Source organism: Triturus cristatus, chromosome 3_1 (assembly GCF_964204655.1).
Source record: "Triturus cristatus chromosome 3_1, aTriCri1.1, whole genome shotgun sequence".
NCBI lineage: Eukaryota > Metazoa > Chordata > Amphibia > Caudata > Salamandridae > Triturus > Triturus cristatus.
Window position 1 is genome coordinate 50222722 of NC_140583.1, and position 72089 is coordinate 50294810.

The 72089-nt window shown below is 44.5% G+C and overlaps 1 protein-coding gene across 1 annotated transcript; it reads left to right on the forward strand.

The window, feature by feature from the left end:
• Window positions 1-17501: 17501 nt before the first annotated feature.
• On the forward strand, window positions 17502-50678 carry LOC146859679 (embryonic protein UVS.2-like). Its single transcript, XM_085643431.1, has 13 exons — window positions 17502-17585; window positions 25285-25309; window positions 25992-26057; window positions 27734-27874; window positions 27971-28088; window positions 33277-33452; window positions 35123-35204; window positions 36951-37078; window positions 40807-40928; window positions 42949-43174; window positions 46143-46261; window positions 46922-47144; window positions 49397-50678. The coding sequence occupies exons 1-13, from the start codon at window positions 17517-17519 to the stop codon at window positions 49405-49407; spliced, it is 1506 nt and encodes a 501-aa protein (XP_085499557.1). The 5' UTR covers window positions 17502-17516; the 3' UTR covers window positions 49408-50678.
• Window positions 50679-72089: the final 21411 nt, after the last annotated feature.

Sequence of the window (72089 nt, forward strand, 5' to 3'; positions counted from 1 at the left end):
CCTTATGCCATGCTCCAGTTCCTTTATACAGACGCTTAACTCAATTTGCTTCATGCACCTTGTTGGCTCAGCTGACAATGGTTGGCCTGCCGGGGCAAGCCCATTTGTCTAAAGTGCCTGCAACAAGTCCTGCAATTGTTCATTCATTTATCGGCAAAAGACCCACTAATTGTGAGGAAATTCCATTTTGGATCACCCAAGAGGTAGACCAACTTATGGGACCACAAGACAAGCACAGCATGCTGACTATGTGCTTACCCAACAGGATGGTTTCCACTATTGGAGACTGTTAAACCTGGGGGACAGCTTTGGCCACTGTCTATACTATCTGTCATGGCACTCCCTCAATGTCCGTTTTAACAGATGTTTTTAAAACAGATACAGAATGAACAAAGGACAGTTGCTGGCCAGGACTTGAGGATGGAACTAACAGGATATTTTCCCATTGTGTCCTCAATAATTCTGTCTAATGTTAAAGGTGAAGTGGCATCTCTGGCTATACGCCAGAGGGTCACAGTGGAAGCACACATTGACTGTGAATGTGAGCTGCCTACAGGTATTGCTGATGTATATACATCCTCAGGACGCAATAATTTGGGAATCAGACCAACTAAACCTCCTTTTGGCAAGCCTAGTCCAGACAAGGAAGCCAAGCAGACCCAAGAGTTTGTTGAAAATACATGGGATTAAGCTAAACAGCCGCAGAAAGGTAAACCTCATGGGGGTTTACCACCCCTGAAGACCTCTGAGAGGTGGTGCGATTTTTGTGATCACTCTAAACTCAAGATACCAGGTCGCAGGTTCCTGATACACATTCTCGTCATTCTTTTCAGGAATTTTCTGACAAGCAGTACGAACGAGGAGAGTGATCAGATAGCAGACAAGAAGAGAACGTGCAGCTGAAGAAGGACACACAACGCTCATCTGACGCGTAGATAAAGGAGGAAATACCTCCTCAATATAAAGCCCCTTTTCAGAAAAAGAATGTAGCAGCTCTTACAGCGAAATATGCCACAGACAATGAGAGTCCTCCTCCTGAACAGGAAATGGGCGGTGACTATCCTTGACCACGCAGCAGAAGTCACCATACTGTGCCAGAATCTCCAGGAGTTTCTGTAAGTGAAAACAACTGACATTCTTATTACAGTTGCGACCCCAGACCGATGCTTAGTCCCTACAGACAGATTATATGATCTAGACATCAAATTGAGGGTAACTTACAGCACACCATTAAAGCAATGTTCTGTGAAAATGGAGACCTTTCTCATGACATCATTTTGGTGGCGGTCAAATGGCCCCCACAGTTTGCACAGGCATCCCTACAAGGCGAGGATGTAATACTTACTACTTTTTCAGCACTTCTCCCTGATCAAGTTCAGCAGACTTATGCTGCTGAGTGTAGTAATGATGACACGCTGCTAGCTGTAATCCAAGTAGGTTTATTCAGGTAAGTAGACAGGTCATCATTAACAAGTATATAAGTCCTGTAAGGCAGCCTGTAGGTCATATCAACAGCCCCACCAGGAGAAGCCTGCTAGTTGCTCAGCCCCCTCTCACCAACTGTCATCACTCATCCAGTCACACAGGCATTCCACACATAGCCCACACACCAACATTCCACTCAGAACACTCACACAGGCTGAGCAGCTAGGGAACAGGATAACATAGGAGAGAAACCACAGACCCCTGCTTTATATGACAACATTGTCAGCCGGGTTAAGTACTCACTTTATCATGTTATATCAATAAGGTCTATCCCGCAAGTTCAACCACAATACCCTATCAAAGGGAATGCTAAAGCACCTGTTAGAAAAACACTCTCCAAATTGGAGAATCAGGGAGTAATCGAACCCCATGTCTCTCAAATGAATAATCCCCTTTTTCCTGTTCTAAAACTGGATCATTCATATTGTATAATCTTATTAAAAAGTCATACACTCACTTTTGAAATACAGAACATACAAAGTATGGCACTTATTAACAATATAGTCCGTAAAAATACAAAACAATCTTGGATATTTCCAATGGTTTTTCCAGTTACAATCTAACGCTGGAAAGCTGAGATTGGACAGCCTTATCCATGCTTAGATTTTAAAGGATATTCAGAAGGCTCCCTACGGCCTATAAGAATTGCCATGGGCTTTTACTTGGATGCATAGTGTCATTTGTACATGACACTGACCCAGTTGCTGTGTTCTATGTAGATGATATCTACATTACTGTCGATGACTTGAACCCACATTTAGCCAGAGTAGATTGCATTATATGTAGATTTTTCTGTACTTGGCTATACGTTAAACTCTAAGAAATCTCATCTAACTTGTCAGAGTGTCCTTTTCTAGGATATGAACTTACACATGAAGGGAAGAGTCTTACATCTCATTTCTTTTAGAGAAGTCTGCACAACTGCAACCTCCTAATTGGTTAAAGAAATTACAATCCTTGTCAGGATTTCTTATTTTGTCAGAACATTCATTCCTGATTATGCAAAACACGTAAAAATTACTTTGTGGGTTGATCCATCCTGATTTTTCCGCTTAACTTTGGACATCAGAACAAATTGACACAGTCAGATCATTACTATTAGACTAACTTGCCACACATCATTTACATACATGTATAAATACTACAAACTCGTTATCTGGGTGCTACCGGGTGCAATTGAATTTACATATATCCATTTTAATGAAGATGCAACCGTACCACTGGCATATATATTCCAGTGTGGAAATAAGTTTTGGTTTCACTGAAAAAATACTGACTGCATTGCAGATGGCTATAATAAAAGAACGTCCGCTTGCACAAGGGAAATGCATTATCGTTGTTACTCCTGTGCCAGCCTAAGAGGTTGTCACAAAAGCTAGCCTCCCAAAACACTAAAGCCATGCATCCTAGATGGATACAGGCGGCTACATCCTTAACAGCTGTTGATGTAGACTTTGTCTTTGATCCATCTTTACAGACTTAAGAACTTTTCCAGTATGAGCACGTTTATCCAATGCTTACTTCTATCTTACGGCTAGAACAGTATAAGTATATTGTTTACACTAATGGTTCAGCCCAACTTGCTATAGGTTTTGAACAGCAATACTCAGCGGCATTCGCCGCTGTTGTTGGATTGACGTTGCATGGAAACTTCCAAACACAAAAAACTCACACCAAGTCCTTGGGGAACCAAGATCACAGACTAGCTTTAGTGATACCTCAATCAATCAATCAATCAAGCATTTATATAGCGCACTACTCACCCAGAGGGTCTCAAGGCGCTGGGGGAGGGGGGGTCAGCTACTGCTCGAACAGCCAGGTCTTGAGTTGCCTCCTGAAGGCGAGGTGGTCCTGGGTCAGGCGGAGGTGGGTCGGGAGGGAGTTCCATGTCTTGGCGGCGAGGTAGGAGAAGGACCGTCCCCCTGTGGTGGCTCTTCGGATGCGGGGGGCGGCGGCGAGGGCGTGGCCGGTCGATCGAAGCTGGCGTTTGGGAGCGTAGAATTTGAGGCGGCTGTTGAGGTATCCTGGGCCTTGGTTGTATAGGGCTTTGTGTGCGTGGGTGAGGAGTCGGAAGGTGATTCTCTTGTTGACCGGGAGCCAGTGCAGGTCTCTCAGGTGTCCAGAGATGTGGCTGCGACGGGGGATGTCCAGGATGAGTCGTGCTGAGGCGTTCTGGATCCGCTGGAGTCTCTTCTGGAGCTTGGCGGTGTTCCGGCGTAGAGGGAGTTGCCGTAGTCCAGACGGCTGGTGACGAGGGCCTGGGTGACCGTCTTCCTGGTCTCGGTGGGGATCCACCGGAAGATCTTATGTAGCATGCGCAGGGTGTTGAAGCACGACGAGGAGACGGCGTTGACTTGTCTGGTCATGGAGAGGGAGGAGTCCAGGATGAAGCCCAGGTTGCGTGTGTGGTCTGTTGGTATGGGTGCGCTGCCTAGGGCGGGGGGCAACCAGGAGTCGTCCCAGTCGGAGGGTGAGGATCCCAGGATGAGGACGTCCGTCTTGTCCGAGTTCAGTTTCAGGCGGCTGTTCTTCATCCATTCGGCTACCTCTTTCATCCCTTCGTGAAGGTTGGCTCTGGCGGTGGCGGGGTCGTTGGTGAGGGAGAGAATCAGTTGGGTGTTGTCGGCGTAGGAGATGATGTTGAGGTTGTGCTGGCGTGCGATGTCTGCGAGGGGGCTCATGTAGACGTTGAAGAGGGTTGGACTGAGCGAGGAGCCTTGGGGAACGCCGCAGATGACTTTGGTGGCTTCAGATCTGAACGGGGGGAGGCGGACTCTCTGTGTCCTTCCGGCGAGGAAGGAGGTGATCCACTCCATTACCTTTTCCTGGATTCCGACGTTGCTGAGTCGCTGCACTAGAGTACGGTGGCAGACAGTGTCGAAGGCCGCGGAGAGGTCTAGGAGGATGAGGGCTGCTGTTTCTCCGTTGTCAAGCAGTGCTCGGATGTCATCGGTGGCTGCGATCAGGGCGGTCTCGGTGCTGTGGTTGGCCCGGATGCCAGACTGCGAGAGGTCGAGGGAACCGTTCGTCTCGAGGAAGGCGGCCAGCTGCTTGTTGACGGTCTTCTCGATGACTTTTGCAGGGAACAGGAGCAGCGAGAAGGGGCGGTAGTTCTTGAGGTAGGTGGGGTCGGCAGATGGCTTCTTTAGTAGAGCGGTGAGTTCGGCGTGCTTCCAGCTCTCCGGGAAGGTAGCGGTGTCGAAGGAGGTGTTGATGATGTCCCGCAGGTGGGGTGCGATGACAGTGTCGGCCTTGTTGAAGACGTGGTGAGGGCAGGGGTCGGTAGGAGATCCGGAGTGGATGGAGTTCATCGTGCGGACGGTGTCTTCGGTGCTGATCGGGGTCGAGGCGCGGAGGGTGGTGGTGGGGGGCGGTGGTTCGGTCGTGGCGTGCGTCGGTTGGGTGCTGAAGCTGTTGTGTATGTCCGCGATCTTGTTGTGGAAGTAGGAGGCGAGGGAGTTGTTTCCGGCGTTGGGGTTGGAGAGCTCTTTAATGATGTTGAAGAGTTCCTTGCTGTTGTGTGCGTTGTTGTCCAGTCGTTCCTTGAATTCGGTTTTCTTGGTGGCGTGGATGAGTTGGTGGTGTTTACGGGTGGCGAGCTTGAGGGCAGTCATGTTGTCTGGTTTTGGGTCTCTGCGCCATGTTCTCTCGAGGGCTCGGCAGTTCTTCTTGGAGCTCTTGAGTTCGTCGGTGAACCATGGGGCTTTCTTGCTACCGGGTCTGCTAGGCGGGGTCTTCAGAGGGGCGAGGTCGTCTGCGCAGTTGCTGATCCACTTCGCGAGGTTGGTGGGCGCCTGGCTTGGGTTCGTTGCGCTGGTGGGAGGGTTCATGTTCAGGGAGGTCGCGAGCTGGTCGGCTGTGATCTTGTTCCAGCTTCTGCGTGCAACCTGTTGCTGGTGGTGGATCGTGGTCCTTCTGAAGCTGAAGTGGACGCAGCTGTGGTCCGTCCAGTGGAGTCCTGTGGCGTGGCTGAAGGCGATGTCCTTGCTGGATGAGAAGACGGGGTCGAGTGTGTGTCCGGCGTAGTGGGTGGGGGTGGTGACCAGCTGCTTGAGTCCCAGGTTTGCGAGGTTGTCCAGCAGGGTGGTGGTGTTGCGGTCGTTGTGTTCTCCAGGTGGAAGTTGAGGTCCCCGAGGAGGATGTAGTCAGCGGAGAGGAGGGCGTGCGGGCTGATGAAGTCGGCGATGTCTTCGCTGAATTGTGTGCGTGGTCCCGGGGGTCTGTAGATGAGGGTGCCTCTGAGTGTGGTCTTGGGGTTGATGTGAACCTGGAAGTGCAGGTGCTCAGCAGGTGCGAGGGTGTCGTCGGTGTTGGTCGTGATGCGGATGGTGTTCCTGTGGATGATGGCGATGCCTTCTCCGGTCTGGTTGATGCGGTCCCTTCGGATGATCTTGTAGCCGTCTGGGATGGCTATGGCGATGTCGGGCGCTGAAGAGGCGTTCATCCAGGTTTCCGTGAGGAAGGCGACGTCTGGTGAGGTTGTGTCGAGCAGGTCCCAGAGCTCGATGGCGTGTCTGTGGATGGAGCGGGTGTTGAGCAGGATGCATTTCAGGTGGCTGCTGCTGTTGCACGTCTTGGTCGGTGCTGGAGTAGTGCTGGTCCGGATGCAGGTGAACTTACAGGCGTTGCAGCAGAAGGGTCCGTGGGTGCGTCTCGGGGTGGCTCGGTAGCATCCTGGGATTCGGCTTGCGTTGAGTGCGTTGAGGGTGGCGGCGTCGTACGTCCGGCGGGTGGGCTGGGGTCTGCGGGGGCCAGGGGTCCTGGCGCTGGGCGCGGTCCAGGCGCGGACGGGCGCAGACGGGCTTACCTTTGGCGCACCTTCGGTGCTCATTCGGTGCTCCCGCTGCGCGCGTCCGCTGCGCGGTCGCTCAGGGGGCGTCATAAGAGAGGAGCCGGGAGGGCGGGTCAGCTCGGTGGCGGGAGCGGGGCGGCCAATGGGCAGGGGGGGCGGAGTCGGCGGTGGACTGTGGCGGGAAGGGGCTCTGAGGGCGGCTCTGCGGCGGCTGGGTCGTCCGGTGGACGGCAGGGGACCCAAGGGCAGCAGCGAGGCAGTGGAGCAAGGCTATGCAGGCAGCGGGCAGGAACGGGGCTGACAGGCAGCAGGCAGGAGCAAGGCTGACAGGCAGCAGGTAGGAGCAGAGGAGTGGGGGCGACCTCGCCTTGGGGAAGGCTCAGCGGTCACTCCCTGTCCCTGCACACGGACCCCTTAAGACAGGAGCCGGGAGGGCGGGTCAGCTCGGTGGCGGGAGCGGGGCGGCCAATGGGCAGGGGGGGCGGAGTCGGCGATGGACTGTGGCGGGAAGGGGCTCTGAGGGCGGCTCTGCGGCGGCTGGGTCGTCCGGTGGACGGCAGGGGACCCAAGGGCAGCAGCGAGGCAGCGGAGAAAGGCTATGCAGGCAGCGGGCAGGAACGGGGCTGACAGGCAGCAGGCAGGAGCAAGGCTGACAGGCAGCAGGTAGGAGCAGAGGAGTGGGGGCGACCTCGCCTTGGGGAAGGCTCAGCGGTCACTCCCTGTCCCTGCACACGGACCCCTTAAGAGAGGAGCCGGGAGGGCGGGTCAGCTCGGTGGCGGGAGCGGGGCGGCCAATGGGCAGGGGGGTGGCAGAGTCGGCGGTGGACTGTGGCGGGAAGGGGCTCTGAGGCGGCTGGGTCGTCCGGTGGACGGCAGGGGACCCTAGGGCAGCAGCGAGGCAGCGGAGAAAGGCTATGCAGGCAGCGGGCAGGAACGGGGATGACAGGCAGCAGGCAGGAGCAAGGCTGACAGGCAGCAGGTAGGAGCAGAGGAGTGGGGGCGACCTCGCCTTGGGGAAGGCTCAGCGGTCACTCCCTGTCCCTGCACACGGACCCCTTAAGAGAGGAGCCGGGAGGGGGGGTCAGCTCGGTGGCGGGAGCGGGGCGGCCAATGGGCAGGGGGGGCGGAGTCGGCGGTGGACTGTGGCGGGAAGGGGCTCTGAGGGCGGCTCTGCGGCGACTGGGTCGTCCGGTGGACGGCAGGGGACCCAAGGGCAGCAGCGAGGCAGCGGAGCAAGGCTATGCAGGCAGCAGGCAGGAACGGGGCTGACAGGCAGGAGGCAGGAGCAAGGCTAACAGGCAGCAGGTAGGAGCAGAGGAGTGGGGGCGACCTCGCCTTGGGGAAGAATCAGCGGTCACCTGTGCATGAAGGTGTTGGTTCTGCACATGCATGTGTGGCTGCCACTATTTCGTGGCAGCAACAACATTATTTGTGGCACAGTTTGTATCAACACACCAAGAAATATGTCCTGCGTTGTGACATTTGTCAACAAATAAAGGCATCCACTGTGGCTTGTCCCCTACAGACACAACCTTTTGGCTGTGTTTACTTGCACTATTGTGGTTCAATGATTTCAGATACTGCATTCAAATGTATTTTAGTAGCAGTTGATTATTGCTTGAGGCTCCTCTGGGTTTGGCCACAGCACTGAGCTGATGCTCAAAATGTTATTAAAGACATGCAAGTCTTTATCAGGACGCATGCATGCGGTACGCTCCACTTGGACCAGGGCCCGGCCTTTGCTTCCAAAGCTTATCGGGATTCCATGGCTTCCCTAGGTGTTTAGGTTCATTATTCTAATCCATACCGGCCTGAGGGCAATTCTATTGTGGAAAGGATGAACCGTGACTTAAAGCAAACCTCAACAGTAGAGTATTAGGCACAGGGCATAGTTGGATCCATCACCGTTATGGGGTTTAGAGGTCATTAAATAACCTCCACAAAAGATCTCTGGGCAGCCAGACATTTTACAAAGTCTTCTTTGGTATAAAAATGTATATTTCAGACCTAGACGGTGCAGACATTGTGGCGGCAGCCATGCTCTTAGACGTAGATAATCGTTGTGTTGTCTTACAGGATCTACAAGACTTCTGTGACAGCAATTCCAACAAGCAGTTGAAAATATCTGTCTCTGCAAGCATTGAGAAGAAACCAGCACCTTCTGGTTGGATTCCAAAAATTGGTAACCTCGTGCACGTGAATGTGGCAGTGAAAAATGAGTTTAGTTCTTTATACCGAGTGACGGTGCCTGAACTTGGAATTCAAGATTTGAAGACTGTTACCCTGCCTCCGCTTCCTCTCCATTGAACAAGTCAGACTGCACAATGTGGCCGATCCTCAAAAGTTGGCCACAAGTAGTTCTTGGTAGTTCCAACTTTACTCTTGGTACCATACAGGAAATTCCTCTGCAACAACTGACTCACACGAAACTGTTTCTCTTTAGCTGGGGTGGGGGCGCAGAATACACCACACTTAAACCCTGCATCAGCATCCAGAAGTGCGATTGAAGTGACTACTGCTGTTACTACTGTGTCTTCCACAGCAGATGTTGTGTATAAAGATACACATGCTTTGGATTTACCTCTTCTGGATTCCTCTAGTCTGGTTCCAGTACCTGACCCACCATTTTTTAAGTAATGATTCTGGGTATTGTATAGATCGAGATGATTTTTATTCTTATAGTTCTTCTGCTCTTGACCCTCCTCCATTAAGGATCTGTGGACGCGATTCACTATGGTAAACTTAGACAAAAGTCTAATTTTATGACTTTCGGTATTCACAAAAGGCATTTACGCAGAGTAAAGTTATACTTTTGTCTCAGTTTAACTTAAGTTTTGGTCTCTCTTAGACTTATGAAAAAATGTAAGTTATTCTAGACATATGATAGGTTGGTGCCCGGTATTATGTACGTGAGTTCCTGGGATTCAAAATCCAATTTTGTTTTCAATGTGTTATACTGTATTCATTATTTGCCAGAAATACATTAGACAAACAGCCGACACATGTTTCGCCCATACGGCCAGCAGAGACTGTCCTTGTCCAAAGACCACTTGCGTCTCATTTCAGAACCACTACCTTCTCTTACAAGACCTACTGAGCAATCTGCTACGAGACTTTTTGCCTTGAGAAAGCCCTTGGCCTGCCTACCATATGGGCAAAACACATGTCGGCTGTCTGTCTAATTTATTTCTGGCAACTAATAAATACAGTATACCACATCGAAAACAAAATTGGATATGGGGATTTTGTACCCCAGGAATTCATGTAAATAGTATTGGGTACCAACCTATCATATGTTTCGAATAATCCATTTCAATTTGGTGGGCTTTGGGTGAAGTCACCTGATAGGCAGGTGCCATATCAAGAATTCGGTCCTGTACCCATTGTGCGAACCTAGGCAGCGCCCACTCCCTTAACTAGTTAAAAACGTAAGTTAGAATGAGACAATAGTCTGAATTTACTACTCGTAAATGGCCTTTGTGAATATCGAAAGTCATAAAGTTAGACTTTTATTTCAGATTACCTCCGCGAATCGTGTTCTGTGTTTTAATTTCATGGCTGAAAAGTACTGATCTGGTCCCACCTTGAATATATATGTTTGGACTACACTTTTCTCGGTTTTGCCATTTCTGTGGATTGGATTTTTAATTGTTTTTTTTAATTGATTAATGGCCATTATCTACCAGAACTCTCTGCTACAGAACTGGTCTATGGGGTGTTGGTCCCACATTCATCTGCACATAAACTAAAAAGAGACTTGTCCCTCGTAAACATTTCAGCTGTTCCAGTGACTAATGAATTGTTTGGGGCAAAGTTCATTTCGATATATTTGGTCCTACAGAGATCTCTCAAAGAGTTTCTATGGGTGATGTGATAGTACCTTGTTTACTTTTAGATGAATGGGATGTTGAAACTGTAAACTCTATGCTCTTGGAGCTGGAATATTATACTGTTTTTGAGTTGGAGGATTTGTATATGAATTCTGCAAATTATAGAGAAATAGTCTGTTATAATTTTGGACATCATTTTCTGCATCAAGTTACTGTCCAGCATCACATTTTTATTTCCACTCATGGGTCGATTCTGATTTTGGTCGGAAGGGCTCTGACCAACGGTCAGAGCCCTTCTGACCGAATTGGATCATGTCGGCCGGATTCCTTTTCGACTGAGCCATTCTGATGGGCTCGGTCAGGAAAGGAATCCAACTCGGATTTCCGGATTGCGGAACGACAGGCTCAGAGAGCCCGTCCGCCGTCTGGAAATCCCTCACTACTCCACCGGCCGCCTCTTTGCGACCGAGGGAGTACAATGGCAGTTTTTCACTGCCTTTTCGTGCCGGTTTTTCCGACACGAAAAGGCAGTCGGAAACTGTCTATGGGGGCCCCCATAAGCCGGATATGAGACAGTAGACGTTCCACACTTGGTGCGCCTGCGAATGGTGAACGTGACCCCCGTGGGGGAAAATATCCTCCCGGAAACATCCAAGGCTCTGACATCAGAGACGCGTCTGCAGGAAATTAAGCACAGGAGCATAGCCATCTTGGCCGACAGCTCTTTCCTAGATAAAAACCTATTTGGCTGCCAGGATAAAAACAGATTCAGGACTCTATTAACATCCCATAACTGGGAATATCGAGGTTCCGGGGGAAGCGACAGCCTTATACCCCTCAGGAGTCTACAAACCAACGGGTGTTCACCAACAGGAGTACCATCAATTATGACGTGACCTGCGGAAATAGCGGACCGAAAGGTGTTAATGGTCCTATATGCGAGTCCCTCCTCAGCAAGAGAGGCCAAAAAATTCAAGATGGCGGTAACATCCGCTGCCACAGGATTGAAACTCCGTCGCAGACACCAACGACACCATCGTCTCCAGGAGGATCGATATCTTTCCACACATTCCACACTGTCGGTGCTTAAACAACATCTTCCTTCCCTGTCTAAAGGTATGGATTTGTTTGATTTTTTATTAGGCCCTAAGTCCCCAAATTTTAAAAGATTTATTTATACTACTTATAATGTAATTTGGCATTAGTCGCAAATAGAAGATGCTGCATGTTTGAGACAAATTGATCAAGATAATTTAGTGCTTTATGTTATTGATAAAAGTATTAATACGCTGTCTTCTCGTATTTACAATTTGACTAACACTGTGTCATCTGTTATTGATATTATGAAAAGTGGCATGTTGACATTGTGTCATGGTGATGGATTGCTTAGATCTATTATGCAATTCAGCTGGACATTACAAACCCTCGAATATGGGCATGTACCCAGGCGTTATCTAAATTCCAGTCACCTGTTTTTGGCCTTTAATTTGAAATGAAGACAACAACTGGTGGCAAAAAGGATGCCACTTATACAATGTTGCTTCTAGAGAAGTTAGAACAGCTCCCATTTACAATAGCTGAAACACCTCCTGCTGTCTGGGTAATACAGGGAGTAATATATATTTGCCAAAGTCAACATTCCAATTCACAGCTTGCATGAAACATTTCCCTGTTGGTAGATATGAACCCCTATGACGCAGCTTCATTCATGAATTATAGTCACTCCCATTTACATATCATTGTGAACTTTCAATTAGTAAATCTTACTTACTGGAGAGAAATTCAACTCTTCTGTCAGACAATCAACTGTTTGAAAACATGTGACCACCCACGTTGAATTTTGCCTGCTATCTAAAACGAATACTAACCCCCACAATAATCCCACTTGATACCGTCCTCTCGAATGAAAGTAATGTAATGCTTAGTGATCAGGACTGCTGTGGGATGCGAGCCGGAATCCCCTACATTTTGTGAATTTCCCAACTCGTCACCTGGTGCAATAATGTCCTTCCTGTTTCCCCCAATGCAAGGAGTCATATATAGCTTCTTGTGATTTTCTGTTCCCACTTTGAAGGCATATTTTAATAAGCTGAGCAGACTCAAAGCACTTTTTTTTCAGAAATAAGTAGCTCACACATCTGCTTGAGAAACTTTTGAATTACAAGTTGCAAGGACATCTAGTGAGATACAGTCCTTACTAAACACAAACCTCCCATTACATTTTGGTGAATTGGTGCACCATTTTTTGAATGCATCTAATACAGCCGGCCTTACCCATTTTTTGATGTTGTAGGTTCTGGCTTGGTTAGTGCATTCCAAACCATCTTTAGAATAATACCGTTTTATATCCACTCTCTTTTTCTCAGCGTGTTTAGAGGATTTCTGCTGCTGTTAATCCTAATTTGCAGCATTTTGGTCCTATTTTTGTTCCTCCACAATAAATGCTTTTTTTGCATGCACACTGGACCTACCACTGCTCCATTTTTGCCGTGAGTGCAATCTACAATTCTTGGGAATTCACATGCTCCAGGAATTGTCCTTGATTGGTCATTCCAACCTGTCTGATATTTGACTGGCTCTGCCGACGCCGGCACCCGTGTACATAGATATAGACATAGACCTGTTGATGAGTACATTAGTGACCCAATTTCCAAGTTGTCCCTTGGGCATACGGCTTCTTCAGGCTGCAAGCTACGAGCCACTACTGCTTGAGTAGACAAGTGCAATCGCACATGGAGTACTGAGTAATGGCTCTGGATGCGGGTTGCCTAGCTTCTTTCTCAGCATTGGCTGAGACTGGGGATCATGTCTGTTCTATGCAACTTGTGAACTGGGCTGTGAACCTATCATCGTCTGCGGAGATGAATCCATTTTGGATTTACTCACGTATGATTTTGCATGTAACATCATAGATACCTCTGAAACATAATAAATTTGGCACCTTTTGCATAACTTGACATGATGAGTGTTTTCCGAGTCATTTTTTATTTTAATAGCATTTAAATTCAATACCATTGAAGAATGCTTCGAGTCGGCTTATCTTATGTTTTTTATGTTTCATTCTTTAGTTAGTTGCAGTGTTATTCCAGTGACGAAAAGGGATGTTGTTGTGAGTCCAATATAAGGTCCAATGTAGTTTTGCCTTATGTTAGCCCAAGTACATACATATTAGGCACTTTGCTTTGCACATGTTATGCAGTAACACGCTTGTTTTTGTGCCACGCTGTTAGTTTTGAAATAAGATGCATATGTTTTATTATTCTGTTCTTCTGCTGGGATTTAGTCTGTACTTCCTGGAAGGCCAAATAACATTCTGCCCTGTATTTCTCAGCTGCTGTTTGTTTAACAAAGTAAGTCTTATCATATAAACCAAAACTTGCAATTCTAAAAATAGAGCATAACAAGGTCTGCAGACAAAAGGTCCTAGAGGAACGAGCAGAGTTGTAGACCAATTGATTATGGCTCTCAGGTAAGGGGTCTAGTGATAATCAAAAAGATTTTTAGTATAATATAATATTTACAAGAGTTGGCATAGGCTGATTCGTAATTCAATATGACAGGGCTTTTCATTGTGTGCAGTGTATTCGTTGTTCTAATCACATGATTCACTTGCTTATGTCTCCTAATTGTAGCACAGTTTTTGCATGATAGAGCATGGTAGTTTCAATAAATATTGTAAGCTTTCCACCTGTCTCTTTCCCTTTATCGTGGACATTTGTAAGTGAGAAAAGAAAAGTGAGGACTTGTTACTGCGACTTCTGAGGTAGTTCAGCATGTTGTGTTCTGGGGTGCTAAGTTACCTCTCTCTCTGGAAGATTTGGAGAGGAAGTAGAGCACTATGAGTTAATCTGGATTTGGGGTCATAGGTACTGATGTGGTAAGGTGACTGTGTCCCACCATACTGATGTCCCATGATCCCCAGCATACTTCTATCTTTTAGCAATTGCCTTGCAAAAGGGCATATATATTAGCCAGAGTGATCTGCTAGCGTCCAAGTGACCACAGCATTTCTGCCCTGTTCTTCCCTGATGGACTGTGTGTGGTGGAATAGAAAGCTTTTATAAATTAGGATGCAGACCTCTAGAATAAGTGCTATAACAGGAGACACGCAGGGTACAGAATTCCATAGCGCAATCCCAGCATTCCGCAGTGTTTATTTCACTTCTGCATTTTTTTAATGTGCTTCTTGCACCACTATGGTGAAATCAAAGAAGAGGGAAATTGTTGAGCCCTGCTATTGTAATGGACCAGTTTCTCATGATAGCCATAATACCACGTCAGATCATGAAGTTGAGCAGTCATGCAATTATCTGCCTCAGGGGCATCCAGGATTGGGGCGGGACCTAATGAGCGGTGTGCCAGCTCCACCACAAACATCTCTCAACAAACAGATCTAAGTGTACCGTGTTAGTGGATTCTGCAATCCCTAAAATATGTAGGTTACTGCACCTACCTCATGTCTCCAAGTCTTCGTTTTTAATGGCCAGGGATTTCAGCAGATTTTCCATCCTCTCCAAGCGATTTGTGGTCTGCACAGCCCGTCCTCCAGATTCGACACCTGCCCCTCCCCTGCATCCAGTCTTTTTTTGGGCGGTCAAGTCGTTAGCCCATGGTATCCAGCCAATGGGCCAGGGTGCCAAATCTATGATCAATAGCACGAAAGCCTACGATCGGCCGGTATGACGTCTGTGCCCACCAGTTGTTCTGTACCCACCCTCTGACATGGGTGCGTGTTTTGCATGTCAGTGCTGGAGTACACTTGCAGAGCTATGTACGTGTCAAGTACTGGAACAGCTGGAGGTTGTGTATGTCAGTGTTGAGGTGCATAGGCAGAGCTATGTGTGCGTCCAGTCCTGGAACAGCTGGAGGTTGTGCATGTCAGTGTTGAGGTGCATAGGCAGAGCTATGTGTGTGTCCAGTACTGGAACAGCTGGAAGTTGTGCATGTCAGTGTTGAGGTGCATAGGCAGATCTATGTGCGCGTCCAGTACTGGAACAGCTGGAGGTTGTGCATGTCAGTGTTGAGGTGCATAGGCAGATCTATGTGCGCGTCCAGTACTGGAACAGCTGGAAGTTGTGCATGTCAGTGTTGAGGTGCATAGGCAGATCTATGTGCGCGTCCAGTACTGGAACAGCTGGAAGTTGTGCATGTCAGTGTTGAGGTGCATAGGCAGAGCTATGTGTGCATCCAGTACTGGAACAGCTGGAGGTTGTGTATGTCAGTGGTGAGGTGAATAGGCAGATCTATGTGTGCGTCCAGTACTGGAACAGCTGGAGGTTGTGTATGTCAGTGGTGAGGTGAATAGGCAGAGCTATGTGTGCATCCAGTACTGGAACAGCTGGAAGTTGTGCATGTCAGTGTTGAGGTGCATAGGCAGATCTATGTGCGCGTCCAGTACTGGAACAGCTGGAGGTTGTGTATGTCAGTGGTGAGGTGCACTGGCAGAGCCCTGTATGACTCCCTATGCAGCAAAAGATTGCGGAATAAAATAGGCACAAACTAACACAGCATGCTTGTAAGGAAACAGAGAAAGGCCAGGAGTAAAAGCACCTGCAAAAAAAACAAAAAAGACTCTTTGCGCCATTTAGGACAAGAAGAAATCATGCACTACGAAAGAAAACAGAAGATATTATACTCAATGGGAGAAAACATAGTAGACCAGAAGAAAACAGAAAACAGAAGCTGCACTTATCAATGAAAAGAAAAGATAATATATCATACACCATGAAAAAAACTAGGCCTGGGCAAAATTGTAATTACCCTAGAGTAATGTGAGTAATTTCAGGAATTACGCATTACTCTTGTAATGCAAAATTGCTGAAATTACGCGATTTTGTTCAGATTGAGTAAGAATAATTTGGGGCAAACATCCTGCTGCGGGAGCACAGGAAGAAGAATCCAAGAGAGAGTGAGCGGCTGCTGGCTACTGCTGGGCGTGTCCTGTAGCATGCAGTGCTATTGTCACTTTGGACACAAGGGTTGGTTTTGCATTAAGATAATAGCGTTAAATGCTGTTTTAAACTCTTCAAGTAATAATGCATAATTTAGGGAGATGTTGAGCTGAGATTGAGGTCTGTAATTCGGAAGGGGCTCCAGGGCCGGACTGACCATAGCGGGCACCGGACATTTCCCAGGTGGGACTCCAGGGTGGGGGCTGGTTTTGGGCCCCTGGGGGGGCATTTTTGTTACAGGGCCGTTTTTGCAGGATAGCTGCAATATCGGCCCCTGTAACAAAATCGTCGAAAACCGGCCCTGGCAACCAGCTCAGCCACAGCCCCAAGCCCCCAGGAGGGGCTAGCCGAGCACTTTGCGAGGGCCGGTTTTGGTTCCCAGTCCGGCCCTGAGGGGCACCATAGTCCCTTCCTGAGGGTGTAAGGTTGTATGTCCCTGGTGCCATCCTTACACCCTTCCTTCTATCATTTCACTCTTTTTTCTACCCTTCCTTCGATCTGTCCACAGCCTTGTATCATTTTTATGTCCATGTAGCCTTCCACTCTTCTTTTCCACACTCCACCCTTCCTTTCGTTCAGCCTCCTACTATGTTTCTCGTCGACTCTTCCACCCATCTTTTCATCCCCCAACTCTGCCTTTCATACTTCCACCCTTCGTTTCATCCCCCAACTCTGCCTTTCATACTTCCACCATACCATTCATCTCCTGCCTTTCATCCCACTACTCAGCCTTTCATCCCACTACTCAGCCTTTCATTCCAACACTCTTCCTTCAATCCTCCCAAACTTCCTATCATTCTCCCACTCTGCAATTCATCCTACTACCCTGCCTTCATCCTAACACTCAGCCTTTTGTCCACCAACTCTTCCTTTTGTCCACCAACTCTTCCTTTCATCCTCCTGCCTTACCTTCCATCTAGAAAGGTTCAACTCTGGGCAGCCACAAAGCTACTTAACTTTGCTTCAAAAATCAAATCTACTCTTCGGACGCACGTCCAGCTCATCAGATGCACTGTTTGTGTCTCATGTGATCTTCTCCAATCCGGGTCTTTCGGTGCCTCGAGGACTTTTGTTGTTGTTTGAGGAGCCAAACCCTCGAAGGTGCGCCTGTGTCCAATCACAAATTCACCCTCTTACAAGAAAGAAAGCAGAGTGAAAGATTTTCAAACAAAAATATATCACGGTGCAGGATCTGTCACAAACTAAATTTACCACACTTAAAAGCTGCTTATTATCTTGGTTATGGCACCTCAGAAGCGATCCCAGGGCACCCTCTCCAGGACAGACACACCTTGTGACCTGTGCAGAAAAAGGTGTCATCCTTGAGACTGAGAGCTGATTGGCGGATGCTCAGCCTCTTCTGGGTATATAAAGGACTGGTCTGGGGTCAACAAAGCATCTCCCAGAAGGAAGAAACATTGACCTCTGGCGACCTGAGCACTGCTCCAGAACCCGAGGATGGACAGCAGAGGATGGACTCTGGTCGCAGTGTGCCTGGTGAGCACCTGCTGGAGCTTACCTGTACAGGTGAGACCCCTTTAGCAATGGTAAAAAGAGCTGAGTGCAGGTACAGGTGAGAGCTGCAGTAACAGTGTTCAATATATATGATTCTGTGCAGTTGTAGACTCTCAGGTGTGCATCACTGTGAGTACACCTGTGCAGGTGAGAGCCACAGTAACAGTGCTATATATGGTTCTGTGTAAGTGCTGATGTAACAGTGGTTTTTTTTGTTGATAAATATTTATTTATTTATTTTCTAAATGGTAGAGCCAGTCTCTCAGATCAGGAGAAATTATACATTTACACCATGAGTGTTCACAATACAATGGTTTCATGAAGCAAAAAATAGGGGGGTGTAAAGATAGTAACCGACCTTAGGTTGGGGAAGGCATTGCACCCCACATCTTTACAGAAAGAGATTCAACTTTGCAAGTGTTACAATACATTCTACAATTATTTTGGTTGCCTAACAAATTAAAAGAAGAAGAACTAGAGGCACAATTTGTTAATTCATTTATCCCTTTGTATTTTTTTTGTTTTGTTTTTGCCTGTTTAGTCAGGTTCCTGTTTATTGTGCGCACTGTGTTTCGTCTTTAGCAGTGGTTGAGTTGGGGTTCCAGTTGCAGGGAGCAGTGCATGAATTATAGTTCGTCTATGAGATGTGGAGTGGGGTCTACAACATACCATAAGTTGCTATATCTGTTGTTTGGTTCTGAAGTGTGGCGTACTCCTGCACGTTCCCTCGACAATTCTGTTTCAACAACTGTTAGATAAGCTTGCCAATCAGGAGGGTTAGGTAATAATGTGTGACCTGGTATATTGTCACGTGATATCTCAAGCTCAGAAACCAGAGCTTTGCGTAAATCAGTAAGCCACACTCGAATGGATGGGGCCATAGGGGACTTCCAAGACATAGCTAGCCTACGTTTGGCTAATCCTTAGGAGAGGTCCAAGAATTTGCTTAAGGTTTGGCCTTTGGATGATCATTTGGTGATACCTGGGAGAAATGTTCTAGCATCTAAAGCTATCCCTTTACCCGCTGCCTCTGTAAGTGTACCCGCTATCATCTTCCAGTATCCTATGAATCCTGGACAGTCCCATACCATGTGCATGACGGTGGCTCCTTCACTGGAGCAACTGGGACACAGATCTGTGGATGTCAGATACATCTGTGCTAGTCTGTGGGGGGGGGTGACATACCTGTGATGTAGGTAATTAAATTGAGTGTACTTTAGATTTGCATTTGTTGAGATTATTTTTGGTACTCCCAGGTATTGTTCCCATTGTTTGTCCGTCAATGTTACTGAAAGTGCTGTGTCCGAGTAGATATGGAGCAAGGTTAACAGGATTGCAGTGCCTTGTCTTATAAAAATGTATAACATTGTGATGTCCCGGCGACCAGAGCCATGGGTGAGTAATGTTTGGAGCAATTTAGATGTCTCTGGTTCCTCATATTTTCTGTCCCACGTCTTATGTAGTTGTTGTGTGAGGGATGCTTATCATAGAAAGGAACCAGGAGGTACCCCATAATCATCTACCATTTCCTCAAATGTACTAAAAACTGTGTCAGTGAGTAGGTACCCCCATGTGGTTATACCTGGTCCTTCCCAGTCCACCCTCTCTGGTCGGCACGTCATTCTCATTTGACCAGGTAGTACCCAAAGAGGTACGTCTGGGGAAAATGGTGGTAAATTCTGTCTCTTCTGCACGTAGTGAGACCAACAATTGCAAGCTATGTTCATTAAAGTATTCTGTGTTTCTCTTTGTGGCATGAGGGTCTCTGAGCCCATCAACCAGTCTGATACTGTGTGTTTGTGTAATCCTGTTGCCCAGTGCCCTAGGTCTGTCAGATTGTAGCCCGCCAACCACCGCATTGGCCATTGCAACAGGGCTGCCACAAAATCTTGGCACCTGATCCTCCTTCAGTCAAGAGTGTGTAAAGCTTTGCGGGCCCTATTTTTGCCCCATTCCTGTAATGTCAACGTTGAGGAAATATCTCGAAAAACGTTTAGTGGCAGAATGAAGGTGAGAGCAGCAAACAAATATAACAATCTGGGCAGAGGTAGAATTGTGGATATTGCTATGCGCCCCAAGGGAGAGAGCAAAAGTTTCCTCCAGAACGTTAGAGAGGACCGAGTGTTAATAAGTACTCTGCCTATGTTGCCGTCCAGCAGATCCACTGGCTCATGATATATTTGAACTCCGAGGTATTTAAAAGTGTTACAGGACCAGGGGAGTGGAGTTTGAGGTAGCTGCCTTTGTTGCTCCAGATTTAGAGGTGTCATAGGAAATAGTATTGATTTGTCCAAGTTAACCCTTGGACCTGATATCTGCCCAAACCTTTACAGCAGCTGCATCGATGAATGCAGCTGCTGTAAAGCTGCAATGATGAAGCATGCCACCTAGGGGCAACCCTGATGGGTGAAGGGTCTCTAGAAAAAAAGTTATTTTTCTAGACAAGGGATTACAACACATTCTTGCTGTATCCTATCTAATTAGCTAAGGGCAGGTTTTCTACGATATTCTCGATTTTAGTCTAATTACGTAACTGTCAGGAGGATAAACCTAGCCTTTGCCTTTACCTCTACCTCCCTCTCTACTTTGGTAACATGGCTGTAGGCGAGACAGACAATCCTTTTTTGCTCTTGCCAGTTTCATGCCTCCTCTGGTGTCGTGCTGAAAGTAGTGGTGCCCTCGTATTGTATATGGAGTGCGGCAGGGAACTGCAAGGCATACTTCATGGGGTGCTCTCGTAAGGTTTTCTTTATTTCCAGAAAGGTGGAACTACGGCCCTGCACCTCTAATGTATAGTCTGGATAAATGTGTACCGTAGTGCTGTCTACTATCCACAGAACTCAAGCCCTTGTAGCTTGGAGTATGTGGTCACTGTCACAGTACTTAAATAGGCTGGCTACCACCAGGTGGGGTGGAGTCCCTGGACGAGGAGGGCCCCCGGGTACCCTGTGAGAAGAAGGTGGATTATTTACCTCATAGGATGGTTTGAAGAAACCGTTCTTCCTTGTTAGTTTCACGCTTTGGCCCTCTGATTTCTCTGGCAAGCCCACTATGCAAACATAATTTCATCACAATTTCCCTTCTTGGTGGTTGACCCAAGCACGCGTCTTGTAATCCTAGGAGGCATTTGTGGGTATTTAGGACTGTGGGTCTTAGAGTAGCTAAGGTGGATTCAGAGTTTTTGAATCTATCTTTCACTTTTTTATGATCTTCTCGTAGGTAGCTCAGGGAGTCTATTTTGGGTTGTAGTGTTGATTTAATATCCAGAGCTGCTCTGAGCAGTTCTTCAAATCGACGGGAGTGCTCTGCCAGCACCCCTGGCATTAATTTATTTGCTTAAGTAGCCTCCGCCAAGTTTTCGGTTTCTCCCTTGTACGTTATTGTTGGGTGCTGATTTTTTTTGTGGTCTCGTCTTGCCAATTTTGGCAGAACAAGGAGGTATGAATCACTGGGGAGCAGTCTAGGCATCCACTGTGATTGTAGTCTAGTTGTTGGGTGTTCTATGGACAGTCCCGTAGATGCAGTATGAGTCTTGTTGGGCAGCTGTTTACAGTGGGGTCCCTCAATCTGGTGGGGTTAATCGGATCAGTTCTGTGCAATCCTTGTATAGTGTAGTTTTGATATGCCATCAACACACAGTTGGGCACTTCGCCAGGCGTGTGTTATCTTATCTGGTAACACGTGGGCACAGGTAGAGAGCGCTAGCGTAACATATTTTAGAGGATGGGTGCGTGAAGGTCTCGGTGTTAGTAGTGTCCCTTCTTCACATGTACAATGTGGTAGGAGAAGTCAGGTTTCTTTTGCTCTCCTATACATTTACCAGGCTCCCTGTTTTCTGTGTAGTGAGGACTGCGCCCATGTCAGCACTCTTCGGGCGCGCCTTTGTTGCCGTCGTTAGGAGGGAAGACGCTGACAGGATAGTCCCTGGTAGTCTTGGCATCTCCGGATAGATGTTCCTGATGTTACAGTGTTATATATAGTTATGTGTAGGTGTAGACTCTCAGGAGTGCATCTCTGTAAGTACACCTGTACAGGTGAGAGCTGCAGTAACTTTGTTAAATATATGGTTCTGTATTGCTGCAGACTCTAAGGTGTGTACGCTTGTGCAGATGAGAGCCACAGTAACAGTGTTAGATATGGTTCTGTGTAGGTGTAGACTGTCAGGTGTGCATCACTGTAAGTACACCAGTGCAGGCTGAGCTGCAATAACAGTGCTATATAAGTTTCTGTGTTGGCGTAGACTCTCAAGTGTGCATCACTGTAAGTACACCTGAGCAGGTGAGAGCCGCAATAACAGTGTTATATATGGTTCTCTTCAGTTGTAGCCTCTCAAGTGAGCATCACTGTAAGTACACCTGTGCAGGTGAGAGCCACAGTAACAGTGTTATATATGGTTCTCTGCAGTTGTAGACTGTCAGGTGTGCATCACTGTAAGTACACCTGTGCAGGTGAGAGCCGCAGTAACAGTGTTATATATGGTTCTGTGTAGGTGTAGACTGTCAGGTGCACATCACTGTAGGCACGACTGTGCAGGGAAGAGCTGCAGTAACAGTGCTATATATGGTTCTGTGCAGTTGTAGACTCTCAGGTGTGCAGCACTGTTAGTGCACTTGTGCAGGTGAGAGCTGCAGTAACAGTGTTATATATGGTTCTCTGCAGTTGTAGACTCTCAGATGTGCATCACTGTAAGTACACCTGTGCAGGTGAGAGCCGCAGTAACAGTGTTATATATGGTTCTCTGCAGTTGTAGACTCTCAGGTGTGCATCACTGTAAGTGCACTTGTGCAGGTGAGAGCTGCAGTAACAGTGTTATATATGGTTCTCTGCAGTTGTAGACTCTCGGGTGTGCATAGCTGTAAGTACACCTGTGCAGGTGAGAGCCGCAGTAACAGTGTTATATATGGTTCTCTGCAGTTGTAGACTCTCAGGTGTGCATCGCTGTAAGTGCACCTGTGCAGGTGAGAGCCGCGGTAACAGTGTTATATATGGTTCTCTGCAGTTGTAGACTCTCGGGTGTGCATCACTGTAAGTGCACTTGTGCAGGTGAGAGCTGCAGTAACAGTGTTATATATGGTTCTCTGCAGTTGTAGACTCTCGGGTGTGCATAGCTGTAAGTGCACCTGTGCAGGTGAGAGCTGCAGTAACAGTGTTATATATGGTTCTCTGCAGTTGTAGACTCTCAGGTGTGCATCGCTGTAAGTGCACCTGTGCAGGTGAGAGCCGCGGTAACAGTGTTATATATGGTTCTCTGCAGTTGTAGACTCTCGGGTGTGCATCGCTGTAAGTACACCTGTGCAGGTGAGAGCCGCAGTAACAGTGTTATATATGGTTCTCTGCAGTTGTAGACTCTCAGATGTGCATCACTGTAAGTACACCTGTGCAGGTGAGAGCCGCAGTAACAGTGTTATATATGGTTCTCTGCAGTTGTAGACTCTCAGGTGTGCATCACTGTAAGTGCACTTGTGCAGGTGAGAGCTGCAGTAACAGTGTTATATATGGTTCTCTGCAGTTGTAGACTCTCAGGTGTGCATCACTGTAAGTGTACCTGTGCAGGTGAGAGCTGCAGTATTAGTGTTATTTATGGTTCTCTGCAGTTGTAGACTCTCAGGTGTGCATCACTGTAAGCACACCTGTGTAGGTGAAAGCTGCAGTAATAGTGTTAGATAGACCTATGTACACATAAAGCCTCTATGATGTACCTTACCTGACTATGGTGACACCTGCAGAGCCAAGAACCACAGTAACCATAATATGTAGGTCTCCAGTGCACCTGTACAGGCGAGTATATGAGTGACAATATCTCATAGCCCGGTGTAATGTAAATGTAACACCTTTCAGGTGTGCTCCACTGTCAGTACACCTGTACAGGAGAGTATCTGATTGACAATATTACACAGCCCTGCACGTAACTAATGCAGCTCAGTTGTGCTTCGCAGAGAGCACACCTCCGCAGTAGAGTATCTCAGTGACAGTATTACACAGCACTATGCACATGTAATGCTTCTCAGGTGTGCCTCAAAGAGAGCACACCTGTACAGGAGAGTATATGAGTGACAGTATCTCATAGCCCGGTGTAAATTTAACACCTTTCAGGTGTGCTCCACTGTAAGTCCACCTGCACAGGACAGAATCTGAGTGACTATATTACACAACCCTGTGCGCAACTAATGCTTCTAAGGTGTGCTTCACAGAGAGCGCACCTGTACAGGAGAGTATGTAAGTGATAGTATTACATAACTCTATGTACATGTAATGCTTCTCAGGTGTGCTTCACAGAGAGCACACCTGTTCAGGAGAGTATATGAGTGGCATTATTACACAGCCTTGTGTACATGTAATGCCTCTTAGGTGAGCTTCTCAGAGAGCGCAACTGCACATGAGCGTAAATCAGCAATAGCATTACATATGCGAGGACTTCACACCTCCTGCACCCCCAGTGCTGCTACACCATTGTTATCTGCACAATGTGTCTAGACCCCAAGAGTAATCTTAGAAGCACATCATAGGAACAGGAGAGTTTTCCATGTGCATTTGTGAGGTATCGGTCCAGCAGGCCAGGGGCACCATAAGGATCGAGCTGCGATAGAGGTCAGCTCACCTGGACAGGTGATAAGTGTCCATCAAATTTGAAGTGACTTTGAAAGTATGATTTCCACCGCGACTTAGTTTGCAAATCCTATAAGGAGTAGGACTTTGGGAGGGTGTTTGTAGTGAACCTCCCAGGACATCTTCCAGCACCAAGGTCCTCATCCTGGGCCTGCAACCCACCGAGATGTTGACGTCTCTGATTGGACCATGTAATTCCTGCATCAAACTGAGCTCATTGTAAGCAGTGGTCCTGTGTGGTAGGGTTTTTTGTGGTGTTTACATGGTGGATGGCTATTGAATAATGTGCTCAGCTTTCTGCATTTGGGATGCGGGTAAAGGCCTAAATCACATGTGTCAGAAGATGTAAAAATGTTTAGACTTTCAAACAGATTTTGGGAGTGTGCCTGCAGGATTTCTGCCACATTTTACTGTCAATCAATCTACCTTTCCAAAACTCCCCGCAGGTATGGGACTAGCACGCGAGTTGGAATTACTATTTGGGCACAGAGAAGAGTTTGCACCCACATCAGGATTAGTGCGGGCATCAGATGGTTCTACTTGAGGTACCTCAAGGTCCACTCCATAGACTCTTCTGTTACATTATAGTGAACTCTGTACATCTTCGGAGCCATCTGTGCTGCTGAAGGCCATTTGTTCTTGTGACACTTTCCCCGAAACGTTCCTTCAGCAGTTGTCAGTATCCAAATAGGTGCATGAACCACAGACTTCACCCTTGACACCTGTGCAACCCTGAGTGTGTGAAACAAGGGGCCAAACCAGGCCGGGAGCCACAGTGTTTTACCACAGTATGGGCGCTTGAATATCGACCCGCAGCAATACTGAGTGCAAGATATCAGCTGCACAGTATCAACAAGGGAAGTCAACAAGGGGGCATTGGAACAGTAAAGCTCCACTCCCCAAGATACTCTCACCTTGATGATACTGTGCAAGGGGATGTCCTGCAGCCCACCCTGCGGGTGGAGATGTGTTGTTTCGATGCTGTGACATACAGCCCAACCTATATTTTATGTAATCTTTTAAAACACAGCTTTAGTGTTCCCTAAGGTTCTAAAATCCTCATACTTACATCAGGTGATTCAAATGCAACTTTTCTCTTTTGCAGGATGTCTATGGACTGGAGAAAAATCGTAAGTACTTTTTAAATCGGGATATGTTTGAACTTGAGCATAGCTCCTGTACATAATGAAGCGCTATACTCCGGGCACGGTTGGCGGCTGCATCGTGCACTATCTAATGAATCCATTTAAATCTCTTTTTGTGGATTTACAAACGGATACAGAGTATGATGTGCGCCTTGTGCACGTACATAATGCTGCTATGAGTCACAAGGTGTGCGGATGAAAGGAGGAGCATTCACACCACTGTCCGCATGAGCAAAAGAGAAGTTGCCAAGATAGAAAAGTGAGAATGAGAGAAACGCCCACAGAGAAGCAAAACCCTGAGCACCATCGGCTGGTGACAGAAATGGAGCGGTTTATTGATCGACCCGCTCCATTGTGTATTTACAGCCGGTATTTGGGAAAGGATTTAGAAAGTCAGGCATTGTAAGAGCTTCCATAAGACACATGGGCCTGCACATCTTTCCTTGTTTGACACATATATCCTGGCACCTACAGGGCTCTGCGCATGTCACCCCCTCCCACACAATATCATGATTGAGAGCTGCCAGAAATGCACATTTTGTGCAAAGAAAACACAGATGCACATTTGATTCCAGTAAATATTTCATCTTTCATAATTGATTTCTGAATCGCCTCTTCCTGTGCACCAGCAGCTGATGTGAAGCTGGGAATGTGCCTTCTCTTTCAGAAACCCAGGATCCAGAGGAGCCCATGACACCAGGCATCTTCGAGATCATCACCAAAGAGAACAAAGGTAAGAGAAAACCTCCGGCTTCTGGGCGCTAGACTCTGTTACACAAGATTCAACTGTGACCCTGATCCGAGGCGCCTTTGAGATCAAGCTAGAACCAAGAATAGCGCAAACCTCAGGGTGTCTGGGCGCTAGACTCTGTTAAACAATAGTCAGCCGTGACCCTGTCTCAGACATTTTCGAGATCGTCACCAAACAGAACCAAAGTTAGAGAAAACTTCAGGCCTCTTGGCGCTACACTCCGTTATAAGATAGTCAACAGTGAGCCTGAGCCCAGGTGTCTTCACGATCATCACCAGAGACAACCAAGGTCCTGGGCGCGGCCCTCTCTGCAGGGTCACTCCAGATCTGTGCCTTCCTCTGCCGTCCTTTTCTGAACTCGTTTTTGTTGGCTTTTAGGACTCGTTCCCTGCTGACCAGTGGTAAAGTGCTTCTGCTTCTCCCTAACACACGGTACCATTGGCCTGCCCCTAACTGGCACGTTTAATTTACTTGTAAGTGCCTAGTATCTGGTGCTGGGTGTACCCAGGGCGTGTACATTAAACTCTACTTCGGGGCAGCAGCACTCCTTGTGGTACCCACTAAAGTAGAGCTTTAAACATGTCTCAGGCCTGACACTGCAGCCTGTAGTGCAGATTGAAGCAGCCATTTACACCTGGTCTCAATACAGAATCACTGGCTCGTATTTGACAAATGCAGAATATCTGGGGACAGATGCCACCCTTTTAAAAACATACAGAGGAGCGGAGTAACACACTGAAAAAGAAATGCATTCTGGGAAATAAAGTCCTCCCCAAACACATTTCAAATCCACATCATAGAAACATCTGGCAACAACATACAGATATGTATCATGTCATCACCACAGAACTACTATTACTAATCAAAGCACATGATTGGTCCACACTGGTATATATTCTGAAGGATTGTGTTAATACAAACATATCAATGAAAATCAAACTACCCTTTGTGTGCTACAAATTGTGTAAATCGATCCTGCTCGTTTGTCTGGTTCAATTAGTAAATATTCAAAGAATTCTATACATTGGTTCATACTTGTATGTAAGACAGATAATGACATGTACAATCCTAGTTTAGATGTAAAGACTTAATACAAATGTGTGAACGGAGAATGACACTAAATCTAGGGTGATGTCACTGCTGGTGTTTGCTGAAAGACGACATAAAGCGCTTAGAAGACATTTAGCCATTGCAGTTGTTAATCTGATTTTTCTGTCTCAATATGTTCTAATTTATTATGGCAAGCCAGTAACATGCTTTTAGTGGTGCCATAATTAACTCCTGATATGACATGATGACAACACTATAGGAATGTAAGACACAGGAAACCATTCCCAGTAAACATTAAAAGCTGCAATCACTCACTGTGGATCAAGCAAGGATTTATGGGGAGCAACAAATCACCCCTGAGGGTTTCAAGGATGCCTGTGTGCTCAGGCCTTGTTAGTCCCTGGGAACATTTATTTATTAGGTGATGATGTCATAGTTTGATGTTTTACCTGAAATCTTCCTCCACCGCAATGATTCTTGCATTTTATTATGTGTTTCTTGAAATCACACTTTAGGCCTAAAATCAGCTTCCTTCTCTTTTATGTGCTCCTGTTCCTTCCAGTTATAATGCAGACACTGACCACTGTCACTGTCTTTTACTATTGTAGGCAGCTCACAGCTGGTCCACGAGGGAGACATCGCCCTACAACCAGGCCGCAGTGCCAGGATATGTCCAAACAACAGCTGCCTCTGGGCTAAATCCAGTGACGGGACCGTCTCTGTGCCTTACACCCTTAGTCCCACTTACAGTGAGTTCACGTTTACACCAATGCTCGAGATTGTCCTTCATAGATACCTTTCCAGGTTGATTCAACTTATGTCATCCTGCCTCTTTTTTCCGTCAGGTGCCAAAGATGTGGATGCCATCAAAGATGCAATGAGTGAGTTTGCAACAGTTACCTGCATCCGCTTTGTGACCCGCGCGTTGGAACCTGATTACATCCAGATCGTGCCTGAGGATGGGTAAGAGCATAGGACACCCTAAGGACTGACCCCACATTCAGCATCACACCAGGTACGGCTCCATCAGAGACACTCATGACCTCCAGACCCTGCCTGTGGATAGATAAGAGCACATGGCACCCCAAGCACTGATCCTACATTCAGTATTACACCAGACACAGCTTCATCAGATAGACTCATTACCTCCAGATCCTGCCTGTGGATGGGTAAGAACAAGGGGCATCCTGAGGGCTGATCCTACATTAAGCATCACACCAGATAGGGCTCCATCAGAAAGACTAATTAATTCTAGGCACTTCCTGCAGATCGGTAAGAGCACAGGGAACCCTAAGGACTGATCCTACATTCAGCATTACACCGATAGGACTCCATCAGACAGACTCATTACCTTCAGATCCTGCCTGTGGATGCGTACGAGCACAGGGAACCCTAAGGACTGATCCTACATTCAGCATCACACGGGATAGGGATCCATAGGATAGACTCATTACCTCCAGACCCTGCCTGTGGATGATAAGAGCACAGGACACCTGTTAAGTTGTAGAGACCGCCATGCCATGTTTTATTTAAGTCCTTTATTGAAGTATCTAGTTGTACAGAGACCCCATCTGCAGACAGGGCTGTTGTCAGCATCCAACCGTTTCCTTTGCCTCTCACTGACAATCTAATCTCAAGAGCTGATGCCTTGGATACCAGCTTGCGTTTCACCATTTGGTTACATAACCCTGCATACTAAAGTTTCTGTAACCTGTGATACCACATCACCTCCCTCATTTACCCAAAAGAAAAGATATTGTAAAATAATTACAATTCACCCCCCTTAACTAAACCAAAAAAAATGCAAAGTGAAAAACACTAATAAGGATATAAATTCATAACTAGAATAAAATTAAACATAGTAACATAACCAAGTATAATTAAACACAGTCACGTAACCAAGCTGGTCTCTTCCTTACTTGTTGGGGTCGACTCTTGAGCTCCTCGAACAACTCCTTGCTTGAAGAAGCTAATTCTCTTCCTAGAACAGAGCTGCATTTGGCAACCTTATTAAGATTCCAGATTTTGTTATCATCAGTCTTACCTGCATTTCTAAACACTCCCTCCGCCTCTGCCTCAAGATAGCTCCCAACTCCTTGGAGCTGGCATACATCATTACTATGATGTCATCCTGGTATCAAAACTTCCTAATTCTGAGGCCTTCTCCAAACCAGATTTCATGTCCTTATACTCCCTCTCACAACCATCACTTCAAACATATGTTCTTTACTCTTCTTTACAGAGACCCGAGAAGAACTGCTCTTTCAGCGAATTTTGGCACAAACTTGTTATAGAATTCTGCCATACCCAAGAACTTCACAAGTTCTCCCTTGCGCTTAGGCAAGGACACATTCTTAATGGTGTTCACCAATCTTTTCTTTGGCCGAGTCCCTGATCCAGTGATTAGATGTCCTAACTACTCTATCTCAGGTACATTAAACTTACATATTTTCCATTTCAATGTCAACCCTGCCTCCTATAATCTTCTAAGCACCTCATAAACCTTCCATTGTGCTCCCCTATGTTTGACCATAATAGCAAAATATCATCTTGATAAACCTTCATCCCTGCCACACCCCTCAATACCTTTTCCATTGCCCTCGAAAGACAGAAGCTGCCGATATGAGTCCAAAGGTCAACTGCAAAAACGTAAAAGTACCATAGGGAGTGGCAAACGAGGTAAAATCGTGTGAAGGGTCAGTCAGCATAATTTGATGATACGCCGAACTAAGGTCTAAAGAAGAAAAATGTTTAGCCCTATTCAACAAACAGAGTTTCACTGATATTGGGGAGTGGAAAGTGGTTAACAATCACAGCCTTGTTAAGTTAGTTCAAATTAACCTAGCATCACCATTGGTCTTGCGTGCTTTAACCACAGGTGCAAGCCATTCAGAAGCTTCTAATTTCTTAATTATCCTGCCAGCAATCAATATGTCCAACTCCTCTTTCATTCTATCCTTGACTGCCAAAGGCATACTCCTAACTTTAGCCACTTATGGAAGTGCATTGGCTCTAAGCCTAATCTCATATACATAGCTCTTCAGACACCCCAGCTCTTCTCTGAAAACATTCGAAAACTCATTCAGCAAGTTATCATATCCATCCAAAACACTGCAAACTACTGGAATGTCTTTTACAAAAACAGAAGGATTCGCATTGGGGTCCAGATACACATAGCGATCACGTTGATGAATCCAACTTATTAAGGAGTCACCTTTCACAAACACATATATCTTCCCAGGTATTATATGATCTTTGAATTCTATAGACCCCCAAAAATTCCCAGCCAACTTTATTGGTTCCCCAGCATACCCACGGGTTTAATGTCTGGCTTTGAGAGCTTCACTTTGTTTTGCAGCCTATTCCATTAAACGTAAGTGGCATCAACGTGATTTTGGCTCCGGAGTCAAACAACATTTTGACCGCTTCTATTATATTATTAGGATATTTGTAGAGCGCGCAGCTACTTGGCCGAGTGTCCCGGCGCTGGGTGAGTGTGACAGGCTGATTAAATAAAAGAAACGTCGAGCTATTGCTGGAACAACCAAGTTCTAAGGGCTTCTCCATTGACTTGTACCACTTCAAAAGACTCTTCCAAACCGTCAGCCTTGTTTTGCAACACAACCACCTCTTCTACAAATTCAACTTCACAATTCACCTACCTTACTTTTTTGATAGTGGATTTACAACATTTAGTAACATGGCCTTTCCTTCTGCAATTCTTACAAGTTGCTTTCCATCCCGGGCACTTTTTACTATTAGCCATGTGGCCTAACTCACCACACCAATAGCATTTGCCTAAACATTTGTGACCTGTCTTGCCTCCTGTGTCACTTTTACCTTGAAATTATTTATTCTCATTGTCTTTCTCTGCCACCACCTTAACTGAAGCTGCTTCATTCTTGCTTGCATGCACTACAGTCTTTCTGCCACATGGCCTCTTTAGACTTTTTCAAAGAGAAACACAGTATAAACTGATCCCTTTATTGTTCCTCAAAGGAATTCCCAAAACTGCAAGTTGAAGCTAACCTGCGTAACTCTGTTATGTACTGCTCTGCGCTCTCGCTTTGGCGTTGCATCCTCTTCCCAAAATGATAGCATTCAAGCACTGTACTCAATTTAGGAAGGTAATGCAGGTCAAGCTTCTTCATGGAAATCTCATACTCATTTAAATCCGAAACCTTATCCCCCAAGTGAAAGTAAGGCTGTGCCCAGTTCCTCCCTCTCATCTTGTCAGGATGACTTATCAGGTCACACCTAAAATCCCATTGTGTGTTCAGACCTGGCTGGAATAAACAAAGCCCGGCTGTCGTCCACCCCAAACATGTGATCAAAGACAGGCTGCAGGCCCCAAATGTTTAAGGCAAGAACATTTCCACTTTCTAAAAGTGTCATTTTCAGGATTGTAAAATCCGACTTCACCATAAATTAGCATTTTAAATTAGGATTCCAGAGACACCAAACTTGACCCTGTCATATCTTCCCATTTGGAAATGATGTTTATAGAATGGATGCAATAAGGTAATCCCAATGTTATCCTATGGGAGATATAGGCCTTGCAGTAGTGAAAAACAAATGTAAGAATGTTTCACTACCAGGACACGTAAAACCTAAAAGCACATGTCCTGCTTTAAAAAAACATTGCACCCTGCCCTCTGGGCTGTCCAGGGCCTATCCGAGTGGTGACTTATAGGTATTAAAAGGAAGATGTGGGCCTGGTAAGAGGTTTAACTTGCCTGGTCGCTATGGCATTTTATACCTGCACACACAGGCTCTGCAATGGCAGGCATCATACATGTTTATAGGGCTACTTAAGTGGGTGGCGCAATCATTCCTGCAGGCCCACTAGTAGCATTTCATTTACAGGCCATGAGCACATTTAGTGAACATTACTGGAGATTTATAAGTAAATTAAGTAAGCCAACTGTCGATAGGCCAATGTTACCACAACTTAGGTAAATACCACAAACACGTTAGCACTGGTTAGCAGTGGTAAAGTGCGCAGAATGCTTTGGGCAGCAAAAACTAAGTCAGTAAAAACAAGAGGTTGGAAGGCAAACAGTGTCTAACACTAAGTTACTCCTGTTGTACTTGTGACTGCTTAAGAGCAGCAAGTATGAGTAGCTGAAGCTTGCTCCAGGAGGTTGTTGAGGGTTTGAATCTCCCAGTACGATAAACGTTATTGCACATGATTAACTAAAAGTCGAGTAAAGGCTATTTGTTATTTTGATTGTGCATTGTATTTACACAAAGGAAAGCGAGTGAGTTAACATAGAGAACACCTAAAAAACAGAAGATGGCCAAAATACAACCTCAAGCAGTATCCAAGCATGCTTCTAGTACATCAGTGTAGTTGTAGCCCACTCATAGTGTTATCCTACAGGGGGATGTTATGTTGTTCTCTGCTACAACTAGGAACTCTTTTATTATGGTGGTGTCTATAATTCGCCGGTTCATTGGAAGAAAATGCTACAACATATGAACATGGCTGTGATATGTCTGGTGTTTGACTGGACAGGTTTCTCTAGGCAATGTCCATCACAACACGGGGCAGGAGTGGGTCATGTGTCCTTTTGCTGGACAGAAATGTTGAGACTAATAGGAAAGAACCACATACAGATCCATGAGGTCTCCATGCCAAGATTCCAGAGGCAGAAATAAGTCTACAAAGGATAAAGACATCCTAAAGGGACCCATCATTTTAGGACACCACATGCAATGTATGTGCTTGTTTAGCAGCACAACACACATGTAACATGCAACACACAACTGGAAACGGACTGAGTTGGAGAACAGATCCTAGTTATGGGGGACTGAACAGATTTACCCATCGACAGCTGGTAGATCTGCCCACCCAGGCAGAAAATACTCCCAGATATGGAGTCCACTGGGACAAACACTGTCACAGGAAAGGCCAGAAATTAATCAAATTGGTGAGGATGACACAGCTTTCCTTTGCATGCAAGGCTTTTTATCACAACCTAGACTGCACATTGTCACTGTCCTAGAATCCCTTCTCCCTTGCATATTACGACAGTCGGAGAGGAGACACACAGGTCAATGCCTTGTATGGGGTAAGATTGTAATATTCTTTCTATGAAGGTGCTACTGCAGTGATTTATGGGTCTCCCTTGTCCATCTTTTCCCCTAGGTGCTGGTCGTACATCGGGAAGATAGGGGGACTTCAGCAGGTATCTCTCTCCGGGGAATGTATTTGGAAAGGAGTCATCCAGCATGAGCTGAACCATGCCTTGGGCTTCTACCATGAGCATGCCCGCAGTGACCGCGACAACTATTTGACCATCATGACACAGAACATCTCGCCTGGTCAGTGACACCCCTTGGGCTCCACTTACCACTGGGAAAAAAAACTGAGTATGGCTCAGATTCCTGATGGGCTCACCTTGGCAATGATTTGGATCCCGGATTTGTTCAGCTTAGGTTTTATCATAGATAGCCACCAACACACCATTTCTACCAATCTGACCCTTGGTTACAGCGATCAATATTTGTTACTGTCACAGGCAGGTGTCCTTTTCACAAAAGTTACCACTGCTGACGGCATTAAATGGAGCAATTCTTCATTTGAATCCATTTGTTGTTTGCCTACATAAAAACTCCTGGCACTGGATATATTGTGACCCATATTTAACATGCCTATGTCCTGATGTCGATATTGAGGATCAGTGACTGCCAACTATAGAATACAATTATTCAATGCAGCAGAGATGCAAAGTGGGAAAAGGAAGGAGAAATGAAAAATTTCACTTCATGCACTTCTCTTGAGGAAGCGCAGGATTTTGGCCCAAATTCCGGTTTACTATTTTTTGTAGATAGGAATTTATGTCTACACCTGTGGGTGTTTGCATAGGAATGCCCATGCACAACCCATCGAATTCCCCCTTGATGCAAAGCAGTAGTTGCTGCTATTGGACTTGGGTAGTGGGGTGCAGGCAAGGGCAGGGAGGTGAGGGCACGAAAACCCCTTTTTTTAAAAACGCCTGCCTGTGATGGCCAGCCAGCTGGCGTCCGCCTCTCCTATGTCCTCTACCTCCTGCACTGTCCTGCAGCAGGATACAGGAAGCACCCAGCTCCAAGTCTCCTGATAGCCAATCACAACACTGCAATGCAGCATTGTGATTGGTCTGAGTGCAGTGTATCGGTGCTTACCCGGGGGTGGAGGGGGGGCATGTTCTCCATGCAGGCTGTAATACAGCCTGCATGGAAAATATGGGAAGAGTGCATGACCATTTTGGGTGGCCTGAGAGGGCCAACCAAACAGTCATTGTGCACTTAGGAGTGGGGAAATCACTCCTCCCCTGCTCCTCTGTCCACAGAGCAGACCCAACCCACCCAGAAAGCTGCTGCAGCAGAAGGAAACTTAAAAAGATATATAACATGAGTTATTATCGTTTTATGTTTCCTACTGCGAAGCAGTGGGGCGACGCTCCTCCGCCTTAACGGAGGAGCCACCACTGATACAAAGTATTGCAAAGCAGCGCATAGAGCAACTGTGCATTACTTTAAGCAACTTTGATTTACAAGCCAATTGCATTGGATTGTAAATCCCTCCTGAATACTTTGCACTGAGCTGGCATTAGATGATTTTCCCTTCAAAAGACAACAGTGAGTTATATTTAAAATTGGCCGAAACTCCAATGCATCGCTCCCGGATTTATTTAGTGTGAACCTCACTAGGGGGCAAGATGGGGCTCTTCATCAGATAGGATTTAAATTTGGAATTACACAATTTAATTTCACATGCTGGTGCGATTGAGTGATTTACCTCAAATCACATCCTTTTAGATCTTGTGTCAAAATTGAGATTTGAAATTTCCTTTCCACATTTGACAGCCTAGCCAGTAGACTTTATTTAACCCCAGATATGGCAGAAGCAGACTTGCCCCCTAGTGAGCTAGGATCTTCTCTTTTTTGGAATGTTCCCTGTCAGGCATAGTCGTCACTAACTCATCTTTATTGTCTGCTCATCTTAACAGAAGACCTCAGCAACTTTAACAAAGAGAACACCAACAACCTTGGCCTGCCATACGACTTCTCCTCAGTGATGCATTATGGGAGGTAAGTCTCCGATGCTCAGATAAGAAGAGATTTCCTGTTTAAAACTCTCATTGAAGGCTTTAGCATATAGACAGTGACCCTAATTAAGATTTTGTCAGACAGTACTCTGTTGCAAACATTACAAGATTACTGTGTTCGCCAAGCCCTAGACGAACCACTTTATTTTGAGATGGGCGGACCCTAAGTATTTTGTCAATGTAGCCCCCGTTGGCTCTACTGATGGAATACTTCCTCTGATAGTGTATGGAGTAGCGTCCATCTGAGGAATGACATTACAATGCCAGCCATATTTAGGGTGAACAGGATAATAGCTTATTTTATTTCCTGTCCATCACCACCAGGAAAAACCTAGCAGTGTGCAACTGGAAGAAAGTAATAACGATTCCCACAACCGGGATGAAAACCTTTAGTAATTGAAAGGAACTGCAGTGATGATGGTTCCTTTAATTGTGTAGAGATGACTGCTGAGCTGAGGCCATTTCTAAATTTGGCAGATGGAGTACCATTGGGATGGCATTCCTAGTGTCCTCCTCCACCCCCTTAATCCTTCATCCATCAAACCCTAAATCACACCTAATGATTCTGATCACATTTTGATGTGATCTCTTTAATCAGCACTAAGATTGCTGGAAATGGGAAGTAGAGGGTGATGTTTATTTCACCTTTGGTGGTGGAGTCGATACAGGGATCAGAGCTTGGTACACATTGGAATCTCTATATGTGAAGAAGAGCACCTGAATGGTGGCTTTGTTTGTTAGGGGGAAGAGTCATGAATGCCAGAATTTGGAAAAGTCATAGGTGATAAATGTGAGAAAGGCCTGTAGACTCGTGGCTGTGTCAGTGAACATGTTCCCACAGTGTGGAAGGTCCATGGACGAGGAAGAGTGGTGCCATCATGGCTGTGTCGGTGAAAATGATTGGTCAGGATTGACGTTCTCTATGTGAAAAGGGGTACTGAGTGAGGGCTTTGTTGGTGAACATGATTTGTTAGGACTGAGGCTCTGTATTTGCAGTGGCGGTATTAAATGATGGCTGTGTTGGTGAACATGAAAGGTTAGGACCAACGCTCTGTATGTGAATCGGGATACAGAATGATGGCTGTGTTGGTGAACATGATTGGTTAGGATTGACGCTCTGTGTGTGAAGCAGGGTAGAAAATGATGGCTGTGTTGATGAACATGATTGGTTAAGACTGATGCTCTGTATGTGAAGCGGGATACGTAATAATGGCTGTGTTGGTGAACATGAGTGGTTAGGATTGACGCTCTGTATGGGAACATGTTACCATAGAGTGGGAAGTCCATGGGTGCAGAAAGCAGGGAAATGCTGTCTGAGTGGGTAACATACTCAGTTTAGAGTAGAAGTGCCATTGTTGATGAATCGCATCTGTCGTAAGCAGAAATGTTGTGAGACTCAACAAGAGGACATTTTTAAATCAGTGCTTTTAAGGATCTGAGTTGCTGAGCGTGATTTAGGGTGCTAAGGTGAGCGTGCACTGCCACTAATGCCTTAGAGGCTCATGAAATGGAGAACTGTTAAGTTTTAGACTGAGCTAGGCAGGATCTACGGTGGCTAGTTCAGTAAAACCATTAGACACGCAATGCCTTAAGCAAACACCAAATATTTCACCCCCACCTGTTCCCGCTGTAGTCGAACCTGGGCTCGCTGTATAGTTTTTTGGGTGAATAATGAATTATAATAGCACATACATGGTGGCCTTTACCTGTGATGTTTTCGTTTACGCAGGTATGCTTTCAGTAACAAATCTGGACAGCCAAGCATGGTCCCCAAGCCAGATCCTGACGTACCCATCGGACAGAGAGATGGGCTTAGCAAACTGGATGTTTCCAAAATCAACGCCCTGTACCAGTGCAGTAAGGAGTGCATGCCGGCAGATAGAGTCTGAAATTTCATAGCAGTCGCAATATCCTTTCCTCCTAGGCTGTAACATTATGTTTTTTAATGATTCCTGATCAATTTCCAACACTATAATCAATCATGGGACTTTGTTTTGTCTTTTTTTGTAGAGAACATCCTATGAAATTAATTATTGTGTTTAGATACTAGGGTCGTTAAATAAATGATATAAAATATCATATGCAAGTAAGTGCTGCAAAAAAGAATCCCAGTAAAGTATTTTAAGGCTTTCCTAAAGGTACGCAGAGTATGTCTATTGTTAATATAAAGAGGCAGTACATTAAAACTTGTTGGGCCCATTAGCGAGAAGGAAGTCTAGTCTGCTGATAAGATAATGACCTCTAACTGCATTTATCCCCTGATTGGATCCCAGCATTTTACCTTGGTGCATTGTCAATATTCAGTTCATGAGAGTATCCCAACATTTATTCCCTTATGAGATCCCAACATTCATCTCATGGCATAGATTCAGTCGATCCTGAATTTGCTAATAAGTGGATCCCAGCCTTCGTATCTAAATAGGATCCTACTATTTATTTCTGACTATGGTTTCAATATTAGTCTACTGACAGGATCCTTGCTGATCTCCTGATAAGATACCAGGACATATTTCCTAATAGAATCCTAGCACTGCTGCCTTAGTCGGACTGACACACAATAGAATCCAAGCATTCATATACTGATAGCATCCTGGCTACATCCACTGATGAGATCCCATCATTGATGTTTTATAGGATCCGAGCATTCATCTACTGATTGAGACCTTGCATTCTTGCCCTTCTTCTAGCTGGATATATTATGTTTTTAATGATTCCACTTCAATTTCAACTAAAATCATCCTGCATGAGACACATATTTTTGTTTTAGTTTATTTGTAGAGCCCACACTATGAAAATAAATGATTGAGTTTAGGCACCAGGCTCCCTAAATAAATATCATTAAATACTATATGCATGTAAGTCCTGCAAAAAAAGAACACACATGAATGTTTTAAGGCTTTCCTAAAGGGAAGTAGAGTATGTCTATTCTTAGTATCCAGTGGCACTACATTAAAATCTTTGGGCAAACTAGCAAGAATCTGCAGTCTCCCTTCCACTGAATATCAGTACTTGCAATGTGAAGAAGATATAAGCCACAAGATCCTAAGGTGCAGGCGGAAAGATGTTCAGTGGTTTTACCCCAACAGTCGGGTGCTGTTTCCTGGATGTACTTAAAATCCAGGAATGCTGTGTTGACGATAATGACCTTTTGGAAAGGGCTATTGGATAGCTACCAATGAAGTCTAGCCTGCTGATAATATGATGACCTTCTGGCTAGCTTTTGGATGGGTACCAATGAATATGTCGGCTGATGAATGACAATGTTTCCCTAGTTTTAAAACAAGTCATGTCACCATGTCTTGTAAATGTTGTATCTTAGCAATTTGATTTTTGAAAGCCCACTCATAAAGGAATAGGTTTAATCCGGGATTGAATTTTAGTCAGTGAACCAGATATGATTTTGTGATATTTGTTTTGGATGTAGGGCAAAGCCTGTTGCAGTTGTCTTATGCTGTATAAACCAAAAGAACTACAGAGCTGATGTGAGCCTTACAGTTCAAATCTGTTTACCACATGACCTCCAGCCTTTTAAGATGTCTTAGTGAAGGTGCATGGGATCTCAAATAAGGTCATGGTGCTAAGTGAGGTTTTTCAGGAGTCTCTGGCATGAGCCTATGCAGAGCATCTCAGTTTTTGCTCCACTCAACGTGGGCCCACTTTTATTCATCCACATGGCCACACTATTTAGGCCTTTTTTAAGGGCAAAGAACCCTTCCTTAGGGCCCAGACGTGCAGACAGATCTGCATGTTATCAGCATATTAAACAATATTTCAGGTCTCTGGCCCTAATGATCAAAAATACCATCTTGAAAAACAAGAGAGAGGGGGAGAAAGTGTGGACCGTTGGGTCTCCACATTCAGCTTTCCTCCCTGATGGCTTGAAGGTCCTGACCTGACACTTTGTGTCTGTCCTGTCAGGAAATGATCAGAACCATTCTAGCACTGCATCCAACACAGTGCCCTTCTGAGCTGGTCAAGCAGTAGATGATAGTCCAATGTATGGAATGTGGGCGATAAATCTAACAGTATCAGCCATGATAAAGATGTTTCACCATCTTCAGCTAAGGTAGGCAACTATAACTGTATTATTGCTCTGTGCCCCAATGGGATTCCTGCATTTATTCCCAGATTGGACCCCAGCATTTATCACATGACTTGATGCCAGCATGTATTTCCTGAAGGGATCCCAGTGGTTATCCCCTGATAAGATCCCGACATTTATCGCCTTATTGGATTTCAGCATTTATTCTCTGATTGAATCTGAGCACTATTCCCTTGATTGGATTCCAGAATTTATTACGTGATTGGATTCAAGCATTTATTCTCTGATTGGATCTGAGCATTATTCCCTTGATTGGTCTCCAGCATTGACCCCCTGATTGGATTCCAGCACTTATTTTCTGATTGGATCCTAGCATTCATCCCTAGTGCAATGTGAGGCTTCTATCCATAATGGTATCCCAGCATAAATTTACTTATGGATCCCAGTATTCCACTACCAGAATAGATTCGGTGCATCCTGTATCCTGGATCAGAGCATTCATGTGTAGACAGGATCCAACAATTTATTTCTGGCTACAATGTCAGTTTGGTCTCTGACAGGATCCTTACGAATCTCCTGATAAGATACTAGGACATATTTCGTAATAGGATCTCAGTACTGGTGCCTTAATTTGATTGATTTGACACACGATGGAATCCCATCTTTCATATACTCATAGCATCTTGGCTACATCCACCCATGAGACCACATCATTGACCATTTTTGAATCAGGGCATTCATCTACTGATTTTATCCAGGCATTAATACCCTTGTTGGACAGTTAACATTCTTTTCCCTTTCATGAAATCCTGGAATTCATCTCATGCAGTGATCCCAGTATCAATTTACTGATGGGATCCTACCATCTATCCACTAGTGGGATCCCATTTTTTACTTCTGATGAAATGCCATCATTTATCCTCTGACTAAATCCCACCATTCTTAACCTGATGAGATCTGAGCACTATGTCCTTCTTTATGGAAAAATTTTCCTCTAATGTTGGTGTTTCAGATGATTTCAATGTTAGAGTTTCCTTATGACCCTGTTTGTTCCCTTTATGGAGTTCAAATTAGGGTTTCATTGGCTTTATAGCCATATACACCATGTTTGTTCCTTTGATCTAAATGTATAACTCTCTACAGACCAGCACAGAGAAAGTGGAGTGATAAAAAGATTTTGTTCCTGGTGCAAAATAATTTGTTTTTGCAGAGTTTCTTTTTTTATCTATGTCTCCGAACCCCTATCCTCCCCCTACTGCTGTTTTATCTGCACCAGGCAAGTTTGTGTTGAATCTCATTGTGCCCTGGGTAGTTTTTGGTACCTACTTTTATTCTTTTGCATGCTTTCATATCATTGCGAAGACATGCAACAGCCACATAGATCATTGTTTAGATCAAGGGGCTTCTTCTTGGTGGAGATATAAGATGCCTGCTTAAATACTAATGAATATAACAGAGAAATTCTGGATAGGAGTCATTGAAGCTCTACGTGTCAGGGTCATTGTGCAGTTTCAAGACATTTAATTTTCATATTTGGTTTCAGATTTGTGCAGCACTCTTCTCACTGACCCAACCGGCACCCTGACGTCACCCAATAACCCTTCCTCATACCCTAACAACGTTAACTGTGTCTACCTGATCCGAGTGCCTTCATCTAGTGATAAGGTAATGAAGTCAGTCCCGCTTTCCTCCTGCAAGAGTCCACTGGGTTAGTACCTGCATGAATGACAGGTGGCAGAGGCAGCTGCTGAGGCAGGTCTTTATGGTTACAGTGGTCCATCAGCTGGGAGGAGAAGAATCTGCCCTTGGAATGTTATCTCCAATGACGTTAGTACTATAACCACAGAGCTTCAGAGAAGAAACAATCAGAAGAGATTCTTGAAACCTACAGTAGTGCTGCCACTGCAGAGTAGATGGAATAAAGTTTAAAGAGTGGGTCTACAAGTGGCAACTAAATTAGACTTTAATCTAGTTCAAATTGGGCTTCAAAAAAATGCCACATGTGAGCAGTAAACAAAGGTGAGAGGGAATCCCAGAGGTGTTCCCCAAAGGATATGGACATGTAAGGGTTAATCTATTAATGAACAGTATAGCAGGACAGAATACTGGGGTGCACAGCGACAGGTATTATCCCCTGAGGGCATGGGACAAGAAAATCGAATTTTAAATATTGTGCTGCAAAAAAATCATAGCCAAAATATCAGCTACCAAAATATGGTTATGTTCAATATATGTATAGGTAAGTATAGACTTACTATACTTAATTTCACATTTATCTTGATAAGATATAGATATATGGCTTTAAGGTAGGGTGATGCGGAGAGTAGTAAATCTGTACTTAGCTCTACATAATCAGGATGTCGCGATAGCTAATATTCTGGCTACAATGTTGTTGTATGTGATATTTCTCTGCTCGATATTCTAACATACAACCCTTTCCAAGTGTGGAACTCCTTTGTGAGATTTACTCTGAAGGGCGGCAGCCTTCTTTTTTTAATTGGTCTGCTGTTGGGCATCACTCATTCAAAGGTAGGACACAGGTAATTGGCAATCCTGATGCAGTGCCCGAGAGGTATAGTGCCTTCACTATGAGCCCAGTGAGGAGCCAACTTTACCATGTGTATCGAAGCTTACACAAGCTTAGCTTCCCGGTAACTCCTTCAGGTATGTCGGTTTGGTGGAAAACTGCATCTTAGCCCAGGCAATCAAGAATCCAGTGACATATTTATGAGAGGTGTGCGCCATGCTTGCACCACGCAACATGACATATGCACAACGCAATCCTCTATGACAGATATATGAAGCCACGCTCAGCCACTTTGTGGGGCTCTGAGTGGCCTCATAAATCTGGAGTAAGGCAATGCAGCGCAAATTGCTGTCATGCCTCACTCTTCCCTGATACGCATTCCCTGGATGTTGCGGTCGGTGTTCCCATGCAACTCCCATTGATTTTGACATATTCCCAGATTTACAAGGACTTTTAAACCTAGGAATGCCCCAAAATGTAACCCCTTCCCAGGGAAGGCATAAGTAGGAGAAATATTTGTATTCCTCCACGGTTTTTCCTCATTCTAGGTGTGCTGTATTCCATAGCACACATTAAAAGAGGAAAAAGCCTCTCAGGATTGTTTTTGTGCAGGAAGGCACCCCTGTCTGTGTTGACACTATGCTGCCAAAATGGTGCCATCACAGGGGAAGAGGACCGGAATGCGCCATATTGGATAAATACGGTGCATTGCTTCCCTCTCCCTGTGATGCAGGGCAGTGCAGCAACATGATTTGTTGAGCTGCCCAGTGCCACCAATTTCATAAACATGCCCCCTAGCTTGTAAATTCTTCACAAGACATACCTGAGCTTCAGCAGAGGTTTGGTTACAAGTAGAGGCACAACGAGAGAAGACAGGAGGTGCAGGGACAACATAACGGTGTCATGTCTCTTTGAACACACAACTGAAGTGGAGGGAAGGTGCTGAGGGAGGCTGTAAAGGGAAACAGTCACTAAATTTAAGAGTCGAGGTGAAGAGGTGCAGGTATTGTCCAAACGTGAATGCAAAATCACCGCCTGAGTCTAATCTGCTGATAACTTTCAAAAATTGAAAATAAGGTCTTTTTAAAAGAAATGATGGATAGAAAGTTTTAGACACATCGGAGGCCGAATGTCTAATTTACTGATCTTTGTTCTCAGATTCTTCTGCTGTTTGATGCCTTCGATCTCCAATCATCTCCAAGCTGCACCTCTGACTATCTCACAATTTATGATGGCAACAATAAGACAGCCCCAGTCTTACTCAGCAGAGCATGTGGGACCAGACAGCTCCAGCCATTCACCTCTTCCGGAAATCAGATGTTGCTGGAGTTTGTGACGGACAGCTCTATCACAGCCACTGGGTTCAATGCCTTCTACAGCAGAGGTACGGTCCTTGGTGTCAGGCTGCTCTCATACAGGGAGGAGGAATGTAGAGGTCTCTTACAGCAATGGTATGGTCCTTAGTGTCGGGACACTCTCCTTCAGCAGAGGGTAGTCGCAAAGGCCTCTTGTAACAATGGTATGGTCCTTTGTGTCGGGTGCTTTCAGTCAAGGGAGGGAGGTCACAAAGGCCTCCTATGGCAATGGAATGGCGCTTGGTGTCGGGATGCTCTCAGTCAGTGGAGGGAGGTCGCAAAGGCCTACTACAGCAATGGTACAGTCCTTAATGGTGGAGCGGTCTCTGTAATGAGAGGGAGGAAGCAAGGAGTTCTACAGCAATATGAAGGCACTTGGTGTCAGACCACTCTCAGTCAAGGGAGTGAATTTTAAGGCCTTGTTCCATACCAGCAATGGTATGGCCCTTGGTGCTGAGTCCTCTCAGATAGAGGAGGTGGGATGACAAGGCGTCCTACAGCTATGGTACGGCTTTTGGTGTCAGGCCACTCTCAGTTAAGGGAGTGGGTTGTAAAGGCCTCTTACAGCAATGGTACGGTCCTTGGTGTCAGGACGCACTCAGAAAGGGGCGGACGGTCGCAAAGTCCTCCCTCAGCCCCAGTACGGTCCTTGGTATCAGGCCACCCTGAGACAGAGGAGGTGGGACGTCAAGACCTCCTACAGCAATGGTACGGTCCTTGGTGTCAGGCTGCTCTCAGTGAGTGGGTTGTAAAGGCTTCCTACGGGAATGGCATGGTCCTTGGTGTCGCCGAGCTCTGAGAAACAGGAGGGAAGGAGATCGCAAAGTGCTCCTACAGCCTCCTCTAGCCCTCTTGACCAAAGCTCGGCAGATCAATATGATATCATACGCGGATGAAACGCAATTGATATTCACTTTAACCAATAACCGAGCCCAAGACCAACTGAAATTCCATTAAGATGTCCTGGCCATCTACAACTGGATGGCGGATAACTATCTTCAACTTAACTCCTCAAAAACGGAGGTGCTTCTGGTAGGCCGGTACACTCATAAATGGGACTACCAGTGGTGGCATGCCACACTGGGCACTCCTCCCCAACCAAAAAGTGCAGTTAAGAATATAGGGGTCCTGATGGACAACTCCCGCTCTTTCGAAATTCACGCCAAAAAAGTGGCTGGTACATGCTTTGGCCACCTACGGGGTTTGAAACCGATCTTTGGGTTTTTTGATGCTTCCATCCGTCAGGTGATTATTCAATCGGTGGTGCTGTCATGCCTCGATTACTGCAATGGACTGTTACTTGGAGTAAACAAAACTGTCATGAAGAGACTTCAAAGGCAAAGAATGCATCTGCCTGCATTCTATTTGCACTGCCATACATCCCATCTCCTGCACCACCTACACTGGCTGCCTGTCGAACAGAGTATTCAGTTGAAAACTCTCTGCACCAACCATAAGATCTTACACGGCCTGGGCCCCCAAAAACTGCAGGAGCTCTCTACACGATATGTCTCAACGCGAGCACTGCACTCAGCAGACCTGCATTTGGCCTGCACTCCTAGGGTACACAGGAGTAGAGCGGGCGGGATCTCTTTTAGGTCCTTGGCCCCAGCCCTATGGAACTCTATTTCTCTCACAGCACTCAGCACACACGATCACTGGGCATTTAGAAAACAGATCAAAGCCTGGTTGTTTTCATCCATCTAGCGCATGATATGTATGAATTCTGCGCCCTTGTCCCCTGGTCTTTCAGAAACAGACTATGCCTGGCTTTCTTTCCATCCAACTAGCATCACTTTCCCTGGACTCCTGCCTGCTACGCTGGGACGCCCTGATGTTGGGGTAGCCATGCACTATATAAGTACAGCTAACACAACATATCAGCAGTGGTATGGTCCTACGTGTTGGGGCACTATAAGTCAGGGGAGGGAGGTCGCAATGTCCATCTACAGCAATAGTAAGGTCTCTCCTGTCAACACGTTCTCAGAAAGGGAGTGTTTTGTAAAGGCCTCCTACAACAATGGTACGGCCCTTGGTGTTGGGCGCACTCAGACAGAGGAGGTGGGAGCGCAACGGCTCCTACAGCAATGGTAGAGTCCTCAGGGTTGGCAGCTCTCAGTCAGGGTAGGGAGGTCGCAAAGGCCTACTATGGCAATGGTACGGTCCTTGGTTTTGGGGTGCTCTCGGTCAGGAGAGGGAGATCGCAAAGACCTCCTTCATCAATAATACAGTCCTTGGTGTCAGGACATCTCAGGCCGGGGAGGGAGGGAGCAAAGGCCTCCTATAGCAAAGGGAGAGAGAGGACGCAAATGCCTCTTGTTGACACCCAGTGAGCTGAGGATCTCTTTTCATGTTGCATAAGGGTTACTGCAGAAAGTGCTTGTTTCTCAGAATCAATAGAGGTCTACCCACGGAATACAAGGAGGTGTCGTGGGCCCAATATACTGACATAATCCCCTTGAGACTGAGGAAGGGAGTGGGGGTGGTACAAGGATTAGTGGTATTTTGTTTCTGATCTCCTGGCCTGTGGAATCTTGCCCACTGATGATCAGGTTTGTCAAAGCTCACACTGTGCACAAAATATATGGACACACTAACAGTAAGTGACGTGGGAGTATACCAACAAGGATCTCTGATAGTAGGGGTCCTATAGTGACAGAACTGCTCCCTTGACATGAGCTCTATTATTCCCTATCCTGAGAGAAAATGTTTACTTTCTGGCTGGGACCTCATGACATTACGCAGCTGGTTGCCAGATGTGCACTTATATCTTCAATTACTTGCCATGGACTACTATTTTAGGGACACGTGAGCTGAAGTACAAACAGCGTGCAGGGGGCCTCAGGCAGAACCCTTCTCTTGCCTCCAATTTGGCACACAGTTGTTGAAGGGCTGAAGCTGAGCTGTTCTTTGTTTTGTGCGTGAGGACATTGCAAACTTGTGTGCAGAACTCAATGCTGCAGAGTACTTAAGATGATTTTTTCTTTCGTTTGACAGTAAAATGTGGCGGCACATTCACCAGCTCTGCTGGCACCGTGTCATCCCCCAACTTCCCCAATGTTTACGGTGCCAATATGGACTGTGGTTTCTACCTCGTGGCTCCAGCTGGATACAAGGTAAGTGCCACAGCTACCCAATGTACTGACAATCAGAACGCATTAAGAACACAAGCCAGGTATGCCCTGGAATCATGAAGTTCCTCTTAGGGTTCTGCCTAAGGCGATGGTATGGCATCATGATTTTCCAGAACAGGTAGTCAGTCATGTTTAAAAAATTTACCTAGCTTGCCATTCCACTCAGATGATCATCTGTCACTTCTGGGTGATGAAGGTGTCTAGGCACTGAACTGTGTATATATAAGAGCTCAAGAGACCCCTGCTGGTGGGACAGTGATGGTAAATAAGGGCCAGAGCATACTTCTGCTTCCTTATGTCACACTGCCTCCTGCTGGTCGAACAGTAATGGTAAATAAGGGCCAACGCATACTTGTCCTTCCTTATGTCACACTTCGCCCTACTGGTAGGGCAGTAATGGTAAATAGGGGCCAACACATACTTCTGCTTCCTTATGTCACACTGCCTCCTGGTGGCAAGACAGTAATAGTAAATAGGAGCCAGTGCATACATCTTCCTTTTTTCACACTATCCCCTACTGGCATGATAGAGGTGGTCAGTAACGACTGTCACATAGTTTTCTTCCCCAACGCACTCTATCTCCTGCTGGCATGACAGCGGTATCATTTAAGGACTAACACATACTTCTTTTACACCCTGCAGGTCTCATTGACATTCACATCCTTTGCAGTTGAATCTCATCCAGAATGCGCCTATGACTCCTTGTCTATTTTCGATGGTGCCAAGACCACCTCCCCGCTTATTGGGAAATACTGTGGATCCAGTCTAGTCCCACCAGTGACCTCCACCGGGAGCTTCCTTCTTCTCCAGTTCCACAGTGATGAGTCAACGAATATGAAGGGATTCCAGGCCACCTACACCTTCGGTAAGTTTATCTGCGGTAAAGTGACCCACTGGCTCTTCATCACTGAGGCTCAGCAGGGAGGTGTTTGCTCTTATCTGGGAAAAAGTGTCGGAAGGCCTGTGTTGCACGAAGGCATTTGCTTTAGCTCACTGTGCTTGAGGTTAGCCTGTACCCTCTGGATGCTGAGCCTGCTTAGAGATACCAAATTCTCTGTCAAGAAAACAACGTATACAAAAACCACAAAATGGCCCTATAGTCCACCCGTTAACCACTGGGATCAATGGAAGATATTTATACAAACTGTACATGGAATGAATGTAAGTGTGTGAGCCTAGTGCATTGGAAGGCCGAACCACTCACATGTCCACCAATACTCAAACAAAGTTCTAACACCTAATACCTTACATTGCATAGGACCTCCTTGACTATTGCATGTGATGTCAATTAGTGCAGGATTGCACAATTTAAATCAGAGAACAAGACTCAATAAATAGGGGAGTAGGGGCGGGGAAACTATAATATGCATGTATAAGTTGACGTTAAATAGTCAGCATTCAAGGTCAGCATGTGGAGGATTGCCCACGTCTGACCAATAAGCACCACTCGGTAAGTGAATGAGGTTGGTGTGGTAGCAGCAGAAAAGGATTAACAAACACGTACACGTTTACTTTATAAAAAACAACCTTCTTGAATTCCTGAGAGCTCTGAAATAGTTTCCACTTACTCCTGAAGTCAGTGTGTGGGGTTCATATACACTTTCAAACAGAGCTGTGGCCACTGTTGGACCCTTTCACATCTCCAGATGATGCCCATAACAAAGCTCTCTAGTGCTAGTTAATATATAGCCTCATCTCCCACATCTAACCCTGGTAGTAGTGATATGTGTGGAAGGGCACAAGTGCCAGTTAATAAATAGCCTCTTCACCCACATCTAACCGTGGTAGTAGTGACATGTGTGGAAGGGCACTAGTGCCAGTTAATAAATAGCCTCTTCACCCACATCTAACCCTGGTAGTAGTGACATGTGTTAAGGGCACTAGTGCCAATTAATAAATAGACTCATCCCACCATTGTAATATGGAATACAAATGGGACCTGCATTTTACAGAGGGGGAGTCCTGTTGTAAATTAGTGAGGTACTGCCCTAGGTAACTCTTAGTTGCCCCTGTTAATGGAGGTGAACAACTGCTGATTGACTGCTGGTGCAGCCTCCACTGACAGTAAGCCATCTTCCACAGGTCTCTGCCTTTGATGCAGCAATAAACCCACTGTGCCTTATCTACGGGAAAGCGACTCAGCGTGGCACCGCAAGGAATTTGGCTGCCCCACACTGAGTCACTTTCAAAGCACAGGGATGCATCATATTTACAATAATATTTTGCATCCCTGCGTTTTTCACTACACTGGCGCACAATAGGCTGCCATGCACTAGCGCAGGCGCCCTTGCTGTCTGCGTTTTAGGGGGGAAATTTTGAGTGGAAATGGACATTTTCCTATACAAAAACAATCACAAGAGGTGTTTTTTCTCTTTCTCTGTGTGCTGAATGCAGCACGCATAGAAAGCAGAAAACGAGAAGAAAATAAAATATTTCTCCTGGTTGTGCATCCCTATGCTAAGTTTACGAAGGTTGTAAATCTGGAAATGTGATAGGAGCCATGGGTGATGCGTGGGAACACACACTGCAACACCCATGGCACGCCCCTTTCACACAAAAGGATTTGTGAACAATGGGCATATTTACAAGTACACGAAAAGCCTGTGTCTAACATTGGGAATATTGCGAAACCGGGCAGGGAAAGACAACAGTGGTCTCCATGGCTGGGGGGGGGGGGGGACACCCTGCATGTCAGGGACATTAGTTTTGTTTATTTTTTATTGGAAATAAATCTCTGCTTTGGGGGCTAGTTTGTGAGAAGCAAACAAGAATTCTGCTGCAACAGTTACATCTAATTAGGATGGGTGGTCTGCCATGGCATGGGTGGAGACACTATCTCTGCAGCCTCTGCAGCCTCTATGCACTGACTGCTGGGGTCCGATTGACCCCAAAAGTGCTGCTCACCAACTCTATGACGGGACAGCTCAATTATTCATGAAAAATAGTAAAATTCATTGAAATTTAGAATGATCAAATAATATGCAAATAATCATCACAGTAAATTTGCATTGTACATACTCATTAAGTATCATGACAACCTAAGTGAATTCTGCTGTTCAGTCCATGAACAAGTCACACTTTAACAATTTATTTGTGTTTTTCAATGATTACTTGCAGTAAAAGCCTAACAGAAGAGAAGCTGATAAGCCACAGCTCCCCAGACGTTCATGACTCCGAAAATACATCTGTTCCACATGAAGAATGGGAGGATGATTTAAGCACTGCATTGGCATCTCTCTAAGTCTCAGTTTTGGTCGCGCCCAGTTTCTCTCCCTTGTTGAACTTGTGTCATTTGTTCTGTTTCTTGTTGTAGCCAGAGAATGTAAGGGCCATATATATTAAGAGGCAGGTCAAAAGCAGTGGTTGTCAATTGTAAATCGAGAGTTTGCAACCTGCCTGACATCTGACCCCTAGTTTACCACTGATAAATCCAATGGTGAATTACACTAAGTGTGAAATATTGTGCTGATATGAAGTGAAATAAATACATTAAATAAAGTCTTGACTCTTTTTACAGATCATGTATCATAGAACCAGTATTATATGAGTACAGTGGCAGTCCTGCCAAGTATCATGAATCTGGAATTAGAACATTACTGCAAATATTGCCACATCACTGCAAGCCTCAAATAAATCACACATATGAAATGAGCAATGGCGACCACTTGTTAAGTAGTCTTTTAAAGTCTCCTGGCATCAGGGACTGTGCCCCGCCTCTTTGTTCTACTCATCCAATCAGGATTAGAAGCTGTATTTTCTCCTCAAGTATCAAAAAATGAAGGGGGTACTGGGAGCGGATGAAGGTCTAGTGCCCGTGCTCCAAAACTATACTCATATCAAGGTCAGGGATCACTGGTCCTAAGAAACGGGTGTAGGTTTTAGACAAATCAGAAGGGGGACAGTCAACAAGACTGTTTCTTGTGCCCTCGCACATCCTTAGGGATGTCATACTTTATCATCGTGCAGGTGCTCCTCTTCGTGCCAGCGCTGCGCTGCCCTACAGGTCCTCCGAAGGGTCACTTTCGCAAAGCTTTTTGGTTTGGTGGCCGTATGACGAGTGCAAGGGTGTCCGAAGTGGGGTGATAAGTGAGGTATGTTTATAGTGAGATAAAACTGACTAGGGGATGCCAGATTTACCATTATGTTGACTACCCTGTAAGGTTAAAAGGCCATAATGGTTGGTGATACTTATAAGGGTCAGTAATGGGTCCAAGACGCTAGTGGGATAAAGTGCAGGTCAACATGTTTTGCACCTCTTTGGTTTATAAGAGAACTGCTGCGCTTCTTCAGGTTTAATAAAGATTGAATAAACTACTGTACATTTTGAGCATATTATGTCTTACCCTATGCAGTTGGTACCTACTTGTTTTGTAGTAAAATTGATTGTCCATCCTACAAAAAGAATATGAGAAACATGATAGTAACTAAATAAAATTATGAAGTATTTCCTTTCTGGCAACAAACGAGGTGTATTTCAATCATGAACCAGATTTTTGGGAAAAGTGCCACACACAACAAGGTGTGCCATGCATCCTTTATCAATTCGCAATAACGTAGGTTCCCTCTGATAATATTTGCCCAATGCCTCATGTGCTCTGTACATTCATAACATGACTCATACAAAATGTGAATAATAAGACATGCGATTTTGCTTGTCTGTGTGCTTCCCCTGGCCCAAAAGCATAGCCTTGCCTAGTGGACGGGCAGCTATGTCTTATCGGTCGGGGCAGAGGACGTGCACTGTTGAGGGCTAAAAGAGGATGACAAACAAGACTTGGAAGAGAGGTATGATATCTCTTTTGTGTATTAGGAGCAGAGGAGGGTCAATTATCGATCATGATCTCCGGTATCCTGAAGGAGATTGTATGATGCGAAACTCAATGTATTGCAGCGTTCCCTCTTCAGTGAACCTACTCAGCTCCTCTGGTCGCCAGGGGCAAGGACTAGTGAGGGGCCAGTTCATTATATTGGCTGGGACGTTGCCCATGGAGTTACTTGGAGAGCGGTCACCGCTCATGTCTGGCAGCCATATTGTAATAGTGGGGAAACTGATTGTGCTAGATCTGGCTCTCATAAAGTGAAAACCAAAGTGATGGCAGTATTGTCTATTGTTGATGGGGGGGGTCCATTCCCAAGGTTGGTCAAGTTGTGTGTATAGGATGTTATAATTAGACTGTTATCACTTCATTATGACCTGTGAATGATTTAACGGTCAGATCGTATTTTTCATCAACCTTCCATTAAGATGGAACCTCTGTAGTTGAGAATTTGATCAACCTCGCATCAAGAAGGAGGTTCTGTATTTTCGAATGCAATGCAGGATAGGCGATTTTCTTAAAAAGAGGGTAGTAAAAAATATATAGAAAATATATATCGTCAAGTTGGGGATATTGAATAGTAGTGGTATACGATTCCCTTAGGTTGTGACCGCGTTAAGAGTACCTAGAGTGTGTTTGTTCATATAAACATTCTGTCACCATTCAACCCACGGTATGTCATCATTCAGGCCTGCTTATGCTTTTTTAAAGAGCGATGTTGCGTTCCACACTAGGTTGGATTTCAGGATTGTCCATCTTAGAACCTCTGATGAGTTTATTGAAATGGTTGCTCATCATTGTTGCGCTGCATCCACATTGGATGACACTTCCATGTTCCCCTATCCTGATCCTAATGGCTTCATTCATCATCTGTACATAGTATATGTTGCATGGCCAAGTGATGAGATACACGCAGTTCTTGGTGTTACTATTTGTGTTAACCTTCACTCACCTGAAAAGCAGGGTGTTCAACTTGAGAGATGTGAGGATTATTTCCGTCCACCCCTAAGAACTTACGTCTAGATGAACTGACAGCAGAACACAGCTCACCCAGGGTAATTTCCTAAGGGAAGGGGAAAATGGGACAAAATAATAAACAAAGACACTCTGGACTTCTGCGTGCAGCTTACAGCATCACCAGCTACTTCTTATTGCCTGAGGCGTCTAATATAATAAATGACAAAAGAAAGAGCATAACATGAACATAAAACACTATGTTCCCTTTTCCTGCATATAAAGAAACTCAAAGTACAGGCCACCTTTACCTTTTAACACACTGCTTTAAACCTGTGCCAGAATGCTTTCTTTTAAACTTAAATTTTTGATCTGCAATGATATAAATAAAAAAAAAGGCAATGTAAAATATCTGACTAGTACGCTTATAACAATTGGTTATATGTCCTTTGCTTTTCTTGTACTTACAAAGGATTCACTGTGCAGTTCCTTATATTTGCTCTTTCAACTTTGCTTAGGTCTTTAATTGCAGAAAAAGATCTGTCCAATCTGTGATTCTTTGAGAAATAAAACTTCAGGCTTTTAATGTCTTTTTTCCTTATTTAAATCATGTCGAGGTCAAGATATCACTATAGAAACGCTTTGTTTCAAAGTTCAAAGGAAAATGTTGCCAAGCGCGCTTACTTGAGTTGACTCTGATCGTCTGTTCTCTTTGTTTCCTTTGCAGCGGGGGATGTCTTTTGTGGTGACTCCTAGACGAGCTTGGAAGAGTTTCCTGGACGCGGGGAAGGTTTCGAAGGACGGACAGGAAGTGCGCATCTGCGCGGAAGCGGCTCCCGATGAGAAGACGAGATCTCCGAGATTGAAGTCCTGCTCTCCGGTAAGTGAAAAATAAAACGAGCGCAAGCGAATGTTAATAGGAGTGCGCTTCTTAAATAGGGTTTGGGAGAAGGGTGGGGTTTAAACGGAAACACAAGGAAGAACACGTGCACGAAAGAGTTCGTTTGTAAACGTGTTCCCGTAAATGTCAAAAACGTGTTGCCTTGCTACAAACAACAGCTGCTTTGATTTACTCGTGTCTTGCAACCGCTAAAACGTGCTCAGAGACACCTGTCAAGAATCCTCGTGTCTCATGCTTGCCTAAAAGAACGCGTTGCCTCGTTGCACGAGGAATACACATGCTGACAGTTTACATATGCAAAGAAGACACAAATAACATTCTACAAAGCTGTAGTTATACAGAATAATGTAAGGGAACAATAATGGGTTACAAAACAAAAAGGTCAAATAATACATATAAAGATTTGCGTTAATGTAACTCCAAACTCGTTTGAGCCACATTAATAACACAACCTCTAACAATTTGTGTGTTGTCTTTGTGTCCATGTAAAGCTGTTGACCAGACTTAATTCTTGTGAGTGTGGGGTGAAAGGACATACGTTACAAGAGCCTCATGGGTAGTGGCCAGTCACTGGGGAAAGTGCCCATAAAGTGGGTTGTCCTGGATCTTTACTGGATCGTGGTCTTGTATTTACCAGTTGGTCTTTCCAGTTCAGGGTTCTATTGAATGCGAACCATGGCCAAACCAAGTTCATGCAACCTGCATTCAAAATGTTCCATGTGTTTCATAATGATGTTCTTTATTTTGTTAGACTTTGGAGTAAAGGTGATCACGCACGTGATGACATCTTCAGTTGATCGTGTGGTATTTTCTAATTGGGCCTCATGGTTATTATTGTGGGCTCTTTTCTCTGATCACTCTTAGTGGATAATTTCTTTGCAGGTTGTGCCTCAGGGTTTTGGCTTGCAAGGTGCTGAAATTCCTCTAGATATGTAAGAATTGACCGAAAGGTAGATTCTCACTTAGAGCTCTTAGATGTTGGTAATCAAATGTAAGCAGACTATTGCAGTCGGTATTCTTCTTGTAAGTTCTTGTGCGAAGTCCTCCTTAGTTGATGGAGATCACAATGTCCACAAATGGTATCTCTTTGTGAGAGTGGGCCCTGGTGTTCATGAGGAGGGGGTCCAGGATATTGACCCATTCGTTAAGTTTGTGACATCTGGTCTCCTCACCATTACAGAACATGAGAATATCGTCAATGGATCGTTTCCAGGTGATGATATTCATCTGGTAGGGGATGGATGGTGTGAATATATGATGACATTCAAAATGGGTCATGTATAAACAGGCCAGGCTTGAGGCTAGGGTACTGCCCATTAAAGTGCTTTGTATTTGGTGGTATAACTGATATTTGTGCTTAAAGAAGTTGTTTTTCAAGGCCATCGTGGCACATTCCATGATAAAGTCGACCGGTGCTGTGGTAGTCAGTGTTGCTGCTCTGAGGCAAGTGTCTATAACCTCAGTAGTTGCATCCTGGGGAATATTTGTGTATAGTGCTTCAACGTCAAGGGTCATCAAGATGTTGATCTTCTCTGTGTTGTCCAAGCTGGCGATCATGTTGAGGTCATCTCATGTGTCTTTTAGGAATGAGGGTAAGTGTTTGATGAATCCCCTTATGTATTTTGGGTAATACATAAAAGTATGGTATCTTTGGAGATGTCTTGTTGATTGTTCCCCTTCTGATATGGTTAAGACCTACACCCTTTTCCTTGGAACAGTGACACCCCGACCTTGATTTGATTATATCTCCTCCTCAACCTTTCTTGTCAACTCAGGGAAAAACACCTTTGGAGTGATCAAGACAGACAGAGGCTTCTGAAGCCTGTGGTGATACTATAGAGTGAGACATTTTCACAAGTAAAAAGAAAAAAGCACTATTGTTCTAAAACTTAGGCCTGGAGGGCAGGGCAATTTTAAAAGTATTACCCATCATAGAGATATGGGTAGAAAGTCACCAACTGGAAGCTGGAGATTTTACTTATGTGGTAGATAAATATGCAACTGTTCTAGAAGCACAGGATAAATATTTCTCTCCATGCAGGAATGCTGTTTGGAAAGAAATATATTTTTACAGTTTTCTCAACTTTGTATCAGCCGTAAGGACCCTGGCCATCACGTGCAATTATCATGATGTGCACAATGAGCTAAGGATATTGCAAGAGCACTTTCTTTTGACTGACAATCCAGATTTGGATACAGCAGTAGGCATTGCTAGAGCCATAGAGAATTTGGATGCTTACTTTTATTATTTGTCATCTTCTAACAATTCAGTAGAGTGCAGTGAAATATCAAATTGTAAGGATAGAACAAAAGTTTATAAGAGTTTTGCTGAGACCAGGTCTCAGTCGAAACGCATGATTATCATTGTGGTCATACTTGTATGAGAAAAGTATAAATGGGTTTAAGATGTGGCTGCAAAAATCATGCAGCATCACTGAAACATTGCCCAGCCCTATCCCAGACGGGTTTCAAATGTAATAAAAAGGGCACTTTGCTGGAGTTTGTCACAAAAGTCTCTGATGTCCAAGTTAGAAGAATATGGCTGTGATGGTGACAGCATTCACGTGGTGCCCAGTCTAACATGTAGAAATACATGGAAGGGTGAAACTGGAAACCTGGATAATTAGGAGTGCATATATCGCATGAATTCTGCAGGTCATGTTAGAAGGAAACATCCGATCTGTGCCATCCATCTCAACTGAACTTGTGTTCCAGGGATGTTCAGAGTTTGTCCCTTAAGTGCAAGTTACAGTGGTGTTAATGTGTGTGGAATATCAGGTGCCCAGCATTGAACTGTTAGTGATGGCAGATTTGTGGTCACCGTTTAATACATTTGGTTTACTGAAGTTGGAAAAAATTCAACCCCTTACATTGAAACCCTTCAATGTCAAGATGTTTGCCTATAGTGGCACAAAGGTTGAGGGTGAATTTGAGGCACAGCTTGATTTAGAGAAAAATAATACGTTGTCTGTAGTTTATGTACCAAAGTAGGGAAGAGGTGTGGCGCAGAGGCCAGGGCGACTGACGCAAGAACACGGGGGCTCATGGTTCGATCCCCGGTCCTGACGGCAGGTCTGTCCATTACCATGTGGCTCTGGGCAATATCTCGCTTAATCTTCCCGATGGCCCCAAGCGCCTTGACAACTTCGGGTAATTGTTCGTGCTTCACAAATACTGGCTTAACATCCAAATTGTTGGGATGGGATGACCAGAGTAAATTGGACATCATTTTAGATCCTAATCTTCCTGATTGCATTATATTCAAATCTCGTTTGTTCAATGTGAGGACTGTTTGAGTTTGTCTTACAATGATTGAGGTATACAGAAATTTCCTGAAATTATGGCAGCCAAACTGGGGAAACAGACTGATTTTTAGCATCAAATCATGCTCAAAGATTCAAGGCTGTGGTCTTTAAGGTTTGCAAGATACCTCTATGTTTACGGGGGGGAGTTGCAAAGAGAGTTGAATCGGTTGTGTCAACTTGACATCATAGAATCCGTGAAGGGTCTGAGTAATTAGCACCTATAGTTTTAACCGCAAAGGTAACTAATCGCTGAGGGTGTTTGTTGATTTATGCGATTTCAATCATAATATTTGGGTGGATTGTGAACCTCTGACTAATATATATGAGATGCTGTGTATCTTGAAAGGGGGTATGATTTTTAACACTCAAGATGAGATTGATGAGGTTGATGTTCCAAGATTTTTCTGGTGTATTGTACTTTCAAGATCACATCTTAGTATTTGGTAATAATTTGGCTGAACATGAGGACAGGTTGAACAAAGTATTGTATTTCTTGATAGGGAGGACTCCCGTTACATTTTGACAATGCAAGTTTGAGACGAATGGTTTGGATTATTTGGGCACTATTTAAGTGCTCAGAGTGTGAAACTCAAAATGAATATTTCGAAAGCAATTGTGGAAGTCCGTCTACAGAAAATAAGGAATAGTTAAAGTCTTACTTGCGTCTGATTAAATACTACTCAAAATGTAATCTCCATTTTGATCATAAAGCAGCAACCCTTTAGGATTTGCTTAAATGGGAAGTGCATATATCTGAAGTGAGAATTGCCAGTGCCCAGTAGAGACATTCTAGGCTCTCTCCTTTTAAAACCATTCAAACCTTGGGATTCCAATATCAATCAATAAGCACTACTTATAGAGTACGGCTAACCATCACTGGGGGTATCCAGGCTCTGAGGTCTCGTGGGTCTTTAATTGAAGATCCAGGTCTAGAGTCCCTTTCTGAATGCAGCGAGTGAAAGTGACATTTGCAGGTGGAGTGTGAGGTTGTTCCATGACTTGGCAGCCAGGTAGGAGAACGAACGGTCTCCGCTGTGACTTTGGTGGATGCAGGGAATGTGGGCGAGGGAGGCAAAGTGTAGTTGTCTGGCGGGTTTGTGGAAGTTCCGGTGGTGTTTGATGTAGGCTGGTAAGTGGTTGTGAAGGGCTTTTAAGGATTGAGTTAGCATCTTGAACTGACATCTCTTCTGGGCAGGGAGCCATTGGAGGCATCTGAGGTGGCAGGTGTTTGCTGGCCTCTTTGGGGAAGTTGAGGATGAGTCTGGCTGAAATCGCTTGAGGAGGTGGGGGGTGGTGCCGACACAGAGTATGTTTCTGTAGTCCAGTCGGCTGGTGACGAGAGCTTGTGTGACTGTTTTCCTGTTGTTGACGGGGATCCATCAGAAGATCGTTTGAAGCATGCAGAGGGTGAGGAAGCAGGAGGATGATACTGCTTTGACCTGGCGCTTCATGGTGAGTTTGCTGTCCTGGATGATGCTAAGGTTGTGGGCTTGTTCATGGGGGCAGTTGGAGAAATTCTGGACTTCCAGCTCCAAGATTCTGGTGGTGATGGGCCTGGTGATATTGAGGGCAGCTGTCCACTGGGTCTCTGTAACTTTGCTCCATCTGTAGTGAGAGGAGCTGAGGGGCTTGGTGGTGGAGCCCAGGGAGCCTGTGATGGTGAAGTGGATGATGGTGTGGTTGGTCCATGTTAGCTCGGTTACATGGCTGAACATGACTGTCACTGGCTAAGAAGATAGGGCCCAGTGTGTGTTCTGTGCTGTGTGTGGGAAAGGTGACCTGCTGTGTGAGGTCGATGTTGCTCATGCTTTCAGGAGGTTGGTGGAGTTTGCATCTTTAGGATCGTCAAAGTAGAAATAGAGGTTGCAGAGGATCATGTAGTGCTTGTAGATGAGCTAGAGGTGAGACAAATTTGAAGATGGTGACCAACCAAGGTGGGGACCTATGGGGCTGTAGAAGAGGGTTCCTTTGATGGTAGTCTTGGAGTATGTTTGAAGTTGGAAGTTGAGGTATTCCATGATTGATGTGGTGTTGTCTTCAGTGGTGGTGCATCAGAGCGTTTCCTTGTGGATGATGGCGATGCCTCTTCCGTGCTTATATTATCATCTACACAAGCAACAGTGGCCCAGGTGCAGTATTATTACAGAAATGGAGTGACTGTAGGGAGGAGGTAATTGTCGTTGTATCTAAAGCACTGCTGGGGTCAGAGTTGACCTACTCTACCATTGAGAAAGAAGCTATGACATTGAGGTGAGCTACTAAACAGTTCAGAAAATTTGTGTGGGGTGTTTGAGTTGTGTTATGCAAAGACCACAAACCTCTTGTTGAGCACTAAAGGGGAGGTGGGGGGGAGCTATCCCCAGAGAAACTAAGTGGCAGTTTCACACATGTAATATAGCATTATCACATTGAATATGTGTCTGGAAAACGAAACTTGAAGGCAGAATATTTATCCAGGATGCTACTTGCTGATAGCGCTGATGAAAACATTGTAGAAGATATTTTTGTGTGAGAGGCAAGGCAGATACTGGGTTTGCCTGATGGTGTGATTACAGAGCAGGAATAGAGAGTTGCACTTCAACAGGACACTGTTTTGTCTCAAGTCAAGGGGTGAAGAGTGGATGTCCATATATGCGCTGTGTGAGCTCAGAATTTGTCCCTTAAGTGCATGCTGTAGCGGAGTTATTGTGTGTGGAACACCTGGTGAACAGCATTGAACTGTTAGTTGTACCTTTCAGCTTGCGGAAAAGGACTGACATGTTGGCACATGAAGGGCACTTACGAATTTCGACCTCTAAAAAAGGAGTCACAGAGGACTTTTGGTCGCCTTGGATTGATAAAGCTGTACAAATATATCTTTGTGACTGTGAGAGTTGTATTAAGAATGCATTTTTAGTGAGATACCTTGCACTAGGCAGTGTGCTGCGCCCTCCATCAGCACTGGGCAGGTGTTGTACCAGGCAATGCTCACCACTTGTACAAGACACTGGGAATATCTTACACTAGACAGTTTGCAGCTCTTCCAATTAGGCGTCTATTTTATGGGGCACTGGCAAGCTCTTGTAATGGATATTGGGAATCTACAGCAAGAGGCACAGTACATATCTGGTAATAGACATAGGGGCCCAGATTTTCTAAGCGCTTGCATCTCCATTGTGTCACACCAGACGACCCAAGCCCTCAAGTCAGATTTACTAAGCCATGCAAAGCAACATTGCATAGCTCTGTATGGTTAGTAAATCTGGATTGATACAAGGCAGCACAAGCCACTTCCTAACGTTCCTCTGAGTTGGGAAGGTGTTCGATGGTTGAAACGTGGGTGTTCCCACACATCCACCACAGTTTTTGGCACCTTCTAAGACTTACTAAGACAAGTAAACCTGGGAATGAGTCAAAATGCATCGCCGCCCCATCAGAGGTGTAAAAAAGAGAAATGTCTTTATTTCTCCTCATTTTCTCTTTCTAAAAGTGCTGCATTCTGCAGCACGCATAGAGGAAAATATGATGATTGTTTTTGTTCAGGAAGTTGTGCCTTCCTGTTCAAAAACAACCCTGCCTGTATGCAGACACAATGTACCATAAAACGAGGGTGCCTGTGTTCTTCTCTTGGTCCCGTAGGGGATAGGACAAAGTTAAAATGATAATATGGTTGTGCTGTGCTGGATATGCAGCTGTGTTATCGTGTTATTTCAAGACATTAGGAACTGTTGCTGAACCAGCAGGAAAAGCAGTTCACTAACCTGTTATGTATTCACAGCAACCTTGTACAAATGTGTAAACTAACCCCAAGAAGAGTTCCTGAATAACAAACAACATGTACAGCATGTTCTCAAAAAACACTCTCACAAAAGCAAAGGTGCTATAGGTGGTTATGCGGACCAAGCTGAGTCAGCCTTAAATGCAAAACTATGGGAGAACCAAACTGGGTCCAGAAGGAAAATCACTACACCCACCTCCTTGGTCGTGAAAGCAACTCAGTGACTAATAAAATAATTAAAGCACAAGCCAAGCAAATTCAGTGCAATACTTCAATATATAATAATAAAAGAAATAGGCCAAATAAGAATAAAATAAATGTTTTGAAAAGGGGCCGAATTAACTGGAACCAGAGGTACCCAATATTTCTTCCAAATATTGATGGTCTATTAAATCCAGAATGGATTCAGCTTTCACTGACAATGATTCTGCAATAGGCCCATTTATAAGCTCAAAAGAACAGATATGATTCTCGTTTTCAGCCTATGCTGAGAAAATATTTTCTCGTACTGCATCCGTTTTTACCAGAGTCAAAGTTTGAAATTCTAGGAGCCAAAGCATCCATCACTGAAAACGGGAGTGTCTCATAATAGAAGTCTTGACTCTACTGCAAGTTTACAGGTCAGCTCTGAAAATGGGTCGTTATTCAACTCATCATACGATCCATGTTCATAGGAACAGCCAGTTGCATTGCAAGACAAAAATTGAGGGCCTCGTTTATGGGGCACTACCGGCACAATTGCACCGCCAGAACATCACTTTTTTGATGTTCCAGTGGTGCAACGTGCCACTGGGATAACCTTAAGCCAAGTTGAGTTGCTTTTCATGGCCTTATAAATATGGGCCCGTTTCACACAGAAAACTGCATGAAAGGGGCATTCCATGGGTGTTGCCGAGGGTGTTCCCAGCAAGATCCATGGCTTTTTTACCCTGCCACAGATTTACAAGAAATCGTAAGTCTGAGGCAACGCCAAAAATGTATGCCTCCCCAGAGAAGGCATAAGGGAGGCATAACTAGGAAATTATCTTTATTTCTCCTCGTTTTTTCTTTGTCTGTGTGCTGCATTCTGCAGCACACATAGAAAGAGGGAGAATAATTTTTTGATTGTTTTTGTGTGGGAAAGTTTCCCTTCTTGCACAAAAATAATCATACCTGCAACGCAGTAACCCTTCCACCGTGATGCGAAGGTGCCTGTGTTGGCGTACGGCAGCCCATTGAGTGCAGGCGGAGGGTAAAAGGACAGATATGCGCCGTATCTAAAAGATACGGTGTATTCCTTCCCTTTTCTTTTGCCGTCGGGCGGTGCAGCAGCAAGGCCTGCAGTGCTGCCCAAAAACCCCATAAATGAGGCCCTGTGTCCCTATTCAAAGGGACACCAGAGGCAATGAACCATGGGTTGCACGCAAGTAAACCAGGCAGGTCTGAAAGACAATAAACAGTCAGTTGTCAGTTCCTGGAGCAGTGAGGCTCCAAAGAATCGTATCAAGCACTCATGGCACAGCTGGACTGGTGGTAACTCAATGACCAGTGGACTTCAAAGCGGAAAATCCATTGCAAAGCATCAAAAATAGAACCAAAATGCAGCAAATCAGGAATAACATCAAGGGAATGTCTCCAAAAAGATTTGAAAATAGCGAATGTATAAGGGCCAGTTTTACTCCAAAGAGTTTCTGGAAGGGAATGACCAAGCCAGTGCCAATTGCTTTGAAAAAGTGCACTATACCAGCAGTATTGGGACAGTAAAAATGCAATGGCCAAGCTCCCCAAAATTCTGTGGGAGGTTGGTGCTTTAAAGCAATTGTATTTCACTGGAAGTCCTTGCAACCTATAGTTCAAAGGTTTCAAGACGCAGATGTTAATGGCAAACAGTGGTGACTCGTGACATGTGTAAGTGATGGGGCAAATGAAGAACAGCGGGTCTTGGAACTCACTGCTAACAAGAAGAACTTAGTAGCACTGCACTCACCTCCATCAAATTAGTTGTAGAATGTCATTTTTAAAAAATAAATAAAAACAAAAGCACTTAGCAAAATTAGTTTTACATGTGCAAAGAAGACCCTGGAGATGTGGGACCAACATCTGGTTGGTCTCTTGCTTTTCCTGTACATTAAGTTATAGTCTCCTTGTCTGCGATGTAATGCAGCTGTCTTCTCAGTCCACTCTTCTCTGCTGCCACTTTCTCTCCTGGCACATAGATGTTTGTTTCCTGTATGTATGAGAGCCTCGTCGAGGCACCTGCACTGCCTGTGTGTCCAGTGTATAATTAGTCCATCAGTGTTATGTGACCCTATTCATAATGTAATAGTCTGTTTCATAGAGATGACAAACATTTGTTTGATTTCCTCCAGTGGCTGCAGTATTTAACAGGACAGCACTTCTGGGGGATGTAGTGCAGCTCAGCTACATTTGGGAAGATAATTGTACCAACTACTTCCAGCGTGATTTGGGGCCAGGCAATTGCACCTCAAACATGGAGAGCATGCGTGGGTATAGCGGGCGCCTCAACAAGCAATTGATATTTTCATAGCAGTGTCTTCAGAGAAGAAAGGCACTGTTCAAACCACCAAGCCAAACTCGGAAGAAAAGGGCCAATGGAACTTAAACAGCCCTGCAGCTGCTCTCATGCCATTTTTAGCATGAGAGTAACATCATGATTGGTCAGAGCAAGCAGACACAGTGCTCCTTTTCAGACTAGGAACTTGTGTCTGTAGTTCGCCTGGCTGTTATACAGCTATATTGGTGCGTGCTAAAGTATGCATGTCAGGCTGGTTGACCCAAGACAGTCGGTCAATCCAACATGCGCACTTTAGGCAAGTCATTCCTGCCGCCAATCAGGAATGGTCCATCTCCCGATGTGAGACACTGTGCGCATTTACTATTTTATTAAATTGTGTTTAAAATTATGTTTGCTACAGCTGCCACGTTTGCAGCAAGCTGGGCAAAGCTACTCTGCTCAAAAGGAGGAACCGCAGGTGATGTCACATCTTTTTGAAACTGTAAGGCTTTAAGTCAGCTTAGCTTGTTGAAATCAGCCTGCAAAGTTGGAATGGAAGGACACAAGGAGCCATCTGAAACCATGCACGTTGGAGGAAAAAGCACGTTATTACAGCAAGTTATTATCTGTGAAATAGAAAAGACATTCAGAATACCGGCTATCATCCCACAACTATCTTGGTCATTTAACATTTAATAACTTCCATTGTAAAATACAGTAATTTGGGAAAGAATTGTAGGGGTTGGTTTTCCTTTTAGGAAAGAGGTCAAATTAGCTGCCAAAGTCTTACATGGTCTGTGAATGGTAATATGTTTACAAGCAAGTGAGCGGTCAACACAAGAATCACATTCATTTCCGGTAAGGAATACCTCTCTGTTCGCTCGTTCACATCACTGAGAAAATGGAATGACAACATTGAAATGGCAATAAAATCATATTATCACCATTTCACTTTTGATGCTCTGACAAGCAGTGTGGGAGGCGATGCTCCTCTGCTCCCACGAAGGAACCATCGCTCAGAATAGGTGCATAGAATTCAAATAACGCCATGGCACTCAGCCATATTTCAATACCTGAAGTGCCCAACTAAATTTCATAATAGATCTAAGCTGACTTTGTCGATAGTAAAATGAAGACGTCATTTTGCATAATACATATATTAATACTATTATCCACAACAGCAAGTACTTTTTGCAAATTAGCTTGATCAATTTGTCTTAAACGTGCCGCAGCTTCCATTTGTGACAATTTTCAAATGTCATTGTCAATGGCATAAATGAATCTTTTAGAAGGTGGAGACTTAGGGCCAGATTTATGACTGGTTTTTGCAGTTACAAATGGGAAATTGGCCTGTTTTCAACTGCAAAACAGGTCTGCCCTATTTACAAAGCCAATTGTGTGAGTAAGTACCCTATTACCGACTCGCAAAATAGAGTTTGCGACTCGCTATTAGGAAGAGGCGTGACAAGGGCATCCCTTCCTAATAGCGACTCGCACTTCAATGTAAGATTGTTTTACGGCCGCAAAACATTCGCAGTTTACCACCCCTTCCCCTTTGTGACTGACATTAAAAATATTTTTCAAGAGCAGGTCCCACAGTAATGTTTCATTTTTCTTTTTTAAATGCAGCCCGTTTTCCTTGAAAAACTTCTATATTGACAAAGCAGTCACAGACATGGTGGTCTGCTGACCCCAGCAGGCCACCATCCCTCGGGGTGCTAGCCATTCCCAATGGAGTCGCAAAGTGCACCTGCCTCATGAATATTAATGAGGCAGGCAATTTGCGACCCCATTAGGAATCCCAAACAGTGTCTGAGAGACTGTTGTAAATACCAATTTGCGAGTCACAAATTGAGAGTCGCAAATTGCCATAATTTGAGACTTACAAATGAGAAGGGTCGTACATCTGCCCCTTAAGACCCAACAAAAAATCGGATAGATCCATGTTATCTGACAGGAGAGAGAGATGTTGTTTGACTGCCGACATTGTGGAATATGCCAACTATTGTTGCCACAATTTCCCTCCAGAATATGTGATAGCTATTCCTAAATGTTGAGATTGTGAATAATGAGGTTCTGGTCTGCTTGCTTTAAACCAAGGTGTGGTATTAAAAAAAACTAGCATATCATCCATGTGCCATCACCAGCCGAAATACCTACCCATTTGGACCAGAAAGTGTGGAGTTGAATATTGAATTGTCAAATTGGGCAATGGAAGGAATATTAGGTAAATTCATGTCTTTCTTTTTTGATAGTTCCAGACATGTATTATGTTGAGATGTCTCATTTAGAAACGTTTTTTGTGCTGGAAACTAGCAGGCTCAAAATAGGGTGTCCGATCCCTGAACCTGCCAATGCTTGGTATCCCTAGTTGATTTCAATTCAATGGTATCCTTCCAAGACTTATAGCCTTTTAGTGCTAATTGTGTGACCAACAAATCCATATATGAGTTTGGTTTAAACAGGCCAGGCAGAGTGTCTAGACCTTGGAACTGTCAAAAGAGTCAGATGAAAAATCATCTGTTCCCACAAAATAACTAGAAGCAGGTTGTTAAAAAACTGGAGCCACAGAAGTAGGAAGAAAACTGATAGACTCCACGAATGATGGATCCCTATAAACAACATCATCTGCAGGAGACACAGTAGCAATTACTCACTTCCATTGTATAGCTGGAATTTGTAGCAGCATCAGGAATTAACTGAAGTGTATTAACTGCCCTACCCCCTGTGGAGATACAGCTTTGATGTTGCCCACAATCTGTAGAGAAATGTCCTGTATAAATAATCCATATTTGTAAAGCACAAACATATCACCCCTTAAGGATTTAAGGTGCTGGGGCTGTCAGGGAGATTAAGTGAGTATTGCCCAGAGACACATGATGCTGAGTGACATGCCTCCGGAGATCAAACAGCGAGCCCGATGATCCAGAGTCAGCCACTCTGGCTCCTGCACTACACCTCTCCTCTATGATAGCAAAAGAATTTAGAGAACTACCACGGAGTCCTTGAGGCCTACTGTTTAGAATATGCCACATGATATAACTTTAGAAGATCAATCGAGGGACAACGATTGTCTTTAAAACCAGCCAGAGTAGCAATATGACAGTTATTGTACCTTGAACCTTGAATGCTTAGGACAGTACGATGGCTCAAATTCCTTCTTCACCACAATCAAGAGTCTCATGAATGAGATCTCCAAATTGTGAAATCCATCTGGAATATGCTGGCAGCTCCTTGATTCCGGAAGAGGTTGAGGTCTTCAACTGTTTGTGTGCCTGGCCATCTAGGAAGTTTTGAAAATCCTGGAAAACAGCAGAACGATCCTTTACGTCAAAGAGCGTGGCTTGTCAAGGTCTGGAGCATTCTAATTGATGTTCTGATAAAGAATTGTAAATCTTCAATAACAGTGCGGGCGTCAGCCGAACATAGTGTGCATACCCAGAGGTACCTGGAGCAAGTAGGATAAGTGTAAATGCTCCAACCAAATTGGGAGGGCCACAATGGTCCAAATAAATGCAGTCAAAAGGTTTGTTGGAAATCAACAAGTGTGTCTGTGGGGGGGCTAGTCAGGATGTCACTTTTAATTTGTTGACACATGTCACAACAAATGCAATTTTTCTTGGCTTGTTTGTATATGCCATGTCACTAAAATTGCTGTTGCAAGAAGGAAATTATGGCTGCCACACTGCTATGTGCAGATGCAACACCTTTATGTGCAGCTTTTTCTAAAGCTAGTCTGTGGTCTTAATTGGGAATCACACGATCACCAACTCCTAGAATTGTATCAAAGGGAACATTTTGTTCGTTTAAACGGTTTGCATACTTAGCCAGTAAGCCCCTAGTCTAAGGGGTGCCATTGTGTGTAGCATGAACGGAAGCCAGTATATGTCAACGAGTGATCACAGCAACTGTTGCAGTCAAAATTGCATGAATGACATGAGCCAGCAGTAACCTATCTTTGAGGTCCACTACCTTCATCTAAAGCAGTTTATGCTTTATAGGACTTATTTTAGAATTTATAAACCATTCTGGTGCCAATAGTGCAAATTATCAATAAAAGATTGGATACAATAATACGAATCACACACTATAAGAGTGGAGAATTCAGGATCCATATTTTTCAGTGCCAGTACTAATGCTTTCTGTTCACCCAAATGCATAATGCAGTCCCCTAAGGACTGCAGGCAAGTTTTTTGTGGATGGAATTTACCTCCAATATCACACCATGAATGGAGATACATACCGCTGACTATTGGTGATTCGTCCCTATAGCAGGCCGGGTTGAACTATCAGTACAAACAAATGTTTTATACTGCTCAATGGGCAAAATATTGCTATGCATGGGATAGACATGGAGGTGAGTGGTTGAAAAGTTTCAGCACTCAGTCCATCATCTTGTTGGGGTTGCTATGGGATAAACATGCTCATATTACAGAAATTCCTTTGTTTGTAAAGATGGGTTAAATACAAAGTCTATGGCTGTAGATGTTAAGGATGTTTCCCTTTCTATCTAACGTGGAAATAGGGCTTTTGCATTAGGGGCACTTAATTTTGTAACAGCCTCTAATGCTAGAATAGGATTAACAAGTATGAAAATAATGTGTTCCCCTTGTGCAAGTGGCCCTTCCTAAATGACAGCCATCTGAACTGCAGTTAGTATTTTTTCAGTGGATGCAAAGCACATTTTCACATTGGAATTTAAATGCGATTTATATGCATTCAGCACTCTTTGACCTTAATTAAAGGTGAGATATGTAAAGCCAATGGCACCAGCTACTATACGGATATGTTGTTGACATATGTATGTAAGTGATGTCTAGCAAGCAAGTCAAATTGCAATGATCTGAGTATGTCTGTGTGATTTGATGTCCAATGTAAGTCGGAAAAATCTGTATGAATTTATTCATATCATGGTTTAATGCATTGTGCAAAATCCATGATGTAAGTCCTGCCAAAATTTAAGATAGCATTTTTTTAAAGTGTATTGGTGGTTGTAGCAGAGCACACTTCTCTGGGAAGTATGGTGTACGGTTCTTTCTCTCATGGGTAAGTTCATTTTTGAAAAATAAGACACTTAGAATCGGTATATAAGATTTTTTAAAGTTGAATTTGTAGCCATATTCAGCAAATCCCAATATTATGCTATCTACCCTTGCTAAATGTGTGTTTAAATATTTTTTACAGACTATATTATTTATAAGTGCTGTACTATGTGTATTTTGTTTTACAAATGTGCGTGTATGACTATTCAAGTATCTATAGTCGAAGACTGTAGTATGAGTACTCTGCTTTTAATAGTGGAAAATGAGGGTTATTCATTTGGGAGATACATGGTCAATGTCACCCTGCTATTCTATTTGAGACAGGACACCTCTAACAGGTGCAGTATCATCCCGTTTAATTGGGTATTTTGGTTGCACTTGCGGGCTGGACCATATGGGTATTATATGATAAGGAGAACTCTTATCCCAGCCAACATGATTGTGGTATAAAGCAGGGCCTTGTTCAAGAGACTGTTTAGATGCATAGGCTTATTTGACTTCATCAGGGCCAAACCCCGTAAAAGAGGGTATTTTACATCCTCATCATGTGGGGATGTATGTAGAAACTCCGGGGGCCAATCAACCTCCACTAAGAGAATGTCATATGATTTGCATATCTAAATCATCTAATCTACCTGAAAGGCCTACATGCCGATCCGAATAGATTTCTGAATTGTAGGGTTTCAACTGTAATGTATTTATTAGTTGCTTTTGCTGCCAGAAATTACTGCAGATTCTGGCACACTATAGTAATCTCTTCAGCACTGTTGAGGAGAGTCACAGCCCACATCTTGTTCCGGAGTAGAGTTCTCAGTGTTAGAGGCATATTTTGTGGTTAGAGCCACAACTTTCTTTTTCTGAAATAGGGGTTTAAATAGAAGATGTTTCTCTTCCATCTTTAACTTTGCGTCAAACGAGCACCGTCAGTCCATTTTTGGTTTCACATACTACTCCTGTCACCTTTTAGAATGCCCTCCTCTCTCGTATTGTTTATTGGTTGAGTCCTGAAAGTAACTTTAAGGATGAGTATCAGAATACTGACACCTATCAGGTGGTTTCATTTATGTGCGATCATGCAAATGATACCTTCTTTCAGAGGACTCCTGTTGTGGAGAACCACCTTGAGACCTTGCCTTTTCTTTAGGATTGGATTTGTCCCATTGTTTTTAACAAATTGCGGGTTCTGCTTGGCAGTGTCCTTGCCAGTAACTGGTTTGCCAAGATGGGGTTTAATTGTTCTGGTTCCCAGATGATTGCATCCTATGGAGGTGTTCACCTCAGTAATATTTACAGGTAGTCCACGTTCCTTGTCAGCCGGTGAGACTTGCGCCAGCCATTGGCGCATAGCCAAAGATGATGCTTCTCCCTAAATGTTTGCTGGAATCATTGAGGAGACCGCTGGAATGTTTTCCATTAATTTTGTCCACAAGCTCAAGTCCAGGGCAGAAGCTTCCCCGTGCTCATTTTTAATTTGTTTCAACCCCTCTGGCAAGACTGCCATAGATGAAGTATCATCTGTAAGGGTATAGACTTCAGCGAAGACTGTGACTCAACTGGCTCAGTCACCTATTCTGTGAACCATCCCAAAGGGTAAGCACATAGTTAATATTGTATGTTTATTTGTGGTTCAGTAAGGCGAAACATGGCTTCAATCTAATTTATTCTTTAAGCTATCCAAAATGGAATTTCATCACGTTTAGCAAGCTTTTTTCCCATAACTGTATTAATAATTACTGGGCTTATTTGTGGTACATTAGGCAACTGTGGTTGTACTGCTAGAGCCACCTGTGCTGGGTCAGCCATAAAGGTGTGCAAAACATATTGAGTTAAGTGTCTGTATGGACTCACTGGACTTTTGCATAGTTTTACTATCTCATTAGCATTGAGATTTTATACATTAGGGCATGGTGTATAACCAGGTAACGCTGGACATGTGGCCCCCTCATTACTAAGGGGTCCTGTGCTGTTATGGGCCGGCACATGTACTAGGGCCCTTCTGGACCAATTTTCATGTTCCCAAACAGAAAGTGGTATTTCTAAATGCTGATATGCCCTATATTGAGCAGATGGGGCAATGTTAGCGTATGTATGAAATGTTTGTGTGTTAGCATACACATCTGGAAAATTGGTCCAAGAATAAAAGACTTCTAGTCATTAGGCATTGTGGGCTTCAACCACAAAGTTTATATCACCACGGACATTGCCAAGTTCTTATGAAGCCAAATGGTATAGGCTATGGTGCCACCATTACTAAAACAGCACAGGAAACAGAGCAGAAACACTCAAATGGATATTCTTTTAGAGGTCCAAGCTAAAACAAGCAACAGACAAAAATGTAAGTACTTCCTAAATGTACTGTGGATGATAAATCCCTAACACCGCGAACGTCTCATATAGAGGTCTGTAGGGTACTAAGGGCACGCACAAGTTCTACTGAGGAGATCTGTGAAATAAGTATATGACCAAAGTTGGTAGCACTATGTTGCACAAATTCTACTGGTAATGCTGAACAGTTAGTTTGGACATCACAGTTTTGGGACTGGGTCTCTCTACTATTTCAGTGCCTGTTGGCCCAATCCTGGCTAGCTCACAGTGCCACACCTGAGATCCTAACCATCCCAGAGTAAAATATGATTTTGACAATCACAAACATGACCCTCTAGTCCCCAAGAGAACCGTGGAAACAGATTCTTCCCTTTTGTAACTCAATTACTCATATCAAAGCATATCTAGGACACCATAGAAAAATGAGGGAAGGTCTTCTTGATTATGTTTGATATATCGGTGACCTTTGATTCTGTCCCCAATTGAGATGTTTTGCCCATCTCCAATCTATTGGGATTGGTGGCTTATCCCTGAAGTGGCTTACTTTCATCTTGGATGAAAGAAGTCAAGAAGTTTGGATGCCCTCTTTTTCCTCCAGTTTGTTAGCTGGCAGTTGGAGTGCCTCAAGGCTTAGCTCACAGCCCAACCTTATTCAATGTTTATCTTCCACCCTTAGCTGTGCTAGCTGAGACCTTGTGGGCCAAGCTAATATCATATACTGAGGACACTCAGCTTCTTATCACCCATGGAAAAAGAGAAGGATTTTCTGGAGATGCCATTAAATAATGCCTCTCAAATTTCTTTTACTGGTTATCCACCAACGAATTAAAATCCTGACAAGACAAAGATTGTATTTTTTTTCCTACATCACCACACTTATGGGGGACCTTCTGGCTGAAGGATGTCCCCCACAATGCACAGTAAAGAATCTAGGATTCAAATTGGACAGTGCCTTTTTCTTCCTATCACAAATCTAGGCAATGGTTGATTCTTGTTTTGGCCTGCTCCGCACTTTGAAAACATGTCTTCCTTTACTGTCTGTCGAAGCTAAGAAAATGGGTTCCAAACCTTGACAACTTCCAGATTGGATTATGGAAATGCACTATGCTTGGGTCTTCCAAAATATCTTTGTAACAGACCTCAAGTGGTTTAGAATTCGGCGGGCCGAATTCTCCTCAATCATCCCCTGAGAACATATATGTCCTCGCATTTGAAGCCACTACACTGTCTCACTATTAGACAAGCATTTGCAATGCAAAAGGTCTCGCATTTACACGAGTTTATGCTATTGGCATTGTAAATGACAATGCCTTTTATTTATGTTTTAAAAAACTAAAATAATAGGCATTGTAATTTACAATGCCAATAGCTTAAACTTGCGTGAATGCGAGACCTATTCCATTACAAATGCTTGTTGATAACTGTGTTCCACACAAAGTAAGCTCTGTCACAAATCCTGTTGCAGCCACAACATTTAGGAATCCTTGCAGAGACTATAAAAACTATTTCTGACCATTTTTTGTAGTTTTTCTATAAATTAGAACACTTTGTCCTTTATATCATTAATTAATTCACTCCTTTTCACATTGCTTGCTCTGATATACCTTGCAGTATCTTGTGAACGCTTTTGTTTTTGCATGATGATTACTTGATTAAATGGGCATGCTTTAAGACTATCACATGTTAGGATGACTTTAAAAAGTGTACCACTAAAACTCAATATCAAAATTAATAATATTATTCTTTCTACTGGCGCCTGTCTCCTATGCTGGTCAGTTCTGAGTTAGTAGCTGATGTAGATACTGGAGTCACTAACATAGCTGAGGAACTGCAGAGACATCTCTTGCATCTTCACAAACAATCATTAGACCATCTTTATAAAAAAAGAAAGCTTTTTTAGACTGTGTTTTTTGTGAAGCTCAGCCATATCTACAGGAGGGGAGTAAATAGTTCGGCAGGCCCAGTCATTTCAACTGGGCTAAGGAAGATGAACAACACTAAGCTGCCCATCCAGGAAGCCCCAGAGGTGAGGCACTGGTTTGAGGTCTCCTGATACCAAATTTAAAGAAGAGCATCTCTGTTAAAGGGATGCAGGAGTGCAATGACATGGAAGTCCACTTGGGGTGAATCCCAGAGTCTCGCTTCCTTCCTCCAGGATCCACCTTATGTAGAGTATGTCAAGTCTTTAAAACAAGCTGATGTGCTGATTGCGGTT

Coding starts and splice junctions, on each gene's coding strand:
- LOC146859679 (XM_085643431.1), top strand. CDS start 17,517: ATGGACAGCAGAGGATGGACTCTGGTCGCAGTGTGCCTGGTGAGCACC. Junction 33,453..35,122: donor GACACAGAACATCTCGCCTG/GTCAGTGACACC, acceptor TCATCTTAACAG/AAGACCTCAGCAACTTTAAC. Junction 43,175..46,142: donor CAATGCCTTCTACAGCAGAG/GTACGGTCCTTG, acceptor TTCGTTTGACAG/TAAAATGTGGCGGCACATTC.